The following is a 71,644-nucleotide window of genomic DNA, read 5'->3' on the forward strand; positions in this document are numbered from 1 at the left end:
AAAACAAAGGTACTCAGTTGGTGCACAAGTGCAACAAGCGAGCTACTCAGGCAGAGCTCAAGCGCTCCAATGAAGGGACGCAGCACGCACTGCTCCTGCCCTCATTCCAGCCGCTTATGACATCATAGGGGCCACCAGGCTGCTCCACCATGACGGACAGGGTGGGGAGGCAAGAGAACTGCTCACAAGACCAGAAGATTCCAACCCCCCACCTTAACATTCTAGAATCAGTGGGCGGTTGGAATTCTACCTCAGCCGAATCCTGGAGAAGCTGGCATGGGGTTGTTGTGACCAAAGCGCAGGACCTGGCGCTGAGCCTCGTACAACTGGCCTCAGTCCCCAGATCGTGCCATGCACAGTGCTGGCAGTTGGACTTCTGGTCCTTCTGTACTGGATGGGAGCTGGACTTGCTTCTCATTCCCAAAGTCATTTACCATCTCAGTTGTGAACTTGAACTTTTTAAAATGGAAAATCAAAATATTTTCTTCTCAAAATTGCTGGCTTCTTTCTTCTGCACTTGTTCCTATTCTTATGCTTTTAACGAGTCTGTTACTGTGTTATAACATCTCCTCATAATAACAAATTTTAGAAGCTAAGGAGTATGAAGGCTTATAGATTAATACAAGCTGGTAGAGGTGTTTTATCAGTAAGGAATTAGCGAGCAGATGTTCTGTGATACCTTCTGTACTCAGTGGTGTTGATACTTACAGAACTGTCCTTGCTGTTGATGATCACATCAGCCCTTCTTGTGCTGAGTTCCTTTGAGTGTCACTGGGATGTAGCTCGTGGCAACAGAGCAAATAACTTCTATAAACAAATGTTTTAATGCCCATTATCTGTGATGCCTGAAACTATTCCTTTCCCCTCCATAGCAGAATTCCTACGTCAACTTTACACAAACGTGTACATTTTTTATTGGTTGTGATCAGGGTTAATAACAGCCTGAGCCAGTGTCACATTTACTGGCACTATTTAACCATATTTCCTTCAGATTTGGTAATAACTTAGAACAAACGTGTCTCACTGTTTTTCGGAGTGAAATATTCTTCAGAGTCTCCTGTGCTGTTGGTTGTAAGATGGAATGATAAAGAATTGTCATTATGCTAAATTCCCCCACTCATATTTATTTAAAACTCACTCTCTTCTTCCAACACAGAACAACTTAAATGATTTCCCTTGGTGTCAAACCCGGATTAGTCAGACGTGAGAGCAAAGAAGAGATCTTCTAGGTAACTGCAAGAAGAAGCCATGTCCTGTGTTCAGCATTGACCAGGAACATCAAAGCTACGTCAGGTGAGTGCTAGCTCACTGCCTAACGTGGCAATTGACACAAATCACTGTGTTAAATGAAACTAGCTGGATACCTCTTTGGTCAGCATGGTCTACATCATATTTTAGAAGATGTCTGCAGTCAGTATAGAGGAGTCTAAAACTTCCTGGATTTAAAGATTATCTCTAGATTGAAGATAGGGATGTGCTTGGCAGAATTTGACAAGAAAGAGTGAGGTAACTTTGGTAGCTGCTACATTTTGTGTAAAATGCTGAGCAAAAAGTGACTGCATTTATTCAGATCAGAGAAAATTGGTTCGTGCAGCTCTTTGCCCCTTATTCTTCTGACTTTGGACCCTTCCCTGCTCAGGAAATCTCTGTACATAATGTTATTTATGTTTTGTTTACCTCCGAGGATCTCTTCCAGTACTGATTCATCTTGTTCATTCCTATCCCCTTGAGTCTCTTTAAAATTTTAGACTTCTCAGATGCTGATGAAAGTCTCCTCATCTGAACGACCATTTGTGTGAAGATTAACCATTTACTCTCTCCATGCCATGACTGTGCATATTCCACTCAGCCATTACTATGCGTAAGAAATCTAACTTACAAGATCTTTCTTCATGTAGAAACTCTTGCATATTTTTGATCACTCTTCTCAAAAGACATCCCTTTAGGTGACGGACCTGAGAAGGACCAGGACTGTGCACCAAGGAAATCATGTATATACAAAGAGAAATGCTAATGCCTGCCTGCCTGCCTGCCTGCCTGCCTGCCTGCCTCCCTCCCTCCCTCCCTCCCTCACTCCCTTTCTCCCTCCCTCCCTCCCTCCCTCCCTCACTCCCTTTCTCCCTCCCTCCCTCCCTCCCTCCCTCCCTCCCTCCATCCCTCCTTCCCTCCCTCCCTCCCTCACTCCCTTTCTCCCTCCCTCCCTTCCCTACATGCATCTCTTGAATATAGAATTCAATACACTGAATTTCATTTACATTCTTCTGCCAATCTTGATAGTTAATGCAGATCTTTGGTGATACTGGTCAGTCTTTGTACAGGTTTTGTTGCAGCTGCTTAGTGTGTGTTAATGCGTGCCCATGTTTGGGGTCAAACAGTGGTAGCTGGGGAGTAGGTGCCCAGTAGGCATTTCACAGTGGATGAAAGGATGTGGCAGAGCAGTGCCAAATTTTCTCCCATGCTTGCTTGGGCACTGCCACTTTTTGTATGATAACCTGTGGGTTCCTCTGCCTGTGATGGTGACAGCTGGGTTGGAGCTGAAAGATCCGGTGAGCTTCTGTTGTCTCACTGTGCTCAGGAAATACTGGCTATTGCAGGAAAAGTGTCTCCACACGTTTACAGTGATCTGAAATCCTTTCTGCTGTTCCCTCATTTTCATCATCATGTGTAGGCTCAGGAATGGGGCTCCACGTGAATTTAAGGACCATTGATTTCAATACATGTAGAAATCAACACGTCCTCAGACACTGAGTGATTTCTTTGCATTTTTTCAGGAACAAATTTTAGTGCCCGTTATTGAAGCTATCAGAGAGGAGATAAGAAGGAAACATAACCTTCCAAATGGCAAATCAACATGCTCACGTTTCAGCCTTAAGTATTCATGAATATTATCCCCCTTGCTTCTTTGAAGAGTTTTGACATTTACTTAAGTAATTACTGTCACCTTTAAATGGCTGCCCATATTTTGTCCTTTTGTAAATCCTTCTACTGCTCTATTCATGCCTTTGTTTCATCTTTGTTCTTTGAGCCAAGCTTTGTGGGGTCTGCCAGGTGTACTGTGCACACATATTCTGAATTAATCTCTCCACTCTGTCAGAGCCTCCATTTGTTCAAAGGAGGTGGGAGGAACGAGGGGAATTCAGCCTGAAATACTTTGGTCTTGGTTGTCTCTGTCAGTTCCTTACACCTGGCAAAATGCAGCTTCCTATGAGAACCATAGAAACAATATCAAACATGAGCATCCTCAAGTAAAATTCTTTGCTGTCAATGTGTCTCGAAACAGGATGACAGATTCTTCAAAATCTTTTATTCCAAGAGCTTTGCTGCACTATATACATGGCCATCATGTAAAGTCAAATGGCAGCCCTGTTGCTGTAGCTAGGCACTTTGCTCTGCAACCCATCTAATATTCACATGAACAAATGTTTCCTGAAAGAAATGTCATGCCTGGTTTCTACACTTGGGTAAGCAGATTTCCAGGTACAAAATGATGCTCTCCTTTGTGGGAATGAGTGCTGCAATGATGTCCCACAACTGCAACTGGCTGGAAAAGTTTGGCGGTGTTGTGTGGAAGCTGAGGATATCACTGATTAACTGGGCACTCATCTCGGACACAGTGATGTCAATCAGTTGATATTCCCATTTAAGCAGTCAAGAGCACAGAGTAAAACTTAGAAGGTGATGAAAGAAACAGTGGAGATTCTTCTGAGGCAAGGTAGACTCCTCCAGATTCAGTGTGACTCTTCCAGGTGATCTGGAAGAACCTGGCCCTTACATTAGAACAAAGAGTGCCTGTGAGTGACTTTGTTCTGCCTGGAAGTGAGAGGCAAAAAGAACCAGGAGGGAACTAGTTATGAGTTCATCCTGAATAAAACCAAAGTTACTGCTTGAGTTTCAGCACTGGTTGAAAGAAGAGACTTGTGAACCCAAAGTGCTTGCACAAACTGTTGAAGACAATCCTGAATGGATTTCATCAGTGCACTGCAGAAGCTGTATGAAAGACCTTAGATCCTGCTGAGAAGGGAGGTTTGTGGAGATTCTTTGAAGGCAGTTAATAAATACCGTCGGAAATAAGCATCTAGGGGATGCTAGGAAAGCCTTAGGGAGTGCTGAGCAGAATCACCCTGGATATTCATTCTTACAGGCTTCATCTTTGGCCAAAGCTTTGGGAGAAAAGAAAGCCTGAGTAAAGAAGAAAAAAAAAGGAAGTTCCTTTTAAGGTAGCTGTTACAAAGTTTATCTCTTCTGCCCTCTGTCAGATTCTCGGTTGAGGAAAAAACAGAACAAACAGTGACCATGGAGAAATGAAATAGTAAACTTGTGACGAGTCAGAGTTCCCATTTTTGAAAAGCTGCAAATGGGTGACGTTATTCTTAAGAGTCCTACAGAAAGGTCTGTGAAATGATGTGTCTAACCTTTTAATGCCAATCTGTAGCTTTGTCATGTCTTTTTATAAGAAGACAGTTGTGTCATCTTTTACGGTCTGAAATTCTTAGCCTGTTGGCTAAGAACCTGCTGGACAAAACTGACTTGGTGAGTTTTATTCTGTGTTTATGCTTTGAGCTTTGTCTTTCTGCTTGTGTGTCTTCAGAGTGCCTGGAAAGCTGTGCAGAGGAAAAGGATCTGGAGGTGTCAGTTGACAGCTGAACACAAACCAGCGGTGTGCCCAGGTGGCCCAGAAACACTGCTGCCAGCAGAAGCAGGGAGGAAATCATCCCTCTGTACTCAGCTCTGGTGAGTCCACACCTTGAATACTGTGTTCAGTTTTCAGGCCAACACTACAAGAAAGATATTAAGGCCTTGGAGCGTGTCCAGAGAAGGGCAAGAAAGCAGGTGAGGGGCCTGGAGCACAAGTCCAGAGGGCAGGGGGGCAGCTAAAGGAACTGGGATTGTTCATTCTGGAGAAGGGGAGGCTCAGGGGAGACCTCATTGCTGTCTACAAGTGCCTGAAAGGAGGCTGTGGTGAGGTGCGTGTCACCCTCTTCTTGCAGGGAACAGTGATAGGAGGACAAAGAATGGCCTCAAGTTGCTGCAGGGGAGGTTCAGGTTAGATATTAGGAAACATTTCCTCTCCAAAAGTGCGGTGAGACATCGCAGTCACCATTTGCATGTGTTCAAGAGCCTTGTAGATGTGGCTATGAGGGACGTGGTTAGTGGGCACAGTGTGATGGGTCGATGATCTTTTTGTTCTTCTGCAGCCTCAGTAATTCTGTGACTCTCTCACCTCAGTGAGGCTCCTTCCTGGTCTCCTGGCAGGCAGTGCTGCAGACTGAGCCACCTGAGTGCTCGAAGACTGGACACAAACTCTTGAGGTTTTGCTGTGCTGCCTTCTGCGAGAGAAGAGGAGCCTGGCCTCAACTCCCTGCCTTGAGGCAGAAAGAAGGATGAAAATTGAATATTGTCACAAGAGAAAAGCCTGTATGTCTCCCCGGTGTTGAACGGAGGGCAAAAATGTCTGCAGGCCTATGGAGCAAGAAGGAAGGTTTGTTTCTCTTTACACATGCCATACAAAGGAAACAAGTTACATGAGCAAGTAGCAGAGCATAGTCTCCAGGAGAGACGCTGGGCCACTTTTGCTTTTCCTCCACGAATTGCAACAGAGAAAACCATTTCAAAAATTTCCCAGTATTCTTGTATTCCCAATGGTGAATCTTTGCATCTCGTTTTCCACCTTGTGATTGTCAGTATTCTCTCTTGCTCTTCATTTCCTATTGGGAATCCCAAACTTGCATTTAGAAGTTACAGAACGAAAATCATAGTTGGATTTTTCTGTTACGGTCTCTGAATAGATTGTGTAGGTGTATGTAAACTCCTTTATCTTTTTAATATTTTCCTACTGTGTGTCTTCAAGTAGGTCATGAGTAGTTACTGCAGGAAATAAACTAATAAAAGTATGTACTGAGAGATGTTCTGGTTCTTAATTTGTAATTCCAGGAAAAAAAAACCTTCTAATCTTTTTCGTTTTCCCTTTCTGTAGGTACACTTACTTTTTATTTTTTATTTTTCTGTCACAGGCATTTATGGAAAATGAAATTAAAACTTCCTTGCTTAAGCATTCACTTAAAGCAGATTTAAATTCTCTCTCCATAAGGAATTTTCCCAGCAGGTAATCATCAAGCTTGGCATCTCTGTTCCCCGAAACATTATGATGTGTTGACTCATAAACCTGCCCCTGTGACACAGCCGTGCTCTGAGCTCTGGGTTTATTTACCAAACAGACCAAACACACATTTCTTTCTTTCTTTCTTTCTTTCTTTCTTTCTGCGGCAGAGTTCGTATCTGACCCCATGCAGCAAGTTAACAGATACTGTGTGCAAGAACAGAGAGGATTGTTTTGATATTTTGCTATTCTGTGTGGAGGACGTGCAGCTGCTGCCATCTTCAAAAGATGAAGATAATTTGTGAGTTAAGAGACCAGACGTGATTGCACTAAAGCAATTCCAGGCAGAGTTGATGGAAGTAAGCTGTAGTGGCAGGTTCAGGAATCAACAGATCATAAAGTTGCAGTGAACGGAGGTTGAAAGCTTAGTATTTCTGTGCTGAGAAAATTACCCAGCTTCCAGAGGAGCAGGCAGACATTGTAGCCATGACACCTACGTGGATTTTGTTATGCATGTCCTTCTCATTGACGTAGGCCCCGAGTCTTCAGAATCTGTAGCCAGAAGTGCCTTTAGACAACTGGTGTGTCAGTTTTGGACTTGGCCTTAGGGAAAAAATAGCCTCGTACCACTCCCTCTCCTCAATTTTGCACGCAGTGCACATCAGTGTAAGAGCCTCTCCAGAGAGTTGTAGAGTTGTCCTTGTAGGCTCTCGGTGTGTGCTTAAGAAGCAATCAGAAATGTGCCAGAACATCCAGGTGCATCTCATGGGGTTACCGTGATAACTAAGTGCTGCTCCTGGGCCGCCAGTCGGACCTGTGCTTTTTCTTCATGATGCTTTTCTGCAACGTACAGCAAGGCATGTGACCTTTGTATGTGAATCAAATGTGTCGTAGAATCACAGAACCAGAGAATAGCCTGGGTTGAAAGGGACGATGATCATCTAGTTTCAACGCCCCTGCTACGTGCAGGGCCACCAACCAGCAGAGCAGGCTGCCCAGAGCCACATCCAGCCTGGCCTTGAGTGCCTGCAGGGATGGGGCATCCACAGCCTCCTTACTCTTCTGCAGGGTGAGAAATGCTACTGCTGGGGCTATCTTTGAATTTGGTCTGTGTCTTCAGGATGTTCTAGTGAGGCCAAACATCTGCAGACCTGTCTAAGTAAGCGTGGCTGACAGCTGCTTTGTGCTTCTGGAAGTCTGTAAACCCCCTAAATCTAACTAGTAGCACAGTGTCGTTGTGAGAGATGTGTGAACCTGTAGCCTGATTCCACCCTTAGCTGTGTAGCCTGTCTGCCACTGGTGAGAGTGGCTTCTATTCCTGTTGATACACATTTCATGCTGTTGCCAAAATAATTTAGAAGTGCAGATTTAGAAATGTTGACCTATTTTTTCAGGGAAAATGTCCACATTTTTACAAAAAAAAAAAAAAAAAAATAATTCATAAAAAGAGATTTGAACTCTCCAAATCAGAATAATTGCATGATGTCTCATGGAGGCTGCAGTTCAGTTGCCTTAAATTTCCATTCCTCTGTAGATGACTTTTCTGAGCTACATATATCCAGAAGCAAAAGTCGACTCTCTGGGAGAAAAGTTCATCACGGATGTTGATGGCTCTAAGACCAAGTTGAATCAGTGAAGGTTGCCAGTGACGAAGTATTTGGACAGGAGACAATTGAAATACAGCTTTCAGATTGCTCGGCACAGATATCTAAAAGAAACTGAGTGTAATCAACTGAGTTCTCTCAGTATTTGTAAGATTCTCAAACAATTGTTTTTGAAGAAATTGGAGATTTAAAAATAAGCATTTCAGGTACCACTGATTATTTTATGACTTTGAGAGAAAAGTTAAGTGAAAAATAAATTAGGCTTAAAAGCTGTCAAACATTTAATATCAAATAACCTGTTTCAAGCACAAGCATTATAAATTAGCTATCATTTCCTATTTGCAAACTTCTAAATATTTCCAGAGTTGTTGCCAAGATAAGTAGAGCGAGGAGATAAATATCTCTTTGGCCATCTGAGTTGCCAAGAGATACTGCTGCCTTTTGAATGAGCATCAGCCACTCAGTGAGGAACCACCCAGAGCTTAAAGATGGTCCAGATTCTCTCAGTGCTACTAACGTTTGACTCCACAACTGAGGACCTCCAAACGTAAGGCATCTACAGCAACTACATTTGATGGTCTCAATTTACGTGCCTAAATCTTGAGCTGAGCTACACAGCTTCTGGTTTGAAGGACTGTTAAAATTAAAGCCTGCCACCAAATATTATCAGCCAACATCTTATCTCCTGACACATTTTGTCAATAAATGGTAGAGATGTGAGGAATTTAAGGGGGAAAAAGAGATGCGTAGGTGTGTCGTAGTTTCATGAGACACAAATGCACTTAGACTACTGAGGTAAACTTTTACTATTTATAACTCAACTAGCTTTGCAATTCTGAAAGTCATTACAAGGTGTTGCTACTTAAAGTAGAAAGGACCTGGATTTGCTGATCCAGAGCAGCTTTTTAACCCTTGGTTCTGCTGATTAAGACCTAAGGCCTGAGAGATGATTTCCTCCATGAAAAAGTCATTTATTTAATTGTTCATGACAGTTTTTGTAGCATCCTCTCAAACGTCTGGCATTCACTGCTTTTGGAAATAGGGTATGGAAGTTGATGAATCACAGCTCTGCTAAAGATGTCCAACTCTACACACGGTATTCAACCATTTTCTCTACGCGGCCTTGATTAAGTAACATAAGGAAACTAAAGAAAACATTTCCAAACTGCTGGTGCATGAAGCTAGGTTGCTGTTAGGGCTGAAAGGCACTTTCTTGCTCATGACCTTTTCCTCTGTGACTCTTTGACACAAGCAGCTGTTTCCATCTCCTCCCCTCCCCTCCCCTCCCCTCCCTTGCTCTCTCCTCCCTCCTCCCCCCGCAGCCCCTCCACAGCCCTTTGTCCTCTCTTTCCTTGCCCTCGAACCCCAACATCTCAGCCCATGGGCTTGGGCAGCATGGCAAGGGCGGCTGTACACTGAGGGCCATCCTTGGGTGTTTCCTGCAGATAAGCCACGCACTGCATGCGATCCTCCATCTGCTTTCCAGCGAAGACTCTGCTTGGCAGCTGATCCACGAGCTGTACGCGGGGATGCTCTTCCAGATCTTCTTCATGCTGCAATGCTCACAGCGTGGCTGCTTCAGTCCCATCACCGGTCACATGGAGGACATGTCCTCCTGGGCGTCCTGGTGGAATGACAGGTTGGTCATGAGCCAGCAGTGTGCCCTCGTGGCCAAAAAGGCCAATGGCATTCTGGGGTGCATTAAGAAGAGCGTGTCCAGCAGGTCGAGGGAGGTGATCCTCCCCCTCTACTCTGCCCTGGTAAGGCCTCATCTGGAGTACTGTGTCCAGTTCTGGGCTCCCCAGTTCAAAAAAGACAGGGATCTCTTGGAAAGAGTCCAGCGGCAGGCCACAAAGATAGTGAAGGGCCTGGAGCATCTCCCCTATGAAGAAAGGCTAAGTGAACTGGGTCTGTTTAGCCTTGAGAAAAGACGACTGAGAGGGGACCTGATCCAGGTTTATAAATAGTTTATAAATACCTGAGGTGTGGCGGCCATAGCGGTGAGGCCAGTCTCTTTTCAGTGGTACGTGGAGACAGGACGAGGGGAAACGGACATCAGCTGCAGCATAGGAAGTTTCGCACGAATGTGCGTAAGAACTTCTTCACGGTGAGGGTGACGGAGCACTGGAACAGGCTGCCCAGGGAGGTTGTGGAGTCTCCTTCTCTGGAGATATTCAAGTCTCGCCTGGACGCCTACCTGTGCGACGTGGTGTAGGGAACCTGCTTTGGCAGGGGTTTGGTCTCGATGATCTCTAGAGGTCCCTTCCAACCCCTACAATTCTGTGATTCTGTGATTCTGTGATTCTGTGACTTGTCGCCTGTGAACAACATCAGGTGCTCCATCCCTGCTGCCAGGTCTCTTCCCCAGGCCCAGAGCCAGGGTTCCCTATGTGACGCATGCTTTGCTGTGCCCGCAGGCGTGTGGTGGAGAGCATGAGAGCTCTTTTCCAACACCTGGGGAGTGACAGTCTAGTGGAGGACATAGAGCAGCAGGGTGGCTGGGACATGCTTATGAGCCTCGAGACCTACCACACAGGCGTGGCTGTGCTAACCAGGTGAGAGCCTCCCCTCTCATCCCTGTCTCCCCAGCTCTTTTCCCCTGGACAGGGGCTGCTGTTGCTTGGTGAGAAAGGACTTGCAGGGCCCGTCACCTCCCAGAGCGCCCTTTCCCTGCGCACCACTGACTGCAGCTACTGCTGGGGCTGGCTCTGCATGCAGTGCCGCGGCCTGTGCCGGAGCTGTGTGGCATAGCAGCCAGAAGGGTGGCCAACGAGCGTGGGAACAGCCCAGGGGCCTGGGAAGCTGAGGTGGTCCCACAGCAGGCGCCTGTGGGAAGACGGCCAGTCGTTCGTAGGCGAGGCTTCTCTCAGCAAACTGAGTGCATCTCTGCGTTCTTTCCCTGACCAGGGCGCTGCGAAACACAGCACCGCTCTGCTGTCCCGCGGTGTTTGAAGAAACACTCTTAGCTCTCGTGCAGAGACAGGAGCACAAGGAGATCGGGGCCATGGCTATGTTTGTTGAGGTGAGCATAGAGGCGAGCGGTGCCTCCTGGAGGTGCCTTTGATCCTTAGTCTGTCTGGCAGAGCGGGGAGGGTCAGGTTGCATGTGGATGGAGCAGGGCCACTCTCACCCCTGGGGACACCCCTGCCACGAGGCCTTTTTCCACATGAGGCTGAGGAAAAGGGCGGAAGCACATGCATTTTGTGCAGCTCCTGAGAGCGAGAGGCTGCACATGGCTGTGAGGGCAGGAGCAGCAGGCAAGGGAGCTGTGCTGCCACGAGACAGAACTGTGGCTGGCCTTGGCGTCCTGCCCTGGGCCTTGCGGGAGGGCAATTCAGCACAGGGATCCTGCCAACGGGGACGGTACTCTCATGATACTGCTGGGTGTGTTTCAACTTCTGGACTGCGTTAAGGTCGCTGACATCGTGGCGGATGTCAATGGCTACAGGATCCAGAGCCTCCTCCAGTCACACCTGCAGAGTCAGAACTCAGTGCTGCGTGACTTGGCTACCACCAGCCTGGTCAGGCTGTCTGTGATACCCAAGATGGTGAGCGGGCGGCATTGAGGGAAAGGGATGGCAAAGAGGGCCTGCAGCCCAGCACCAAGCAACGGTGCCCGCAGGTTATTATGGGTGACTTTGCCCATAATCCTGAGAGGTGTCAGCCACTCCATTGTGCTGACACAAATGGCTGCTTTGGGAGCCAAAGGCAACAGCCCTCCGTTCCGTCCCATCCTGTCCCGTCCCATCCCGTCCCATCCCGTCCCATCCCGTCCCATCCCGTCCCATCCCGTCCCGTCCAGTCCCGTCCCGTCCCGACCTGTCCCATCCCATCCTATGGGGCCACGGTGTGCTCAGATCTGGCCCCAAACAGGTTTCTTCCCTGGGCTGTGCCATCTGTAAGCAGAGGTGTTCTGCTGGGGAGGCACTTGGGGTTTCTGAAGAAGAAATGCTGTGTTTGCCACAGGCAGTAACTCTGCAAGACCTGCTGCCAGAGGTCACGCAGCAACTGCAGGATGCCAACAGCAGTGTCGGTGTGAAATTCGCGACTGTCCTCCACAACATGCTGCACCTGGCAGACCAACAGAAGGTGGTACCCACTGCCTTGCAGCTGCTTGAGCTCATGCTGCCCTTCTTAAACGTAAGCCCGGCGGGGGAGCGGGAGGCTTGGCTCGTATGGCTGCAAGGCATGTGAGTGCGTGGCGTGTTCCTAACTGGCCTGGCCTGCAAATTCTCCTCTTCCCACCACAATGCCTGACTGCCTGCAGGAAACCTTTTGCTTGGTGCTTGTCAGGCTGTTGTGCCGGGGCAGCCCCTCCCCATGCAGAGCCCTGCAGATGCACAGCCTTGACAGTGGTTCACAGCTGTGCAATGGTGCTGCCTGCACAGCTGGCTTACCTCAGCTCCCTGCTGTGAGCGGGAGAGCCACAAACGTTTGGGTCCCTGTCAGCCAGCCCACCCCGCCTGCTTAACCTAGGCTTGGAGGCAGGACTCAGTCTCTCCCTTCTTCTGCATCACAGGAGTCCACCCAGACCAGGCAGCTCTCCATCCTTCTCTGTAAAGATGCCATGGACGTTGCAGGGGTTGCCCACAGAGATGAAGAAGGAAGTGCGCAACATCCTCGTGCCTCTCTTCTTCCACCTGCACAACAAGGACCAGAGTGTGGCTCAGGTGGGCATTTCTAAGCTGCACAGTCACTGGAGGAAGGAGGTGCTGGCAGCCCTCAGGATGGCCTGGGCATTGGTAGCACCCAGTGCCAGAGGTAGTGGTTGGCCCACGCCTCTGCCTGAGCGCAGAACAGACACCTTTCCCCAGCTGCTGCATCTTCCTTCCTACCAGAGCCCAGGAAAGCCCTGAGCTGTGGCAAGGTGCAGGATGCACCGGCTCCGTTCGGCGGGCACTGGAAGCATTTCCCGGTCTCTGTTCCTCTACAGGCCTCCAGGGAAGCCCTTCTTTGCGCGGCCTAGCTGCTGAAGCGCAAGCACTCAGCTATCTGCTGAAGACAGCGCAGCCGCAGAGGATCGGCAAGTGCCTGGTGAGGACAAGTGCCCCAGAGCTCCCAAGACCCAGCCCAGATGAGGCCTGCCAGCCCTGGCCCGGGGCGTGGGGCCGGTGTCCGTGCCTCTAACGGCTGCAGGCCGATGGGCACAGCCTGCCACCGTTCACACACCCCTTCCCTCAAGCGCGCAGCAGCTTGGGCTCTTCTCCGGCCTCCTCTCCCTCCTGGAGGCCCCGCCCACTTCTGCTAGCCAGCTGTCGGGGCCAGCGGCCCGGCAGGTGAAGGTGGCGGAGGCCCGTGCCATGCAAGGCGCTTGCCTGCCCAAGGGGAAGAGTCTGCGCCAGCCCCATCCATGTGTGCCCTCTTCCAGCTGGTGGGCCACGGCAGCAGAGCGGACCAGTTCCCAGAGCAGAGCCTGTCCTACCTGCAGAGCCCCCAGGAGCCCCTGCAAGAGGTGGCCGTCAGGTTCATTGGTGAGCCAACGAGCCCTGACAGTTCTGTGCCCCGCAGCAGCTCGGCCCCAGCACCGGCTGCTGCTGGCTGAGCCATGTGATCGCGAAGCAGTGCCGGCTCAAGGCGGGCCGGGCACTTGAGGGCTTCCCTGCTGCCCTCCGGCAGCCCTGCCTGCGCAGCGGGTGGCGGTGGGAGCCTTTCTGGGTGCCTCGGAGCCTCCCAGGGTGCTGTGGGCGCGTGGCCAGGGCAGCAGGGATGGTGGGAGGACTGTGCTGGGAAGGTGGGTTGGCCAGCGGGATCTGTGATGGGCTGTGAGTGCGTAGGGCTTGCCAGGTGGCACCTGAGAAACTGGCATGAGGAGAAGCTGAACGACACCATTGAGGGTGAGTGAGGGCAGTGTGGAAGACAGAGCGGTGTGGCAGGGAGAAGAAAAGACCCTGGGTGGCAGCGTGGTGTTTCTCTCTGCTAAGATAGGGCCACTGCCATGATGGTGCTGGGCAGGGATGGCTGCACTGAGAGCTGTGCTGGGCCGTGCAGGCCAGGGGCCATGGGTCAGAGCCTGACTTTTACCCTTCAGCTCTCAACATGATTGTGGCTGGTTTTCAGAGGCAGCTCTTTGCAGTCCCCTTTGATTAACACCAAGGGCAGCTCCCCTGCCCCTCCTTCCTTGCCTTCTTTCTTCCAAAAACCTCATGGCGCTCCATTGTAGCGTCCCAGTGTGGTGATTCGTCTCACCACACTGCTGTGACAGGAGTTAGGTCATAGTTTTCTGACTGCACTGTAGCTTGTGACTCCTCCTACTTTTTAACCATGCTGTGTGTGTTGATGTGGAGATGCTTCAGCTGGGCTATCAGCTCTGTTACCTTGTGGAGGAACCATGCTGAATTCCTCCGGTACAAATCTGAGGTTTCTCTTGGCAAAAAGTGACAGTGTTTCCAGGCTCTTCTCTATCACTTGGAAATACACCCCCTTCTCTCACCATATCCAGTTTGAAGCTCCATTGATCAGTCCAGCCAACATGCTGCCCAGAATTCCCGCCGCTCCTGGTCAGCTGCGTTTCATCCAACATCAATACTCCTGGTATCTCAAAGTTGTGTCCAGGAACACAGTACCCATAACCCTGAGCAAGGGTAACACCATGGATATTAGGAAGAATTTCTTCCCAGGAAGAGTGGTGAGACATTGGAACTGGCAGCACAGGGAGGTGCTGGAGATCCCTGGAGGTGCTCAGGGAACACGTGGATGTGGCACTGAGGAATGTGGTTAGTGGGCACGGTGGGGATGCGCTGACAGTTGGACTTGATGATCTGAGAGGTCTTATCCAACCCTAATGATTCTATGGTTCTATCACACCACCAGCCATTCACCTGCTGGGTTTGCCTCCTTCTTCCTGGGTCATGGTCGCCCAGCGGGAAGGTTGAGGAGAACACTACCCACCTCCCTTCAGATTTTGTCATCTCCTTGTTGCAGTCTCATGTGACCCGCCTTGAAGGAGAAGCAGTGGATAGTAGTTGTCCATGTTTATCAGACCCCACGGCTTCTTCTTCAATTCTCTTCATGAACACAGGCACCTGGCAGATGGCAAACCTACTTGGAGAGCTCATCCAGGCGGCAGATGGCTGCCTTGATGCCTCTCAGCAAGTAGCCTCCAGTTGCTAACCCCTTTTGCCTTTTTCTCCTGACACTGGTTTAGAACCAGTGGCATGAGTCCTTGGCTGGACCAGTTGAACGTGGCTGTAACTTGCTGGCCTCAAACTATTACCTGCACACCCTCCTCTCGTGTCTTTCTCACTCCATAGCCTCTCAGCTGTTGCTCCGAGCCACTTCGGGGAAAAGGAGTGGCTCCTCCTCCTATTCCGAGCAGGGATGAGGATCCAGTTTCCCTCATCTTGTGAGTTACTGCAGTCTGTCTTCTCAGGGCTGGAAACTAGCTTATCTTCTTTGCCTTGCAGGGACTTATGGCAGGGCCACAGGCAGGTCTGCCTGTGTCACTGCACAACGCTAAGCATCGGTCTCCCTCTGCATTTCTGAATGAATTAATGAATAACAGCAAGGTATCTGGTAATTGACTCAGTAGCTTTTCTTTCGCTCCAATTTAACCTGTCCTGCAGGTTCAACATTTGCAGATCATTTAACTCCCACTGCTTTACGTGATGTTATGATGTTATGAATACCTACAACAAAAATCACAAAACCACAACACTTGCAGTGACAGGCAGCGCACTCTGCAGACCATGCTCCAAGACACAATCAAAGAGAGCAGCTACTGCCTGCTCAATGATGTTTTCTTCATCAAGGCAAGAGTAAGAGGCCGTCCAGCTTGGATGCTCTGCTGGGAGCGGCTCAACTCAGGACTGGGACACGCAGGGCTCGTACCCCACCTGTCTGATTCCTGTGCCTGGGAATCTGCCAGTGCGTGGGGTGCTCCTGTGCCGTGCACATGCCCCATGTCTTGTTCAGCACACTGGAAATGGCATTGAAGAGGGGCTGGTGCTGGCCGCATGCAACAGCAGAGGCATTTTGCTCTGCAGCCTTGCTCTGGGAGATAGGTGTGCCCAGACCACAACTCCCACGGAAAGGGAGACTCCCAGACACAGGAATCAAATCAGTGGGATACGATAATATAAAAGCTGGACCATCTTGTAGCAAAGTTGGAGACCTCATCTGCATGAGTGGATTCATTGTGGAGGACCTCGCAGTTGCCAGGAAGGCTCTGGCTGCAACCAGAGCACCTGAGTGACTGCAGATCTGGTTGATGGTAAAGTATTGGGGCAGTTGGTGATTTATTTTTCTTAATCCCTACAGTTAATCTTATGTAGCAATGGTTTGGTTTGTTGCCTTGTTCTGTTTTATTCTTGCTGTATCATTTCACTTATTATGTCATTATTTTAAACGTAGGTAAAGACAAACAGACCTCTTTAACTTGGTGCCTGTGCCCCTTGTGCTGACTCCATCTACTGGCAAAACAGGCACTGACAGAAATAAATGGGACAGTATATCTTCCACTAGAAGGTTAAAGGAAAGCAAATCGTTTCCATCGTCACCCACATCTGACTCTCTTGTCAGTATTAACTATTTGGCAGTAGTTCAGTTCATAATCGTATTTGCATTGCTTTTGTATGGTACACTTTTTGTGTATGCTTTTTGTGTGCTTTTTCAGGTACAAATACCACACCGTGATGACCACTGTAATTTGTTTTCCCTGAAAGTGGTGGTTGACAGGCAGGAAATAAAGGCAGAACACTACGATGTAATTTTGCTGCTAACTCATGCAAAAGGGGAGAAAACATACAACGTGCATACAGACCGAAGAACACAGCCACTGATGGAGATGCTACTGCAACTGCAATAAATACGTCATCAGAGAAAAAACCAGCATTCTAGTAATAGGAGGGAAGCATTCATCCTCATAACAATTTTAGGAATACGATTAAAAATGAGTGCTAGACATAATGTATGTTACGATTATTGTGGTTTTTTTCCCTCTTACTCTTAACTATTCACATTAAAATACTATGCTGAAATGTATTTTCATTCCCTATCCCACCATTAGCCCAGAATATAAAATCAAATGTATCGAGATTTGTGAACTGTCAACAGGACTAAGTCATCTGAACTTCCACAAGCACCATCCCTTGTATTGTTATCAAGTCTGTAAGTTGAAAATATCATATGTAAAAACCTTCTAGGTTTATGCTAATTATATGGGAAATAAGCTTATCTGACAGACACTGAGTCATGATAAAGTAGATGCATATTTTACAATTACACGAAGATGACTAGCAGTAAAGAACTTTGTGTTTATTATATTGTTTCAGTTTCTCACAAGACTTCTTGAAGCTGGAATGAACGATGATTATCAGGTAAGAAAACAAAGAGAAGCTCTTTCTTTCATTCTGACTGAGAGGTACTGCTGTCCGTTGTTGAAATCCTAAGGACAGCAGAGAAGCTCAAGATACATGCATGTGTTATGCAAAGTGAACATTAAATGACAGCATGATTGTTTTAAAGTCTTCTTCAGAATAATCCAGTTTAATGTTTATTACTGCGTTAACATTTATCAAGAATGTCTAAACTTCTGACTCCAAATTCACAGCAACCTTGTCAGAATCAGTGGGACTGCAGCAATGATTTGTGATTTCCTCATTCATTAGCAGGCTAGGCACTCATTAACTTCATTTTGCTCTCCAAAATCATAAATGGAGAAATTACTGCTAAGAACTGTGCAAGATTGTAATAACTTAATAATCTTAAGAATCTTAGTACCAAAACAGAAATGTTTCCTTCTCATTAGGTCATGTACACGTAGAATACTGACTGACTTACAGGTCTAATCAGGAGGTCATTTAACATAGTAAAAAAAAAAAACAAAAACAAACAAACAAACAAAAAAACCCACAATCAATCAATTAACTTTCTGACTGAAGTGAAAACTGACTACTGAATCCACTGATGACACTAAAAAACATAAGAGAGTAAACAGACCTCCAATAGCCTACATTCCACAATCTCATAAGTACTTTCCATTCAAAGAGTATCTTACCATGAGCTTTCTGAGAGAGGGGAGCAAGGATTCAATTCATACATCTCATGGCTGCAGTATTATGTCATTTTGGTGAAAGAGACATTGAGAAAAGTTATCCTGTAGCCCACATATCAATTAGGAAAGAGACATATTGCAGAGAACATGTTGTCTAGTATGTAGCAGCTTCACAGTACCTCGAAATCAGCTAAAAAACTTTTCAGAGCAAAAGCCACCAGGATAGGACCCCACACTGGAATACGGAAGAGACGATGAAATCCATGGCTTTATCATTCCGATGTATCCCTGGGCACGTAATCCAATCTTTCTGTTACGGGTGAAGCTCTGTGGCAGTGGAGTCACCTCTCATTTCTCTTCTCCCCGTGGCATTTCCCAGGAGGGACTGGAGGAGAGATGGTGAAGGCTGTTGGGTTTTCTAGGCACTTCTGAGAGGTGTTTGGCAGCTGCTTGTGCAAGGGAACGGGTCTGGAGAATTGTGGAGCGAGGCTTACGGTATGCTGTCCCCATACGTTTATTGTCAGGCTCCAGTCAGAGGGGGCTTTGAGTGTTCTCTGTTTGCAAATATTGGCCCTGTTTTTCAGCTGCAGGTGCCCTCATACTGAATTGCTGCCTGCTTTTCTTTCCTGGGCTAAAAAATAAAAAATAATTAAAAAAAAAAAAGCAGAGCACTTACAAGAGACCTAAGTGCAGCTTGAGAGAGAGGTTCCTTGCAACATCATAAAACCCTTAAAATTGAAAGGGACCTCTGATGGCCATTCAGTCCAAGTCCCCTGCAATGCACAGGGACACCACGCTCCACCGTGTTGCCCAGGGCCTGATCCAGCTTTGCCCTGAATGTCTCCAGGGACAGGGCATGAATCACATCTGTAGGCAACCTCTTCCAGTGCCTCACCACCCTCACTGTAAAAGATTTTTCACTATTATCTAACCTAAACCTGCTCTTACTGAGCTTGGAACCGTTTCTCCTTTTTCTGTCACCACTGACCCTGCTAAAGAGTCTGTCCCCTTCTTTCCTGTAGCTCCCCGTTACATGCTGAAAGGCTGCTATCAGGTTACCTTCTCTTCTCCAGGCTGAACAGCCCCAGCTCTCTCAGCCTGCCCTCACAGGGGGTGTTCCATTCCAGGGGTCATTCTTGTGGCCCTTCTCTGGACGTGCTCCAGCAGGTTTACCTCTCTCCTGTACTGAGGACTCCCCGTGCAGCACTGCAGGTGAGGTCTCACCAATGCATAGTAGAGGGGCAGGATCGCATCCCTCAACCTGCTGGCCACAGTTCCCTTGATGCAGCCTGGGATCCGGTTGGCTTTCTGGGCTGTGAGGGCACACTGCTGGCTCATGTCAATCTTGCCATCCACCATTATCCCCAGGTCTTTTTCACCAGGGCTGCACTCCATCCTTTCATCCTCCAGTTTGCATTGGACTGCCTTGGCTCCGGCGCAAGAGTTAAAAATCATTTAAGTTGCTACTATATTTAAATTCCATTCAATGTACTAATTGTCATAAGTTATTTTGCATTACTGGAATTTTCCAGACCTGAAAACAGCAGTGATTTTGCACTGCTCTGTGAATTGAAAACTGGGAGCTATTTGATGTACTGTTAACAGCTTTACAAGACTCTTCCACAAGCCCTGAAAGATAATGTTGAAATGACATGTTTTCATCAAGCCAAAGCACACTGAAGGTGTTAACTACATATTCTTAACCACAGATTCAAAACAGTTTTATAGCTCATAGAAGATTTGATGCATTTAACGTAAAAGGATTTAACCTTTGCTTTGCCAAGACCTGTTAGGATTAGAAAAAAAATTTCAGAAATAGCAGACAAATACTTAGGATCAGTATCCCTTTTTAAAAAAATCTTATTTTAAAATTTCTGCATTTTCCTTGTCTTTCCGTTTAATGCATCTGAATTTTAGACCACTACAACCGAAGAAATCATTTTCCTCAAGAGTTTCTACCAAACCTCCCCATTCTCAAATTCAAGTAATTTCAAATGCTTCTGGTATTCTTTTTCAAGATGAAGACTATCCTTATCACTCACAATCCAGACAGCAACAAATCCTCAATCTGAGGAGCACTTCCACTATCCTGTGTAAATAATTCTTACTTGCCAAAGCTTTATGACCATGGATAGGTAGTACATAAAACTGTGCTTGGCAATTAGGAAAAACGAAAACAAACCAACAAAAAACCCACATATATCACATACCAGCTTCCTTCAGCTCTACGGCTTTTTCAAACCCACCCACACTTCAGAGAAGCTTTAGTAACCAAAGATAAGTACAGTGTCTAAATACAGCCTTTGCTGCACTCTGCTGCATCTCGGCTACAAACGTAGGTAGTTTGACACTCCGAGATCTCCCGTAAGACCTCGGGAACCAGTCCACGAGAAAACAGTTTTCACAGGAAAGCAGCTGCCAGGCCAACCGCACGATTCTCAAGCTGCGCAGCCTCAGGCCGCCCTGTTCTAGCAGCCGGCCGGCAGGCCATCGCTCGGCTTTCAGCGACGCGCGCCGAAAGGAACGCGTCCTCCGCGCCACCTTACGGCACAATCGCGCGCCGGAAGTGACGTCACCGCACCGCCCGGCGGAGAGACCGCGTCGCGCCGGAAGTGCGCGCGCGCGCAGGGCGGTGCCGCCGTTGCCAGGCGGAAGCGCGGCCGTGCCGGCAGCTGCGTGACGCTGCCGGGCGGTGCCGGCGGTGCTTCCGGTCTGCGTCTGCCTTGCGGTCGCGCCCGCCGGGCGGAGCGGGGCGATGGTGTCCAGGGCTGCCGACCGGCTACTGATCGTCGTCTCCGTTCTAGAAGGTAAGCGGGGGCGGATTCTAAACACGAGCCGAAGCCTTGAAGTCCTACGGCTAGTGGGGTGTCGTGGACAGAGCGTGTTCCGGAGGACTGTTGTGAGTGGGACCGCAGCGGCTTCTTTATGCTTCCTTGCACGGGTAGGCGATCTGTAGGAAACGGAGCCAGCTCTGGCGCTGGCTTTCGTACGGAAAAGGCGCATCGAGGTTTCGTTCTTTATGGCTTAAACGCTATAGGTGGACGTCCATCGGATACAGTCACTCAGAAGATGGGTTTTGCGTGCTTCCGCCGTTTTCCCTATTCTGCTCTGGGCGTGCTTAGTCAAAATGTTACTTCAGGTTGATGGCGGAGCCTTCCTTTCCTTATATATATCTCTACTCTCCTTAGCTGATGTTTAAAGCCCTTATTGCTGCCTTTCCCCGTGGCCGTTTGTTGCTTCCCGTTTGAATTGAGCCGTCACCCCTGTAAAGGTGGCTGTGCCTCCGCCTTTCCCAGCTGTGGGAAGCGACACCTCCGGCTCTGCTGCAGCTGCTGACTTCTCCTGGCCTCTCTCTGCAGCCTTCTTCCTTCAGCTGGGCCCAAGACATTGGAATGCAGAAGATGATGAGCAGAGAAGCATTTTCTCGTGGGGCTTTTCCCATTTATGTTTTGTTGTTGCAGTCTGATGTTTCACAAGCCCAGTTATCAAATCCACCGTTATGCTGTGTGCCTGGTTAATCACACCTCATCTGAGATTTGTGCTGGATAGGCTTGCTGAGTTGTATAATTAGTCTGTGCAAGTTGTCGGTGCTGTTGGGGTGCATGTCTGAATGCTTTCCGTTTATAAAGCACTGTGTTACTTCTCTGGCCGTTTCTGTTGCTTGCTGATGACTTAAAAAGTGTCCTCTGAAATGCAGAGAGCCTCTCTCTGCATTGTGATACACGTAAACTGTAAGCATTTGTTTTGTCACAAAAATTATGAATTAAAATGTAGAAGGATGCTGAATCCAAGACAAATGCTATGTGGCTCTCCACATTCTCTTAGAGATTTCTAAAAAGCACAGCACGTCTTGGATAAACTTTTTAGTAATTCATGAGATCATGCTTGCTATTGTAATGTAGGAGAGTAGTAAAATTTACAGTGAAGGAAGAATGCTTTATCATTGCTGTCTGACACCTATTGCTTCGACTTCTTCCCTTAGATTTCTCACTGTTGAATCATACCAATTACTTAGTTTCTTTCTTAATTCTTAGCTGTTACTTGGTATCTTGCTGTTTCTGGGTGCTTCTCAAATGGTTTGTTCCTCACTGTGTCCTTTATTGCTTCTAAGTAGTGAAATGACATTTCAAAGTAAGAAAACTACAATTGAAGAGAAAGTTTGAGGAAGATGGGTGAATACATCTCTGTATAATTGGTTTGCAATAAAGATCTGAGCTCACTTGTTTCATTGATGGTGTCTGGTGATTGCACTGTGTTTCAGGACGCTGTTTTCCAAAACGACCCAAATATATGCTTATAGTTGAAGCGAAGTTTGATGGAGAACAGCTGGCTACTGATCCCGTGGAGCATACTGATCAGCCGGAATTTGCCACTGAATTGGCCTGGGAACTCGATCGAAAAGCACTTCATCAGCACAGGTAACAGCAGAAAGTTTAGCCTACGATAAATTTGTTTTGGAGATAAAACTTAATTTTCTTGTGCTTACAGCTGCTGAAATAGAGTGTTTAATCTAACTGCTTAGAAAGAGAAGCTTTCTTTTAGCTGTGAAATGATCTACCGTTTTGTTTTTACAGCAGAGAAAAGTATTATGTGGTGATATAGGTGACTAGAAGTTTTTAAAGCTTCTGTTGGAACTACTTAAAAAAAAAAAAAAAAAAAAAAAAAGAAAGAAAGAAAGAAAGCTAGAATCCAGTGCTTTTATTAGAAAAGCATAGTTCAAGCACTGGATTCTGGCTTTCTTACGTATACCCTGACAAAGAATTAACTTCAAGCCTGAGAAGAACTTCAAGCTAGAAGAACTGATACATTGGTTTTGGTTTCCAGAACAGTCATTAGTTTTAATTGAAAGTATAGAGATACTGGTAGAATCTGTCAGAGAAATGAGAAGACCGCTTGAACTTGGAGGAGGGAAAGATATCTAAATGTACCTCATGCTAGACACCACACCTATGCCTCTGAGAACATGCAGGTGCCTTGCAACAGTCTTTTGCTCCCAAGTGAAGTTGCAGTTTAGTTGCATTACTTGATTCATAAACGTAGAAAAGACTGAATTTTTGTTACTACTCTATTTTTAATAGCTCTTGAGGCTCTTTCAGAGTCCAGTCAGCTTCTCTTACCAGAATTATCTATTTATTCGTTATCTGTCAGTTAATCCCAAATTTTTAGCATTGGGTGTAAACTGAATTGCCAGCTCATTGGAACTAGCTATGTAAGAAATCTCAATAAATTGTCATTGATATACTTGAAACATGTGAATCATTTATTATGACCTAATTGCACGGGTTAATTTTTACATTTTGGATTTCAACTGAGATGTTCCTACAGGCTGCAGCGCACACCTATCAAACTCCAGTGTTTTGCTTTGGATCCTCTGTCTTCAACTAAGGAGAATATAGGCTATATTGTGCTTGATTTAAGGGCTATGCAGAAAAAGAAACAGGTATGTTTCCAGGTGTAAAGTCCTACATTTTGATGTTTATAAAATAGTGCTCTGACAGTAGAATTTGAATTAAGGCAGAGGTATAATCTTTGAGTTGTTCAGGAGGAGTATGAGTCCTACTTCATCACATACTTGTCTTTTTTTTGAGAGAACAAATGAAAGTAGTTTTGTGTCAATGTTATTGGAATGAAAAATATTTACACAGCCTGCTGTGCAATATGAAAAAGCTAAGTATGCAGATTAAAAAAAAATTCTTACCCTTTAGAATTTGAGGATTGAAACATTTCTAATCATGTTTAGTCACTGTCATAACTTATTAGCTGGGGAAAAGAAGAGAACAAGGTCATTTACTGAGCAACTAAATGTAGTTAAGTCAAAATTTTAGAGAGTGAAGCTGTTCGTAATGTGTTCTTTTTTTCTTTTTTTCTTTTTTTTTTCCCTATGGAAGATGTCTAGGGGTTCTGATGTTCGGGCCCATTAACAAAGCAGGAGAAATCATGATTGTTTATATAGAATCTTGATGAGTGAATTTTATATTGTGCTTAATCAGGATGTAGTTGTGGCATGGGTCATGATACGACCTTGGTTTAGTGTTTTGACATCACACTTAAAATTTATAATCCATGTAATATAGTCTGCACTCTTTTAGTTGAAAATTTAAGCATTCTGTCTTCTAATTAGAAGGCTAATTTTATATTTTGCTTCCCCACAGTTTACTTTGTAAATCAATGGAAGAGAGTATGTTAAACTCATCTTCCAGGAATGGTGATACAGAGTCATTGAGTGTAGCAGCGTGTACAAAATAGACCACGTTTTTGTGGATGAACGCTAGGGTAATTTTCTGTGAATAATAAGGTAGAATTGCTAGAGCAAGTCTGTTGTCTATTACAGTATTTTATGATTTTGCTAATTTGAAAATGCTTTTTCCTTTTCTGTTTCTAATTTTGTAGACACCAAGGTGGTACTCTTTGCTAAGTAACAAGTATGCTAAATTTAAATCCGAAATAAAAGTAGGCGTTATGTTGGAAACTGATTCCAAAGCACCGGTTGGTGATTTAAAAGCAAAGGAGGCGGCCCCTAGAGAAGGGAGGGGTAAGTAATACAATACCATTGGCTTTGAATTACAAATGCTCCTGTTTTGGGTGTATATTCCTTGATGCAAACACGTTGTTTGAGCTCAAAGAGAGCTACAGTAGTTTAATATTAATTAACTGTAAATCATTTGTATCATGTGTAACCATAAAGCACGTGAATAGGAAACACACTGTGTTGTAATAGCAGAGGTGCTTTACTTTGTGTTACGTAGGTGGACAGAGGTGCAGGCTAACTGATCTTCAAAATCAGCATCGGAGACTCAAGCTTACTTCTGCTGGCATTTCAGTCAGGTTAGATGTCAGGGCTTTGGAAAGTCCTGTAGCTAAAGAAACAAAAGGAGTTTTTTTACAGTGTGTAATTCTAAATCTAAACTGACAAGTTGCCAAGTAGCGCAGTAATTCATTGCTTGACTAGTCAGCTTTTTTTTTTTTCCCACCTTTTTCTTTAACTTTTTTTTTTTTTTCCTAAACTAAGCCACTCAGTACTTACAACAGGTTTATCATCGATAACAAATTTTTGTAGTAACATCTGTTAGTTAACTGTTGGCAGCAATTCTGGATCTGGATTCTCTTCTACGTTCCCTTTAAAGGTACTAAATTAAATATATCAACATCTGTTAGTATTTGAATTATATTGAATAGTAGAAGGTGTCTCCATCTGTCCTGTGCTTTTCACTCATTTTTGTCTTACGGAGAAAGTTTAGGTTTTGATTTTTTCTTTTAATATTAAATTTCCGTAGAAACTTGATCTATCTGTTTTTATTTTTAAAGCAAAAAACAGATATATCTCTCTGCATCCAAAACCAAACCTACTTCCATTTGTCAAAATGGAGTATCCATTAGACTGGAGGATTTTTATTTACATACCTTGCAGTATATTCTATTCTTACTCTAAGGATAACTTCTTCATAATTCTAAACTAATCATTTGCTTGCCATGGTCTGTGACTGTGGTTTGATAAAATAAAGTTTCAGTGGCAACATTGCATAAGATTTCTGGCCCTTATTTTGTCATCTCAGCTGTGTTATGGGCTATGGCATTACAGGAGTTCCAGGTAAATTGAGTTTACTTCCAATCCTAGCCATTCTGTGATTCTATGGGACCCCAAGGATCATCAAGTTCCAACTCCCCTGCCATGAGTCCTTTCAAGTTCACAGCAAAGTGCAGGCAATTTTACATAATCTGAAGTTGGTAATAGAGGCAATGAAGCATTGTAAATGACTTCCTAATTTTTCACCTCTTCCTATGTGATCTGAAGCTCTGTCATCCTTCACGATGCTGGCTCACTGTATAGAAAATGATAGAAAAATTCTTCTTTAGTGTTCTAAGCGTTGGGTACAGCTGATCTGCATTGCCCAGTACTACTTTTGTTAGACAGGGAATGGTTTTCTTCTTTTAATTCATAAACATTTTTAATTTCACCTCACGGTCATGAGTGATCTAAGTTTTACCAGTGTTTGAAACAGAGCCTTTTGGTTCACAACCTGAATTGCTGTGAGATTATTAGTATTTGCTGTTGTTGAGGCGCTTTGAAATCTATTAAATTACTGTGTAGCAGTAACTGGTAAATAATTTAAAGGGCTCATTCCCGAGCAGGCATTGTGTTTCTTTGCTCCATCATTTACCTTATTTTTAAATGAAGCAGAGGTGTGTAAAGTATGTATAACTACAAGATTTGCCTTAACTATAATTTTGCTTAACATAAGTTGTGTAATGTGGTTTGTAAGCATTATTTTGCTTAATTCTTTTCCGTATGTCTTACTTTATTGTTCTAAACTGGACTTAAGGATGTATAAATTATTTGATGTTGAAGTACAATTTCAGTGCAGCTTAACAAATTATAATTTTTGGTTACTTTACCTCCTTGCCTCTAACAATTCTTCCGTCCGTGTCTAGCTCTGATGGTGAGTCTCAAAATTTTGTTGGGTTGGAAGTGGACTCATTAATGGAAATGTATCAAAGTTACTGTGATTATCCGTTCGGGGCATGAGGTGGATTTTAGAAACTGTCCTCTTGCATCCGGGATTGAGCTGGCTGTTTCTTTAAGTATACTGTCTTCTTGGTCTCATCTGTATAATGTCACATCTGTGATTCTGAAGCCTGAGTCTGAGGTGTTCAGATTTCATTTTCGTCTTCGATCTTCAAAGCATTCAGGCTGACAAGATCTTGCAGTTTTAATGGAATCCTTTTACTGGCAGTAAAAGCTGGTTTGCATACTGTATGCTTCATAGTATTGTAGAGTATCATAAGCTAAAGGGGATACACAAGGATATTTTGTCAGTTTTTGTATTAGCCTTGTGATACAAAGTTGTAGGTGAGTAATCAGTTAAAGAAGGCTGTAGTTTTGTGAGGTGTGTTGGTGTTGCTGGAGGCTGGCAGATTGGAAGCAGTGACCAAAGAGCATCTGACATACCGTGATCACACTTAACCCTGTGTGAAACCTAAAAGCACTGCTTTCCTGTATATTTTCTACAAAATTAGAAAAACTACAGTGCAAGTCTCTGGTGTTTTATGCACTGAAGACTTCAGGTAAAGCTTCTTCATGTGAGTCATTCCAAAGGTCTGCACAGTGAAACATTATATTTCATCAACAGCTGGACAGTCTGATCTGTCCAGTTACTGCCTTTCATCTCTTTCAACAAATCAGAGAAGAAAGAACATAACAGACTCCAACCTAATGAAATAAAGTTCACATCACTTTAGGAATGCTCCAGCGTTCTTTCTAGTGGTGTGCAAAATGATATATGTGGTCCCTGAGTAGAAAATAATTTAAAAAAAAAAAAAAAACAGCACCACATCGCCTTTGTAATGAAGGGAAGAATGTTTGTGCTTAGAGATTTGTTTTATGCTAAAAAGCTTTGGAACCAGTCATCAAGTTCTTTATTATCTGTGTGGAATGATTATGATTATAAAGAAGATTCCTGCTGCAATTGATAAGATTGTAACTTATTTCTTAATTGTCTCTTTTCTCTTAGTGTCTGCCCTTCTTTCTAGACTTGATCCTAAAAGTATTGTACCAGTCCTGAATGAAGAAGAGGGCTATCATCAAATTGGACCAGCAGAATATTGTAGAGACTATTTTGTTTTGTCTGTAACCATTGCATTTGCCACACAATTGGAACAGGTTTGTTTCACGTCCCATTTAGTTTTGAAGAAATACTGCACTACACTTGTATTTTTGCCATCCTACATCTCCTTTCTATTTAGATTTTTTTGGTTTCTTGTCTCTTGTAAGAAATAGCCTTGCCTCTATGCTGAATGAATATAAATTAAATTGAAATTGTAAAACTCTGTGTAGTACTAACGTGTTAAAAGATGAGAATTCTTTTGGGCACTAAAACTGTCATGATGCATTATTCTTTTTCACTTCTCTTTTAGTTAGTTCCTAGTACGATGAAGCTTCCTGAGCATCAGCCTGAGTTTTTTTTCTACTACTCATTACTGGGAAATGAGGTAACAAATGAACCTTTCACTGATTTGATTAATCCAAACTTTGAACCAGAAAGAGCTTCTGTTCGAATACGTAGTTCAACCGATGTCCTTCAAGTTTATCTTTGTGCACAGTCAAAGTTGCAGGTAAGGTGTTTCTTCTCAAATGTGAAGGAAAACAAATGAAATACTGAAAATAAAAGAAATAGAAACTGGCTTTCACTGAAACTAGATTTCCCAAAACTTCCTTATATTACAGTGTTTTGGCTAAATATAACATATTTTTAATGCCAGTATGGGAAATATTAGCAAGTTTCCCTGCTCAGAGAGAGTGCAATCTCTTTAACACGGTGACTTATAGCATAATTTGATGGCTGCATGTCATGGCAGAAGATACTGCTCCAAAATGGTAATGTTGCTAATGTGGCATCCCCAAAGGCTCTCATCCTCCTGAAAGCTGACCGTCTGCAAACCATGCTCCTGTAACTCTCGAATAAGTCCTAAAATCACTTGTCTTCAGCAGTGTGTGTGAATAATAAGAGGAGTCTGGGATTTCCTCCTGCTTCTCAGCTGTTTTAAAAATGCTGCAGCCATATTTAGACTGTTATGGGATATTGCTTGCCTTTAGCTGTACCTTTAATGTTGGAGGGCATTGAAAGGATTTCTAGTGATCTGCACTTGGTCACACTTAAGTCATACTTAAGTGACTACTTAAGTAAGTCAGTGTTTCTGAGGGTAGTGTAGGTTTTCTAAACATAGCTGTTAAGTACTACAGTGTTAGTTATAGAAGGTCCATATCCAGACTTATGCTTTAAAGACAACTATCTATTTCTTGATGTACAGCTGTTTCTCTGACATAGCTTCTTAAAATTTGGGATACAGTAGTAGAGCATTTTTTTTTTTTCTGATCCTTAATTTTAATATACTTTTTTCTACTGAAAATGAAGTGTAATGCTAAAATGTGCGAATTTGGGTGTATGTGCATATATGTATATTTGTCTGTTATATGTATTAAATGTCAAAGTTATAATACAGCGCTCTGGTTTGCCTGAAAAAAACTAAGAAGTAAGTTTTATTGGGGAAAGTGAAATTGATGTGTGAGTTTCAGAAAGTAAATTTCACTGAGGAATGTAAATCACATTTTTTAGATCCTTCTACTGACAAAGGCAAATGTTAGACTCTGGAATGTAGAAAGAATTGAGTCAAAGTTTGAAAAAGGAATTAAGATTCTTAGCAAGAGTCAAGAGTATGATTACTTAATTCTATTAAGCTATTTAAGCTTAATTAAATGATTTAAGTGGAATCTAAATATGAACTTTCAACTAATTGCTTTATTTCTTCCTGAGTGGTGCATTTCATATCTTTATACCTTACGGGTGTGAATCTGTACTGTGCTTACAAGGCACACACTAATAAATTTGTGATCCAAAAAGGGTGATGTGATGATTGTCCTCAAAGGACAGCATGCACTGATCTGCTGCTGTGATAACACTAGGCACAGCCTGCCAGCTCAACACTGAAATTTCACAGCAGTTCTTACACTGCTCAGAATACTGGTTCTCATCATATAGGGAGTAGACTAGGGATGAAGATTTTTATTAGCAATACATATGAAAATACATATGGCATTTACTTCCTGGTACTTCTGTATGTATACAGATTCATCTTTGCTGTGGTGACCAGTCCCTTGGAAGCACTGGAATACCCTTGTCTGGACTACTGAAGAAAGGAAGTGTGGAGATTGATCAACATCCTATGGCAATAGAAGGAGCATTTGTCCTTGTTCCACCAAATAGAGCTAAGCAGAACCTGCCACAGTTACCTCTGGATATGTCTCCTACTGTTGGGGTATCTGTAATTCTGCAGAAGGAGTGCTTAAATGTTCAGGTATAACTTACTAGTTACTGACATAGTTAAGGAGTCATTCCACAGTTTCATGTTTAAGAGAGTATTTCTAAGTCATATTTGACAGTTAAGTATGTAACAAAAAAAATCAGAAAAAGACCAAGTTGTTTTACATGAAGAATACTTTCATTACTTCATTTTTTCTATGCCAGAAAGATAATCTAAGACTTGCCGAGACAGAATTTTTCCCACTCAAACCATGATCAGTAATAATACCATATCACTTCATTCAGCCTTTGATTCCTTCAAATGTTCCAACTGAACCCAAACAACCAAAGAAAGATTTTTCACCTATTGATGGAGAAGCAAAGGGCCTGCAGCAGAGATCCCAGGATGTCCCTTCTCAAATTGACCACTCTTCTCCAATAGAAGGTGAAGCAACAGAAAGTGAAGCAGAAAGTCTGAAGTTTGAAAAAGCCACAGAGTTGAAGGAAGCTGGTATGTGATATATGTCGGTTTTTTGTTGGTTTGTTTTCGTTTTTCCTAATTGCCAAGCACAGTCTTGGGTTATGTACTACCTATCCATGGTCATAAAGCTTTGGCAAGTAAGAATTATTTACACAGGATAGTGGAAGTGCTCCTCAGATTGAGGATTTGTTGCTGTCTGGATTGTGAGTGATAAGGATAGTCTTCATCTTGAAAAAGAATACCAGAAGCATTTGAAATTACTTGAATTTGAGAATGGGGAGGTTTGGTAGAAACTCATGAGGAAAATGATTTCTTCGGTTGTAGTGGTCTAAAATTCAGATGCATTAAACAGAAAGACAAGGAAAATGCAGAAATTTTAAAATAAGATTTTTTTAAAAAGGGATACTGATCCTAAGGAAACCATGTTCTGTAGCAGAAAATCTTGCTTTTTAGTATTTGTCTGCTATTTCTGAAAATTTTTTTCTAATCCTAACAGGTCTTGGCAAAGCAAAGGTTAAATCCTTTTACATTAAATGCATCAAATCTTCTATGAGCTATAAAACTGTTTTGAATCTGTGGTTAAGAATATGTAGTTAACACCTTCAGTGTGCTTTGGCTTGATGAAAACATGTCATTTCAACATTATCTTTCAGGGCTTGTGGAAGAGTCTTGTAAAGCTGTTAACAGTACATCGAATAGCTCCCAGTTTTCAATTCACAGAGCAGTGCAAAATCACTGCTGTTTTCAGGTCTGGAAAATTCCAGTAATGCAAAATAACTTATGACAATTAGTACATTGAATGGAATTTAAATATAGTAGCAACTTAAATGATTTTTAACTCTAGATTGTATGCGTTTTTATGTTTTCTTCTCTGTGAGAGCATTAAAGTTCTTCCCATTCATTTAATTGCACAAAGCAATTTAGTGCCATAATCTGTTACATAAGTAACTCAGAAGACTTAATTTCATTACCACATTATGCTAGCTAGCTGATGTTGAAGTAGTGAAGTTTTTACTTTTTATTATTAATGTAAACATCACTCCATAAACCAGCAGAAGGAAAAAAACATTTGATCCTAGCAGTGATGTTGGTTTGTTGTTGTTTTTTTTTTTAATTACAATAACAGAAACATCTTGGAAGATTATGAAGAAAACAGATCAGAACAACTAATGCTTAAAAAAGGCGGATGAGCTCCTTTCTGACCAATCTTGCCTTTTTAGTCTGCTTTAGTTTTGAAAGTTTTGGAAGCTGTCTTTTGGTAACCTATCTATAAAAATTTGTTGTTTGACCTATTATATTTTTGAAGGAGGTAGTGGAGAGGCTAAGGTCCCTGTTCAAGGACTTGATAAGCCTGGAATACTACTGTGATTGAATTTTATAATTGAACAGGCCCCTTATTGTCAGTATAGTTTCTGTTTACCAAATAATGGTATGGACAGTCCTATCCTATTGATGTGCGTGCATTAACAGATACATGTTGTGGTCTTAGCTGTAGCCCTTCAGTTTTCATTTCAGTAGTGAACCATAAGTGCAGGAGCAATGGTTTATACTTTCTTATGTGAGCATCTTAATAGATCTGGTTCTCTGTCCTTTACAGTCTCAAATTAAGGAAGTCAATTCCAAGTAGTCTAACCTAGTGTGTGTGTATATGTGTATATAAAATACAAATTTTATTATTATTATTGTAAAAGCACCTCTTCTGCATGCCCTCTAGCAACTGTTACTCAGACTGTAGAAACAGGTATCCCTCTTGGCTCCGCAGGGTGATGCAGTATCTTAGACGTTACCTCAGACTTCTTCCAGAAAAAGACACTTACATAGCTTTAAGAAATAGGAAAATATCTTTCAAAAATATTTTATTTTTAATTTTATTTTACTTTATTTTATAAGCAGTAACTTATAGTGGCTATTTTTTGTGGTATTAGTTTGTAGTACAAGGAACTGAAATCATTTAGGAAGTAACTCATTTGCTTGTATATAAGAAATGAGCTATATATTTTGTTGTTTGGGACAGAACAAATTATTAAAAATGTGCATGTTCTCTTGTGATTTCAGCGGATGATGCTCCGGTAGTTGCACCTCAGCCCAGTCCTGTGAGTTCTGGCACTGCATCGGCACAGAAAATTCTCATTCCAGCAGCCTCTCACCATTTTTGCTTTTCAATAGACTTACGAAGTGTGCGTGGTCTAGAAGTTGGTTTTCCAGTAAACTGCATTTTAAGGTATGAATTGTTTTGGTTTTTCTTGTTCTTGGTAGTAGGGCAATTAATACTTCTGAATAATTGCTATCAATATTCTACCTGATGAATTTTACTTTCATTTAGCTGAATGCTTTGGGATGTTCGACTAGTCCATCACTAAACTTCAGAGAGCATTAAAGACAATATGTAACACTTAACCTACACTGGAATTCTTATTAAATAGCTCACCTGAATATCAGTAATTCTCATTTCTCTCCTTCTGACTATTTTTCCAGCTGATAGAAGGAGTAACTTCTGAGGCATTTAATATCTCTACCAGGAACAAGTTGTGTTTTAGTAAGATCATGGGATGTGTGTGATACTAAATCTAACATACACACACTCTTTTCTTAAAGTGAAGAACTTGTGTAGTAAATGTTTTATCATTCTGAGAAGTAGTATTAGCGGTTTGATGGCCTTTTCATACAGGGAGCAAGTTTTAGTAGGAAGATGCATCTATTTTTGTTACATCTGTTCGTCACCTTGAAAGAATATACAAGCTTTTGGATAATTGAATGTTGTGCTTCAAGCAAAAATACAAAGCTTCAGTGCTAGTTTGGAACATGCGTGTAAAGACAGTTTGTTACTGTAGTGGACATGAAGGAAAAGTATGGGAGCACTTCTGGAGCATAATCTTCAGGGAGCACAAGTTGCCATGAAGAAGTTGAGGATAAGAGAAATAAACTAAAAGATGCAGTACCAATTCTTTAGCTTAGTGTTTTTATTTTTTACTCTTCCAGTGTTGTTTTTTTTTTTTTTATCAACATGTTTTCTTTTAGGGTTTCATTAAAATTATGGTTTGAAATTTCATAGATATTGGAATATGAAACATTGATGTTAATTTATAGCTTTCTAATGTTAAATAAGTTGGCATTTTCAGTTTGAGCAAACCAAAGTTCAGTAAGTGCTTGGCCTCTTGGTTATCACACCCTGAATTTGCTGATACAGTAATTTCAGTACACACCCAGTCATATCTGTTGAATATGTCTTTCCTTTTAGTACATTGAACCGTGGGCATTATAAACATAAAGCATCAAATGTCAGTTAAATTTTCAGGTGGTTCTGACACTGAGTGTATTTATACTTTATCAGTCATCATGGTTGAACGATACACAATTACATATACTATAAACAATGACATATACAATAGTACTTAATTCTTCTTCAATTATTTTATAAAGTGTGCAGAAAAATATAATTTTACTATAACAAAAGATTAATTCATGTTTCTGAACATCCATATGGATTTTGAAAGCTTTTTGTCAAAATAACAGCAAATACAAAGGAAGCTGCATTGGTACTGAAGTAAATGAGAACTAAATATTTCAGAGGTAAGTTATACTATTGCATGTATTTGTGCTGTTTTCATTAACCTAGTTTTTCTTTTTGAACAAGCTTAAAAAAATTAATCACATCTTTAAACTGATTGCTGTTGCAATTGTTTTTTATTAGGTATTCCTACCCCTTCTTTGGCAGTGCAGCACCTATTATGACAAGTCCTCCTACAGAAATCAGAAAGAACATGGAAGTTTTTCTTCCCCAGTCCTACTGTGTATTTCACTTTGCAACTACACCTCATCAGCTTCAGGACACGTTTTTCAGGTCATCACTTTCATTCTTTTTGTCATAATAATATTGAATGTGTTTTACATTTTTCATAGCAAATAACATCAGTTTCTAATACTTTACTGAAGATCTTCAGGTTGAGAGCTTAGTAAAGAATCAAAATGCTAGTAGCAGTATATATTTAATACATTGCTCTTTCAGTTTCTTTTATTACTTACATTTATAGACAGAGACTCAAATTCTTGTATTTGTCTCTTGAGTACTTCTGTAGGCTGGAGTCATTGCATGCTGCTGCATTAAGTTTTCAAATTAAAGGTTAATAACATTTCTAATGAAGCATTTTTCTCTCGTTTGTTTTAATATATGATGAGCTCTGATATCTTTGAAAATATTGAAACACGGGAAACTGAGTACAGCTCCATTGTGGGTTATAGCATGGTTTTTCCAGAAGTAGTTTTATCCCTTTTGACAGGGGATTAAGATGTGGAATAAAAGAATAGTCAAAACAGTGGTATTTTGAAAGAGAAGGCTCAGAAGATCTGTTCTATGAGTGACAGTGGCTGAAGTATCTATAGATAATTATGAATGAAGATGATCTAGGTCTAATATTATCAAAGTTAAAATTAGTCAGTCATTTTTATTGTGGTATAGCTCTTCATTGTAACTGGAGTACTGATGAATAAGTGATGGAAAATATACCAGTTCCACAAATGTCATTCCTCTGAGTGAAAGGCAGTAAGCCTCTATTGTTGTTTGACTCTTGTGACCAGTAGTGATTTGGGAAGTTACATGAAGTCTTTCTCCTCTTGTTTGTTGATCACTGACACGGAGATCATTTTCTTGTTTCAGACTACCTCTACTGGTTGAATTGTGGCACAGGGATAAAACAGCCAAAGACTTGCTTCTAGGGATTGCAAGACTTCAGCTTTCAAATGTTTTGACTTCAGAAAAAACACGGTTCTTGGGTGGTAATGGTGAACAGTGCTGGCGTCAGACTTACAATGAAGCAGTCAGCGTCATAGCAGCACAAGGGTAATAACTAAAAATTCCTTTATTTGTAGCAGATTTTGAAGAATTATTTTTTTAATATTTCTCTCAACAATGGCCAGCTTTTCCTGTTTGCCTTTTTGCTTTATAGCTTTAAAACCTTTCTTTAAATGGAAGAAATTGACGCATTCTTGTAAAGGCTGTGTTTTGTTCACAGAACTCTACTGATGACCCTATAGTAGAAAACATGCTTAAGAAGTAATAATTTTTTTAATCTTTCAACAATTACTTGCAGTACTCTTGCGATTTTTTTTTTATGATAAAAGAAGGAAGTAAGAAATGTTGATGAATTGAATCTTCAAAATCAGACATTTAATTAGGAGTGCTACAGGTCTTCTATACTTGCTTTGCCCAACTGTAGGAAATTCCTACATAATATTTTTCTCAGTGCATGGGTACTTAAACTGTTGATACATCAACTTGGTCATTTTCATACTAGGAACTCTAAGGAATAATAAATAAAAAAATGAAATAGAGAAACAAAAAATTAAAATAGAATCATGTCTATTAACAGAACTTGCAGGGATCTCAAAGTGTGTTGCTAATGTTTGAAAAAAATACTGCTTGAAATTAAGTGTAAATTGATTTTGGTAGTCTGCAAATATTAGGAAAATCAAACTCACAACCTTTTAATGTTTGTTTGTTTTCAACCTAAGCTTTTCATTTTGAGACCAGATAAATGGTGATTGTTTTCCTCACTTGAAAATTCAACCTATAGTTTCACGGGACAGAAATTCAGGACTTTATTATTTACTCCCACCTTTGTACAGAAGTACACTTCCCAACAGCTCGTGTTTGTGAGACTGTACTTTAAATTGGATGTCTGAAACAATCCTTATAGGAAATAATTCTAGTGAAGGATACTGACTGAATTGGTGAATGGGCTTATTGCAGAGCAGAAGGGTGGGAGGAGGCATCCAGGAGATAAAACAGTTTGCCACAGGCATACTGTGCAACACTGCACTGCTACTAGAGTCATTTTCTTTGGTTTATATCATTTAATAGTGGTCTTGGATAAACTTCACAAACAGATTTAAATAAATAAAAAAAACAAGAAAATGTTACTGAGGAGCCTTCATGAGTAAGTTATGTAAGAGTTGTGAAAATCTTGTTTGTCCATAGCATGCTTTCAGCTCAACTGACTTCAGTGGAAGTTAGGAGAACAATCCACAGAGGGATTATACTCTGGTAATAGCAGTGTTTTCTGCTTGAGTACATCAGAAAGAGTAGTGGCTTTAGTTAATGTTTCTGAAGATGTTTGTTTGTTTACTTGAGGGATTGACATTCTTTTTCATACATATGGAGAAAGTTAATTTACTTGGTGACTTTTATCTTAAGCCCTTGTTGAAATCGTGAAGGGTTCTAGTAGTTGGTGTCTAGATCTTCGTCCTTTTCTGTGTGATAATGAAACCTGATTATGCCTTTTAAAAATAAGTAAAAATTCTACTTAGTTAGTGTCAAGGAAAATTCTGAGGACAGATAGGGCGACCAGTATCTTCTGTCCTCTCAGACTTGCAGAAAATTGATCTCTGCCTCTGCTTAAGTTTTTGCTGTGTGGCCTGATTCTGTGGAGAGTTGATCTCAGTGGACAATAAGGTTGATGCTTTCTCAAATAATAGAAGTTTAAGATAAAACCTTTTTGCACAATATCTAACCGCTAGATGGCGTTCCCAAAATGGCCTCAGCTGTGCATTCTGCTGTTCTGATACTTTGCTGGTTTTTCTCCTGTTGGTGTGATATTCATTTTAGACTCATATGTTAAAATACCATAATTATATTTCTGAAGTCCGTTACCTTAAATGTTGTTTTTTAATCAGTTACTGATAGAAAGTTGTAAGAACTCAATGCAGTAATTTATATTAATTTATGAAATGCATGGATAGCCCTGCTTTTTCCTTAAAGGGAGTAGTGTAAAGGATTGCTTTTTTTTTTTTTTTTTTTTTTTTTTTTTTTTGGAAACAATTAGTTTTGTCATTTTATAGCTGGGAGAGGGGATTTCTGTGAAAACTTAAATGGTTAATTCCCGTGGCTTTTTCTTGTGAATCACAGTGTTGAGGCTTTAAGTGATTGTTCCACTGCCTTCACATCCTTATTTAGTTTACAACTGATATGGTTTTTTCTGACCACTTATAAATCTATGTTGTAATGTACTTTCACCTTAGACTGGTGATAACATTCAGTTAAACAATTTGTCTGTGTATTCTTTCTCTTAGCGTCTTTCTATGCAGAAAACTAATTTTGTTTACTGCATTTCATCTGAGTTTAGAGGTAAGACAGCCAAAGGCAAACTGTTCTGTTTGGACAGAAGCTGTAACTTACTTCAAATTAGTTTCCAAAAATATTTGTTTGCTGGACATTCTCTCACTGTATTTGAAGATACAGTTATTTGCCATAAAAAAGTCTGTCTCTAAGTGCATGTAAAGCTATCAGTTGTCTGTGCTGAAGCTTCTAAAAGCATGCTTTTTAGAAGCCCCAGGATACCTTAGCACAAATGACAAGTTAGGTAGCTTATTATATTGTGGTTAATTAGAAAGTTTTTGTTAATTTTTTGGAAGGTTAACAGAACTTTGTTGTGTATCTTAACATGTTCAATTCAGTAGCAAAATGCTTTCAACAGGTATCCTTTTAAAACATTTAAGACTGCAGATACAATTTCTGGATCATGCTCTTACTACAGGATGTGTTGATTATGATTAGATGCTGGTGAACTAAGTTCCTAGTCACAAGCTTAGGTGCTTAGATCAAAAAAATGTACTGTAGTAGCATAGATGAGTCCTCAGGTAAACAAAGTATGTGGGAGAACCTGGTTGGAATGTCACAGAGAAGACTGTTTCAGAAGTCTTAGAATTCACAGAAAACCAAATAGCTCTTTAACTTTGTAGTTTGCATGTTGTCTTACAGTTCACTTCCTGTATTTTTAAGTCTGTCTTAATTAAAATAATATTCTAATGTAATTTTCAGGTCAGACACCAGAATCGCAGAGCTTTTATATGCCATCACTTTGGAAGACTATGGACTTGTGAAAATCCATGAAGTTCTGGTGTCAGACTCTTCTCAAGTAAATTTTGCATTGATCTTGGCCTTTTTCCCTGAACAGTTCATTCCGTAGTTTTGGGTTTTTTTTCAATTAAATATTCATTGTTATGTCAGTGTGTAGGTGCTGGTCAGCAACGGCAAGCCACTCAAACTCAGCTTCATTGTGCTTCAGAAAAACAGCCAGAACCCCGAGAAACTCTTGAATACAGAGCGGCACTGGAATTAGAATTATGGAAGGAAATGCAAGAAGATATTTTTGAAAATCAGGTTTTTACTCTTCTACTTTCTAAACAACATAACCACCTTGAAAAGCTTTGGCAAAATTGGTGGAAGGAATTGTTTTTTTTCTTAAACTTTCTCATATGCTTTAAAGCTTTGGAGATGTATAAAAATATCTTTTAATACCCTTAAAGGCAGGATATTAATTATTATTATGAAGTGATAAAGTAGTTGCTGTGTAATGAAATATTAAAGTTTCGATTTCCCTTCATGGGTTCTGCAGTGCAGGAGGTATTCAAGGTGCAAATTATTACTGTTAAGTATTAACTCTACAATTATTTATTCTCAGTTAAGTCCTACTGCTGTCTTTGTACACTTGAAACCATTCTGCTCATCCTATAAATGTTTCCTCTAACAGAGTGAAGATAGGTATTGTTGCAGTCCTGTGCAAGTTTGATAGAGTGAGAATCTACTTTGTCTTGGAATATTTTTTCAAAATTAGGCTGCTTTCACAATTCATTTGTAAGAGTAAGGAATATCTTTCACTATCAAAGTCATACCAGGAGTTACAGTAAACCAGTCTGTTAAGGGCTTAATTCTGCTAGCTGTCTCTCTAGATTGTGCTAGCAACAATTTTGCTTTGAGTTCCTATTTTGGGACTTTTTTTTTTCATTTTTTACTTTTAAAAGCTTAAAAAGAAGGAAATGGCCCGTATGCAAGCACTTGCAGAAGAATGGAAGAAAAGAGATGAACAGAGAGAAGCACTAGTGAAGAAAAAGGTATGGAAGCTAGTTTGTATACTTGCTGAAAAGTCTCATTATAATTTTTATAGTAATGTGATAAAATACTTTGTAACTACAACAAACAAAAAAGAGACAATAGGAAATTCTCACAGCTTAATACTAAGTATGTATTTAGTCACAACAAAATAATTTGATTTGCTTCAAAATCTGGCTAATCATATGTTTGTTTAATATTGATGGGAAACTGCTAGGTTGTCTACCTTTTGTAAGATTATCTAGACAGAATTCTTCCTACACATCCCTTTAGTTAGCTAGCTTTCTCTGGAGGAAGGGGTTTAATCTCACTTGGCTCTTGTGAAAGTAAGAGTTTAAAAAAAATAGCAACAGTACAGTTGGAATATGTTAAGCTGGGTTTCTCTCAGATTATTTCTAATAAAATAAAAGTTTGTTATCATAACATCATTAAGAGCTGGAAATTTGTTTTCTATGTACATTTCTAGACCAAATATTATTGATACTTAAGTTATAAATTTTGAAATCTTCAGCTGTCTAAAACAATGGTTATTACAGGAGAAAAGGTTTGTTGTTTGTGTGTGTGAATATATATATATATGTGTATGTATGTATCTTTTTAATACAGGTAGCAGAATATACTATTCTGGAAGAACAACTTCAGAAAACCCTGAGAGATCTAGATCAACGAGAACGACAGCTTTTGACTGCTGAATTAGAGGTAAAAAGTCTTTTGTCACTTTGTCCAATTTTAATTAAGTTTTCTTATAAACAAAGTTGTGATCTATACAATAACTAAAATAGCAGCATTCACACATAAATGAGTACTAATAATTTAAAGCAAAATTTTTATAAGGATGCATGTTTACTGAAATAGAAGTTTTACATTTAAGAGTTTGCTGAACAAGTGTAGAACTGTAAACACTGTTTTCTTAACAGAATTAGTTGAGATGCTTAATAGCACTACAATATCACAGTTAGGTTTAGTATTCTGTTATACTAAGTATTGTACACGCATGTTTCATTTGAAGCAGTAATTGCTAGATGAACAGAGAACCAGGTGATAAGGAATGCTGGAAAGAACTGCAATTGTCCACGTTTTGTCATCCAGGAATTTGATAGAACTCCTGTCTTGTATTTTTCAATAGTGACAGAACCAAAGAAGGTATGGTAGAAACTGGCAGCTATGACTGTTTCTGGATCTCACTAAATATCCCACATCTAGGGAGCAAGATGAGTCCTCAGCTAGTAATATGGAAAAGGGGCATGGGGTGAACTTTTTTTCTTTTTTCAGAACAGTCTCACAATATAGGTAGTTTGCTGTGGTTGAATTAGCAGTCCAGCTGTCTCTTTTCTCCTGTAGCTCATGTTACCCTTTTTATAAGATGGAAACAAACTTGGAAAGAGATGTGAAAAATAAGAAGAAAGGCAAAGAGCAGTGTACCCACTGATAAATGAGAAAACTATTTTCAACAGACATGGAGAATGCTGTGATCCTCAGTGAGTTCTTTGCCTCAGTCATCATGGCTAGTTAGGCTTCCCACACCTCGTGTCCCTGAACCTCTAGGCAGGGGGGAGGGAGGAGAAATCTATCCTGATGTAAAAGCAGAGGAAGTCCAAGAGAGTCTCAAAAGGCTGAATGCGTACAAGTCTTTGGAGCCAGACAACATAAATCCTGGTCTTCTGAAGGACTGGCTGATGTCATTGCTGAGCCACTCTCCATCATATTTGAAAAGTCATGGCTGTCAAATGAAGTTCCTGGTGACTGGAAGACGGGAAACATCACTCATTTTTAAGAAAGGGAGAAAGGAAGACTGGAGGAACTACAGACTGGTGGTTTTCTCATCTGTGTCTGGGAAGACCATGGAACAGATCCTTCTGGCAGCTATGTTAAGGTACATAGGAGATGAGGAGGTGATCAGAGACAGCCTGCATGGTTTTACCAAGGGCAGATATGCTTGACCAGACGAGTGGCCTTCTATGATGGAGGGATGGCATTGCTGAACAAAGGAAGAGCAGCTGATATCATCTGTCTGAACTTGTGCAAGGCTTCTTGCTCTGTATTCAGCACTGGCGAGGCTGCATCTCAAGTACTGTGTTCAGTTTTGTGCCCCTCACTACAAGAAAGATGTTGAGGCCCTGGAGAGTTCCTAAAGTAGGGTAACAAATCTGGTGAATGGTCTGTAATACAAGTCTTATGATGGGATTGTTCAGTTTGGAGAAGGGGGAGGCTCAGAGGAGGAATGATCACTTTCTATAATGTGAAAACCTGAAAAGAGGTTGTAGTGAAGCAAAATTGGGTTCTTCTACTAGGTAACAGTGATAGGATGAGAGATGATGGACTCAGATTGTGCCAGACTGGATGCAAGGAAAAGTTTCTTCTCAGAAAGGGTAGTGAGGTATTGAAACAGGCTGCTCAAGGAAGTAGTGTAGTCACCAGCCCTGGGGATTTTTAAGGAAAGAGTAGATGTTGCGCTGAGTGACATGATTTAATGATATTGTGTTGATGATGTGGTGATCTTGGTGGTCTTTCCAGCTTTAATGATTTTATGGTTCTGTGGTTCTGCACCACACCTTTAAATTGGAGAAATATAGATTTGAAGGATGGACTATTCAGAAGGCAAGGGGTTGGTTGGATGGTCACAGCCAGAGGGTTGTAGTCAGTGCCTCTATGTCCAGGTGGAAGCTAATGACAAATGGTGTCCCCCAGGGATCTGTCCTGGGACCAGCGCTCTTCAACATCTTTATCAAGGATATAGATGGTGGGATTAAATGTACCATCAGCAAGTTTGCTCATGACACCAAGCTGATTGGTGCAGTCAGTACAACAGAAAGAAGGGATATCATCCAGAGAGATGAGGGCAGGCTTGAAAAACGGGCCTGTGTAAAACTAATGAGGTTCAAAAAAGCCAAATGCAAGGTGTTACACTTAGACTGGGACAATCCCAGGTATGTCTGCATTCACTGATAGCGACAGGACAAGAGAGAATGGCTTTAAACTAAAGGAGACAGATTAGGCTACACGTTAAGTGGCAAATATTTATTCAGAGGGTGCTGAGGCCCTGGCACAGGCTGCCAGAGAAATTGTGAGTCCCTGTCCCTGGAGCCATTCAGTGCCAGGTTGGGTGGGTTGTGGGCAGATCTGGTGGATGGCAGCTTTGCCTAGGGAATGGGAGTTGGAGTTCAGTGACTTTTAAGGCTCCGACCTAAGCCACTCTGTGACTGTTTTCGATCCAGTGCTTGTGAACAAAGGTCAAGTCCCCAGCAGAGGGACTGGCCGTTTGAGCCTGTGTCCTGTTTTGTGCTCAGGACCTCTTTATACCACCCAGAATGTAGTTTGTACTGTAAACTCTGTCTGACTTTACCTTCTGTGTACAAAATATAGTGATTGTTTGATTGAATGTATTTCAGTCTGAATAAAAATAATTACTATTTTTCTCGTACACCTTTGTCTGCTTTAAATTTAATGAGGTTCTGATTGGAGAGTTTAGGGGTGATAAAATCTGAGGATTCTAAAGGAGTCTAGACAAAAATATGTAGAGTTCACTTAGCAAATACAGTTTGAGAAATGAGCAATTTGGAGAGATTTGTACTCAGCTAGCAGTCATGCAGGCCAGTAACATCTGCTTACAGAATTCAATCATGTCAAAGATTGTTCTCTTATTAAGCTCAGCTAGAACTTCTTTCAGTGCTCTCATTTTGAAGAGTGTCATCTTAGTGAACTAAAGACATTGTCTTGGCTGTAGCTGAACCTTTGCTATTTCTGCACTGAAGGAAAATTTTGAATTTTTAAATTGCTAGTGGAAAATTAAATTGTCTATTTGCAACTTAATTTAGGAAGCAAGTAGAGACACAGATAGCACTGCTTTGTTTTTTTGTTTGTTTGCTTGTAGTCCAAGTATAGTAATTGAAAGATGATTAGTTATGCTAAAGGAAATAAGAGGATATACAAGTTCTGCTCTGAAAGTAATGCTTCCTATGACATCAGAGGCAGATAGTATGGCAGTAGAGGTTGACCCTTCCCATCAGTATTCCCTTCCATGTTGTTCACATGGGACAGGTGTCAGCAGAAGGGCAATCCGACGGAATGGAGTCTGACACGGAAGTGCAGATGAAGCAAAACTGTGGAGTTGAATTCATCTGTGAGGGAAAAAATGGCACCCACTGACACTCATGTACACATTTATGGAGACTAAGCAGTGGCTGTGAGCACAGTGAGGCAGTGGGTAGTGCATTTCATCAGTGTGAGTTGCTTCCCCTGGTACAGATTTGTACAGGTGCAGGACGCAGGCTCTTATTCATAGTTGGTGAAAACACATAGCTAATGGTGGTGACTGTGTTGAAAAATAGTGTTTTGTAGCTCAGAATTTGCTTTATCAAATAGTGTTATTGTGATCCTTGTATCTGTTGTAGTTTTTGTGGAAATAAATGGGAGGTATCACTGTTGGAACAACCTACATATTGTACGTATCAGTAACAATATAATTTCTGTTAAAGTTTAAAAATTGAAAATAATTTTTTGTCATGAATAAATAGTAGCATTTTTAAGAGACTAAGATCCTGAACCTACAGATTAATGCAGCTGTCTCATTTTTAAGATTCAAAGAGGAAAGAAGGAGTTGCAAGCAGAGCATGAACAAAATAAGCAGGAGGTACAGGATTCTGTGCGGCGAACCAGAGAAGAGTGTGCCCACCAGGTTGAACTAGAAAGATCAAAAGTCAAGCAGCTGGGAGAAGATAAGCTTCGTATACAACAGCAGGTATGTCCATTTATATGTTCTGCTTCCATCATTTACTTTAAGATAATGGCAATAAAACCTTAAATATGTTAAGTGGAGGAATGATACTGAGACAAGCATATTCTGGCAGTTTAATACATACTTTATTTCCATTTGTTCAGTGAATTACATGGAGAGATCCATCTCTGTCAGTCTTGCTTAATGTTAGGGCCACTTTGCAATGCAGTTGTTATAACTTTTTTTTTAATGCTGAAGATCAAATTATGATTACAAGCATATGTTGTGTGTGGCTGTGATCTGAACTTTGGTGTACAGTTCAGTAACTTCTAATGAATTTTTAGCAATGAGCATCTATCAAAATGTCTAGGTAGCTTGACTTTGCAATTCATTTTATGCTTTCACTGCAAAGATTATTTTTATCACTCTTGAGTAGGGGTGGAGAGGCAGTAATCCTGATGTTGTGATCTGTTTTGAAAATAGTGCTTCAAACCAGAGGAATCTACACTGCATTCTTTTGTCCTGTATGCTGTCTTTTGCACTGACAAAACTAGCCCAACTATATTTTGCTGACTGTTAAGGAATTCCATACAACTGTAAAAGTACTACGATTTTGGAGCATATTTAGAAACTTATGTTCATTAAATCTTAATAAGAGTTGAACTTCTTACACTGCTTTTCAAAATAGACGCACTACATCAGACCAAAGGTTAGATTTTGAGGCAAAGAAAACAACTGGGACAAGCATAGAAAATACGGTTTTGCTACAACCAGGATTATCATCAGGAGTTATATATATCCTGAGCGAGAGGCTGCATTTTGTATTTATCTGCCATCAGTGGAAGTATTCCTCTTGAACTCATCTGACTGCTTATAGAAAAAAAAGTTTTAGCTGTGCAACATCCTGTTTAGTACACTCTGTAGTTTGTGTATTTTAAAATATATTTTGTTTATTTTAAGCTTGTAGCTTAATATAGATGAGTAATTGTTTTGTGCCCATGCTACATGCCATTCCAGACATGAACTCTACTGTGTTTTGTATTCCATTGTATGAAGGCTATGCCTTCTGCTGATCATCCTGCTTGCCTCTTTCTGTATAGCTCTCGCTATACAGCTTTCTCACAAATTCTATTAAAAATAATAAATTATATAATAAACATCAGTGAAAAAAATTGTTTTGGAAGAAAAACTTAGGCAATTCAATTAGGAGTTCCAAAGAATTACAACATTGATATATTAGTAAAATAATAAAATAATAAATGTTGGCTATGTAACAAAAATGAATCTTCTGAAGCATTTTCTAGCTAAGAAACATTTATTCTTCTGTAGTGTTATTTTATCAACAGAACATTTTTATTAGTTGTTTTATTAATAACATCAATACAACAGAAAAAAAAGTAGCTGTTAAGTTTTTGACTTGTTTAAGTTTTGTAGCAAAGTAATATAATCACATATTGGCTTAATTTTTTCAAAATACTCGTTTGAAAAAAGGAAATCAAAGCTCTTTTTATGTTGTCTTCATGAAAGTCTGGAAGTACACAGTGAGGGCAGAGGTACGCAGCACTAAGTCATTCGTCATGGAACTGTTTGCTTCAGCCTTTTAAATCATTATTTGGCTGTATGAGATATTGGTCATTTCCTCATCCAGACATTGCTAAACAAATTATGCTCCTGAAATTTAGTCAGGAATAGAACTTCATATAGCAGATACCATCGTTGACTTTCTTTAAAAGTTGTGTGTACATCTAAATAGTTTTGTCTTCTGTGTTTCTTTTGCAAGTCTCTTTTTGAAATGCAAACAGCAGTGTTTATAAATCATCTGCTTTTGTATGAGGAGAGACTTGTTCTTTTCTTTCTAGTATAGAGCAAAGATCTTCTTTAAAATTATTAAAACATTAGTGTATGCCATCTCCAATATATCATTAATCATGACTGTGTAACTCTCACTATCTGTTTTGTTTCTATTTTAATGTAGCTTTATGAAGCAGAAAATAAGTACAAAATTTTGGAGAAGGAGTTCCAGCAATACAAGGAACAGCAAAGCAGTAAGCCAGAAATCCAGCTACAGTCGGAAATAAATCTTCTCACTTTAGAAAAGGTATCTTGTTTTTTCAGTCTCTGAAAGCTATTACAACAGTCCAATCATTGGTGAGGGAGATGTAGAATAATTTTGCGTGAGCCTGGTTGATTTGTCTATTTTGTTCTATTTTTACTTTTTTTCAATAATTTCCTCTAGCTAAATATTCATAGATAATAAGGCTAGAAGTGGCATTATTTCTGTAGAGGAAGCTATCGTGTTAGAGGCCAAGTCAGAAAAAACAAGCTTATTTAATGAATTGCTACAGTTGTCATTTCTGTTTGGGAATCAGTGTTCTCTTCATAAAATCAAACGAAAATTAACCTCGTGAAGGTTAATTTTCACTGTTAATTCGTTGTGTGTTGTTTTTTGTTTTTTTTTTAATATTTCTGGACAGAAGTTGTGTTCCTTACTGTCACAAGTTGTATTCTTTATATCCTATGCATATAGATATTCAATGCAAAAAATATTCTGTGCACAGATACGGGCTGGAATTTTTGAGAGTTTTGGGTCAAATTGTTGACAGAATCTTCTGGAAAAAAACCACAAAAGACTCTTGGTTATACAGCTAGTCTGCATGTTATTAGATGGTCGAATAGCTTCTAAAATACTAGCAGATGATTCAAAATGTTTTCTTGTACAGACATAAAATTTCTAACTAAAATTTTACTATATTTCTTATTTTTGCTTTTTAAAAACTCTTCATAAAGATAGTGCTAAATAGCTTTTTTCCAGTTAAAAGAAAATATCACTATGTTAGATTTTTTGATAGAAATGTTTCATTTTTCAGGAAACTGTGCTCTGTACTTTATGTCTGTTTTCATTTCATGCCTTCTATATTTTTGCAAAGTGCAGCAAATTATTTTTCTTAGAGTTTAAGAAGTTTTTAAGATTTATGATTTAGACAGTAAGATCAGAGATAGCCACTATATGCATAGACTTAAAAAAAAAAAAAAAAAAAAAAAAAAAAAAAAAAAAAAAGATGGTCTGAACAGAGATCTGTTTCAGAGAAAAGAATATAACACATCTTCCATCAGCTCCAGGAGAAAAGGAAAAAAATTTATACACTTTTTAAAGGCAAGATTTGTCCATCAGTGTTCCCGTTAAATTAAAGTTCATAATCTTAAACACACACACACACACACACACACACACACACAAAAGAGAGTATGGGAATGGAGAGAGGAGGTTATTAATTGAGAATCTTAAATTTAAAAGGTTACATCAGTAAATTTAGTTCTAAAAACTAATCTTTTCCTTTTTGTATAGATGACTATCCAATAAAAATAAGGCTATGTTTTAAACAAGAAAATGTTCATGTGCCATAATATTTATGTTACATTATATAACAGCTTTAGATGATGTTGTATGCTACACTACATAAACACTTTTCTTAAACCATACCCTTTGTATATATATAGCTTTCAATGATTGTTACTGCTGTTATTGCTTCAGCTGATATGATTTTAATTGCTTTTAGGTTGAACTTGAAAGAAAGTTGGAGTCAGCTACCAAGTCAAAGCTCCACTACAAACAACAGTGGGCCAGGGCTTTAAAAGAACTTGCAAGGTTAAAACAGGTATGCAGGTTGCTTTCTTTCAGTATACAACACAGTGAAGTAAATGCCGTGCTGAAAGCTATTTACAGTTACTACTAATTACTGGCAGCTTTCCTCATGTTAGTGTTTTGTTCATCTTCATTAAATTCAAGCTCTGAGCTACATTTCTATTTGGAAAAACAAGAATAGCAAAACCCGTACGAGTTTGACATTACATTCAAGAAAGAGCATAACTCCGGTCAGCAAAGAAGGTTGGTTTAGCTGAAAGCAGTCATGATTTAAAAAAGAAACGTTCTATCTCATTCCCAGTGACTTCAGCCCACACTTCCAGAGAAAGGGCTTTGACCATCCTGGCTATCTTGGTCTATAACAGTCCTAATGGTTCCCAGTTTTAACTGAAATGAAGAGTAAAGATTAAAACCAAAAATGGAAGCAGTGGTTTAAGAGTTGGTGAATGCTGTAATGTGATGTAAAATTGCGGGGGGGGTGGGGGGGGAGGGAAATGGAAACAAGGTGAAAACTTTTACTCCTGCTGTTGGAAATCCTAATCTCTGAAACCACAGCGGCATGCTTTTTTTGCCTTTGTTTTGACAGTGCTTTTGAACGCATGTTTACAGTCAAACTTGCAGTAGTAACAGCTTCATCCTCACTGAATTTAGATACTTTTGTCTTCTTGTGATTTCCTTTTTCATGAATTACAGAAAACATAAGCTAAGCTGTGATATGTAAGAGTGACAAAGCATGTTCATTGGTTGTGACAAATTACTACTCTCTGTTAATGACCAAACAGGGACACAGGTCTAAGACTAAAGAATTTCAAGTTTAGTAAAAGGCTTGTACTATGTCTCTCAATACTTTTTTCCTCAAATAAGAAATAGATTATTTAAGAATTATAGTCCTTGCTTCATTCTTTTTCTCGGAACTTTTGTCTTCTGGACAACAAGGAAAAAACCTTACTTCTTCTAATTAATAGCTGCATTTGTAATCCGTATTTTACTTTGAAGATAGTAAACATGCTGCGTAATTGCTATTAAAAATTCATATTTATTTGTTGTCTTCAAATTTATCTTTTTTTTCCTACTGATAAGAGGAGCCATGAATTTTCCTTTCCAGTTTCTGAAATAGCTGTTCTTGGCAAGATGATAGAAGAAGAATAAATCTCATCTTTCTGATTAAGATTTCTTGAATTGCCATGAAATGTTTAGGATATTTTTTTCTTAACGCCATGTTTAAAAATCCCCGCAGAATAAAGGAAAATATTGTTGCTTGCCAGATTAACACTGACTGTATATCATCGTCATTAAGATTTTATTGTAAGTTTTATCACAGTGGACACAATGATCTGAATTTAGTAATGTGGATGGTTTCAGCTGACCCCCTTCCTAAAAATCTGAACCAAAACATAAGTTGGCTTATACCATGAATTATTCTTCTTAAACTATACTAAAGAACAAACCCTTTAAAAGTGTTTTTTCGTGTTTTTATATTCGCATGCTTCAACTTATACTTAGTCTATTGATAAAGGATTTAAGTGTATTTAAAGAGCCAAATAAAAGTTAAAGCAAGGCTGATCAAAAACCACTTACTGTGTTTTAAATATAAATTTGGAAAGTGTTGCTTCAGGAATTCTAGATCTGCTTTAGTTCAGATGATTTGTGCAATTGCACATAGTTTGACCAATTTCTTGTTTAAATTGGATTAGTACCATGTTAATTTTGCATTGCCTCTGGTGAATAGCCACAGGGCTGTAATCTGTGCCAGTAATTTGTCACACCAAAGCTCTCTAGAGAACTATACAAAACATTTGTGTAGTGAGGATTAGACGCTGAAAGCCATATCTTAGATTGTTAATAAATGTTAATGACAAAACCCAGCTGGTAAGTCTTGGAAATGAGATCTAATGCTTTGTGCCTATTGCCAAAAAAATGTTTAAATAGAGATTTCCATTACTCAAAGGTGACCTAGTACAGTCAATTTGTGAATTAAAGAAGCATAATTCTACAGGCTAAGCATTTAGTAAAATGCTGTTCTGATTTGCAACCATAAAAGTCAATGTTTCCTTAATTAAAAAGTTTCCTTTTACTTGGGAACTAGTTTCTAACACAAATTTCTGATGTCTTTACATTCTGAATAATAAGATATGCACTACATAAGTTTTAAAAAAAAAAGTGTGGAACTGTCAACAGACATGTGCACTGTTTTGAATGTTAAAAAACACTGCGCTGTGTTAAAAACGTAGTACTGGTGGTAAGAACAACAAAAAAACCTCAAGCACATGTACACATTATGTATATACATAACCTGTGCTTAACAGAATAGAAGGCAGTTGAATTTAAGCACAGCTTGTAATGCTGAGTGAAAATAGATTTCACCTGAATGTAACCTAGCTTCTTTATTCCTTCTTTGTTACTCTTGTATTAATAGTTATCACACACCTTTTCAGCTTAGGAGGACACAAAACCAAGTTAGCTACATGTCTGTGCTTATGCAGGTAACTTCCATCACTTCCACAGGTTACAAAACCTGTCTTTCAATGTTTGTTGGAACCTACACAAACAGAATGTGCCAAGTTTTGTGTGTGTGAGCCCTATTTGTGAAATTAATTAAACCATTTGTACAAAATTGCAGAGGTCCTGGATTCTAAACTCGGTACCTGTAAAAAAAAAAAAAAAAACAAACCTCTGTTTTAAAACAAACACCAACGCTAGCAGAAGTGCCATTTTCAGCAGCTGGTAGTCTCTGTGATAATTTCAAAGTACATGCATACATATTCAGTGTTCTGGGAGAAATGTTTTTTCAATTAAGACTTTTATTGTTTTTGTGACCTACAGATCTGTTCAAACCAATACTGATGCATTTACTTAAAACAATGTAGACCTTATTGGCTGGCTGACATTCACTCTATCTTCTCTAGTCTCCTGCTTATCCACTCAGTAATTAATTTGATTAATTTATGACTAATACAGCAAAGGATGAGATACAAATCTTTGCCTTAAAAAAAAAAAAAAAAAAAAAAAAAAGGGAGAAAACAGTTGGAGGTCCGATTCCTGGTTAAAAACTGTGTCTTGAAACCATCCAGGCCCTCCTACTGACTTGTCAGCTCTGGGTTATTTTCAGAAAACTTTATTTGAGTTCTTTAGCTTCAATCGTAAGTTTTCCCACAGACTTGCATGGTATGTGTGAGTGGGAGATTGAATAGTGGCCGCTATTTAGCCATTGTTTAGTCTAGTGTATGTATGTTTACATCTCCCTTTTGGATTTATAGGCAGCCATGGCAAAATAAAGATTGCGCTTCCTTGATTGAAGAGCCTCTTAACCAAAGCACCTGGTGGCTCAGAGGGGTTCTTTTACAATTTGATTGTAATTGAAATTTTTGTTTTCTTAATGCTGGCTAATTTTTATTTAATGTTGAGTGTTTCTCCTAAACACGATTTAAGTTTCCACTGTGCCAGCCCTAAAACAGTACTCTTCTTCATGGTTCTCAAGGTCCACGCTAGACGTGGAAACCAATGAAGAAAAGCATTAAAACAATGTAAAGAGAAAGTAAACAATCTGATAAATAGTATGTGACTTTAAGGCACTGTTTGGCTTGACTTTGTTTTTGGGAATCAAGGGAAAATCAAGGGAAGGATGGCACAATATCAAAATGATAGGAAAAAAAAAAAAAGGAATATTGATAAATTTTCATTTTTACTCTTTGAAAAAAAAGTAAGAAGTGAAAGAAGTAACAGCATCGCGAAGAACTAAGAGGGTAATGAAGGAGGAGTACCTATGCCAATTAAGTGTATTGTGAAAATAGTTTTCAAGTGCTAAAAATTAAAAGTAGTTTGCAGATGGTCCTCCTAGTCATCTGTTGTTGCTTTACTTCACTATCATGGCTGTTGATACTCAGGTTGTAATGCAAGAATTAAGTTTGCAGGAGTTTCTAGTAAGTCTTATCTCTATAACTGTCATTAGTCTGGCCAGATGATGATTCTGTAATGATTCCTTACCTGAAATTTAAAGACACAGTCTTCTAGAAATTTGAATTTACTTAAAGCTGCCTGACTGGGTACAATAAGCGATTACGAATAAATCTGAAATGTTCCTCAATTTAGGATATATTGTAAGAGCATATTCTCTCTGGAAGTAGCATAAAATGACCGCATAAATATTTTGCTGTAAGAGCTTTAAATATGTTTATGTGTAAGGTTATGTGCACTGAGGTACTCACTTTGATGTATTCAGTTACATTCTTGTTTTTAAATTAAATGAACACAGAACAGAATGAAGATGTTACACATGAGGCTGGAAATGTTACAGTTCGTTTTATTAGTACTGTCTTAGTACTATTTCATAAATATAATGTCTTTTTAGAAGATTATGCAGTAAATTCTGCTAAATTCTCAATACTGATGTGAAATAGAGTTCAGTTTCTTCTTTGGTTTAAAAAAAAATGAATTATTAAACTGTGATAGCAAGAGTGGATGCAGTACCTGAATATCTCTCATAAAGCAAGCAGCACCAGTGTCACCACTGTGAATAAGGAATTCTTCCTTCTCTCAGGCTGTAGCAAATCTTAGCTGTCTGTGAGCACATGCGCTGTTACTCACCCTGCAACTTCTTGTAGACATTTAAAGGAGTCAAAAACTTGTTTTGGGAAATTTCATATTTATCAGGTACTACGAAGTACGTAACTTAAATTATATAAAGGATCCATGAGAAATGAACCAGCATAATCCTTGTCACTTGCCTTCATGTCCTAGTTCCTGAGTTGTAACTTAAGCTAAATGCTAGAGAAATACTTCCTCAGAAAATACTGTTGATTTTTTCTATTGAATGTTTTCTGGTTTAAGATCATATTATCCAGGGTCACTGTATGACACTTTTTAACATGCTACAGAAATTACTGTTTTGCAGTATGACAGGACTAAAATTAATCTAATTTCTCTCTTTATTCCCAAACAAGAAAGTGGTAAATATTTTGTCATGTTTATATCACAGTTGTATAAGTCACCTTAAAATTCTAATTGCACTTTCCTAGAAAGAAACCCCATTCGGTGTTATCTTTGGAAACAAAATATACTGGAAAAGTTTTTCTCCTTTATGGAGAAAAGGAGAACATAATACTCTATATATTGACCATTACTTCCCTACAAATCTAGGAATACTGTCCTGAGCAAAGAATGTACTCTTGAAACTTAGCTTAGGACTTTGTTCTGAATATTCAGAGAATATACTTCTTCAAATGTTTACTTCTTTCATACTTTTTTTCTTTTTGCTATCAGTCTGCTATCGCAGCAGAAAGCTCTGAATCACTGAACTTTCTTGCCACAGAGAGTAAGGTATCAAATTGTAATCGTAATTCTATTCCCAGGCCAAAACTGTTGTGTCTTTTCTCTGAAGATGCAACTTTGAAGAATATTTTCAAAATCTTACTTTGTTAGATGTGCGTAACACCCTCCAAGCCAAAGGAGTGGGTTACAATACCTCCATTCAGTATAGTCACAGCTGTTGGATTTGTATGTATTATGTGCTTCATTTTAATCTACTGAAGTAATTAATAGGCAAGGGTGCCACTTTCTTCTGGCCAGTTGAAGTCTTGCTGTGCTAATAATGAGTGCTCCTCTGTTTGCATTAGTTTTCCAATATTTGGTTTTCAGGTTATGTTTGCCTGGCATGTGTTAAAAGAAATTGTCTCCTACAATTACTGAGACTTAAACAAAAACAAAAAGAAAATGGACAAACTCACAATCATATCCAGCTTTCCATGACAGTAGTGACAGTTTAGAATTGGGTACAATTAGAGCATGAATTAACTGAGCTGAAGAGCAAGTTTTGTTTTCCCAAATAAGTTCATCCTTTTTTCACAATCTGTAACAATTCACTGGACTGAAACTGATCATATCTACACATCTGCATAGGTAGAAAAGGAGAAAATGACATTAGAAGGCCTCCTTTTTATAGAAGATCAGGATTTCTGACTTCATTTAAGAAAATGTCTCATCCTCTGAGTAGCATGGATTTCTTCCTCCATATAAGACCTTTTGCTTGTGAATTGCATTCTTACATAATCTTTAAAGGTGGCCTTCAAGAGTCCCAATATTCTCGAATAAAGCAAACAGGAAAACTAAGCTACAATCCAAATGAATTTCAAAAGCAGAATCTGGATATGCAAGCTGTATGTGTACAGCAGTGTGTATTTTCTGGCATAACAAACTTCTTCAGACTTAGTGTCTGACCAGGAAAAGTAGTAGCTGGCAGGCTGCATTACTGTACAGATGCTTTACCTGTAGGGACAGGCAAGCAGAAATCTGTGGATTTGTACGGTGCAACAGTTCTTCTGAGGTTAGATATAATTTAGAATTTTAAGTTGAATAGCAGTTTTATGTAGTCTGAATTTTCTGTTTGGTGCTTTGCTTCAAGTATTAATCTCAGTAACTTTTTTTTCTGAAATCTGGCAGTATTTTAATTTGCTTCATTTTGAAAAGAACTACAGTTTAATTAGATCTAGTGAAGGCAACACAAACAGTGATGGTTTCAAATAAGTAAATATTGATCTGCCTCCATATTTCTGTGCTCTAGACAATCAGGGTGATCAAATACACCATTTTCATTATCTAATTCAGTTGTGTTAAATTTCTGTTGTATTGTCTTTATAACAACCCAGTTCAGTGTGCATTGTGAGCAACATCTGGTTTTACTACCAGTAAGATCACTACCACACTGTGTACTGGAAACTTGGCTTTATTGCCTGAAAGCTACTGCCTATATAGAAATGGGTTCCAGTGATAAATCCTGTATGTTTCTGAGGCTTGTATGCAAGTCTGTGTATGTTTGTTTTTTTTTCAACTCATTTTAATAAGTAAGAGGGAGGTGAGGTGGAGAGTTGTTGTTACTCTTTGGTTGCCAGCATTGATTTGATCGATAGATTACATGATCAGTTTGTCTTACAACTTTGTATTTGGATTTCTATACAACTCTTGGATAGATATCTGTTGGCAATAATGATGTCTTACTGTTTTCTTGCAGATTTGTTGTTTTCTGTTATAAAACCTGACCTACTTCATTCTGAGTCTGTACGTCTTCTATGCAGCAAAGACTTGATGGAAAAGGAAGGACTTTGGTCTTATCTTTCCCAAGTGCTTTTTTTTATACTTCTATCATCTATCAACTGTAGAAACTCCTTGGCAAGATTCTTTCTTGTGGGCTTTATTGCTAGTATCTGTTCAGCAAATTGCTCTTTAGTCAATTTGGCCCGTCTCACTGAAATAGCAGCTTTTAATATGCCTGAGTGGTATTTTGGATTTAGTATAAAAATGCTTTGGTTACATTCATCCTGTGATTCCATGTAATCTTGTATGAGTGTTTTCCGTATTTCATTGCCTGCTCTTGTTAGCAATTAGAGTTTTGCTTTTATTGATACCTTGCAAAATGTGGATTTTCTTATTATTTAATGGTTATCAGCAAGGAGTTCTGAAGATGCCTATGACTAAGATAGCTGACAACAAGGATTAGATTCTTTCAGAAAGTATTAGGTTGGCTGTATAATGAATATGCTCGTGTCCGTGAAAGAAAATAGTTCTTTACTGCAGTAATAAGTATAAAACTTTGTATTAACAATTAAATAACTGAGATCAGAATGATATCAAAACTTAACAGTAAGCTCACACTATACAGTTTTTCTGTATTTCAGGTTGGATATTAGGAAGAATTTCTTTTCAAAAGGGGTGATCAGGCACTGAAGCAGGCTGCTCAGGGAGATGGTGGTGTTACTGCCCTTGGAGGCATTTAAGGAAAGGGTAGATGAAGAACTCAGGGGTCATGCTTTAGTGGGCAGTATTGATGGTGGATGACTGTTGGACTAGATGATCTTAGAGTTCTTTTCCAACCGTAATGCTTCTGTGACCCTCTCCTACTTTGTTCTGTGTCACTACAGAATCAACTGCCACTTCACCTCAGGCTTTCTTTTTCATTGACTGTGTTGAGTTGGTAATCAAGGTTGTATCAAAAATGGGAGGAGAACAAGGAGAGAAAGCAGCATACTTGTCATTAAGACACTGTTCAGTGTCCCAGGATGATAGGGGATTCCAACCGTAGTTTTTCATCTCTATACATGATGCTAAAGCAAAAAGCAAACTTAGAACCAAACAGACTTTCCAAATAGGTAGGTTGGTTAGATTAAATGCACCAAATAAATTATCTAAGGTTTTGCATAGATCCATAAAACTGTAAAAGGAAACCTTGCCAGAGTTTTAAGTTTTTGAGGCTTACTTATTCAACATAAATTGCAGCTTTGGCAAGTCATCCTTGAAGTTTTGATGCTAGATATTGCAGGGCCAGTAATGGGGATTTTCTGCAGCTATTTAGCATTTTGTGTATGTAATTCAGTGTATTCTTTATTATTTAATAGTACATATTTTTGTATAATCTGTAATTCAAAATAGAAAAAAAAATCTGAGAATCTTCAGCAGTTTTGCAAATTTTCTATTTACAAGCTTAAGCTGGTGTTTGTAGAGGAGGTTTGTCCCACTTTTGCTGCTTCGTTAATGGAAAGATATCTCTGGACTTCAGGTAATCTGCTCTGGATAGGTTTACTGCAGTTGTAACAGTTTTACAACACTGTAGATAACAACAACTAAGACATCTTGTTTAACTTCTGCATTTCTACTAATACAGGAAATTTAACTGTTGTGATTTCATTCCTGAAGTTCTGTTTGTTTTGTTATAACAAGCACTTCCATGTATAACTGTGCAGTTAACTGGGTTGCTTTTATCCTTTCACACATCAGCGTGAACAAGAAAATGCAATGGCTCGCCTTAAAAAGCAGCAGCAAGAGCTGGAGCACATGAGGCTGTGCTATTTGGCAGCAGAAGAAAAAGAGCTGGGGAAAACAGACCGACAAGAGCTGGAGGATATCAGAAATGAACTTAACAGGTATTAGAACAGTTGTGAGATTCCTCTTTTTCCTCTCTTCTTGAACTCTATCTCCAAATAAGAAAAGGTTCAGTTAAATCATATATAATTGGCTGTCAGTGCGGTAATAGAATATGTTTCGGTGTCTCTTAGGTAAAAATTTGCAAATTTGTAAAATGCAACAGTAATGTACTATAGAAAATCTATGTTTAAAGTCAGTATACTTTGGTTTTAATATTGTTGTAGAACATCAGGGTTTTTTGTTTGTATCTATTCTGAACCTTCAGGTTTAGAGAGGACTGCATTACAGGAGAGGGGTGGTGAAAGGCAGATATTTGTCTTTATTTGAGATACATTACATTTTTAAGTCTGTCTAACTTAAGTTGTCCTCCTATGGCTGTCAGCATTAATATTGTACATTAATTAACAGTGCACATCAAAACCTTGTAATTTGAGTGGCTTTGCAAAATCAAAATAGGAGCTTTGGTAGTAATTATTACTATACTGTACTCATATTAAAGAAGAGTACTTTAGCTATCATATCAATACCTCATTTATGTTTTTTTTCTTTTAATTTCAGTATATACAAGGTAAACTTTCATCTTTTATAAATTTATTTATTTTACTAATTATATCAGCAGATGTGTGGTTTTTGTATGAAAAGCAAAGCAGTTTTTAATACTCATCTTCTGTTCTCTTCCATTTTATCAACATCAGGCTAAAGCAACAAGAAGAGAGAAAGCAATTTCAAGATGTTAGAGATAATTCTGCACATAAAGTGGATAGTCTTCATACTAGAAAATCAAATGAGAACACAGATGATTATCTCTCACGTCTGATGGAGGAGAGGGATACCTTGTTAAGAACAGGAGTGTATAATCATGAAGATCATATTGTAAGTGAACTTGATCGTCAAATCAGAGAGGCTATTGCAAAAAGAAATGCCACTAAATAAAAGCATACAAAAAAACAGCCTGAATTTGAATAGGCTTACTGATGTTTTTGAACCTTTCTCTTCAAAAATGTATGGTGATGCATAGATTTGCACATTCTTAGCTGTTTTTAAAGTCAGTGTCAATATTTGCAGTGCATAATGTTAAGTGAAGTTTTAAGTTTCAAAGGGGGTGGCTGTTTTTAGTGTTTTTGTATTCCTATACATGCAAATATATTTATATTCTGAAGTGTTTTCTACCACTCTTTCCACAATTGGGCTGTGTTTATTTTTAAGATATTTAATAATTGTTCTCAGTTTTTTGGTCAGTATTTCAATTGTTTTTTTAGAGTTCCTCAACTATACTTGGAGAAAGTGTCATCAGCTCTTTTCTGTGATTTTCTTAATTCTCTGAAATTCTTAATTTTGACCCAAAATGCAGCTCCTGAATAAATGTCACTTTTTATTAAATGACAAACTAATCAATTTTTACTTCTGCAACTGCAGTGAATATAGCTACTTTCTACAGTTAAGTTTTCTTTTTAGAGGCAAGCATTTAATTGGAAGGGAAGGAGCTCCCAAACCTTGTGAAACTGAAACTGATTGAAATGTTAAGTAACTGGTATGATCATACAGGATGAAAATGCTTTTGTCCTAGCAGCTTTGCACATAAGACTGTAAGGGTGAGCCCAGGCTTTGTTCATAAATACATGTGCATTCTTATATTTGTCCCGTGTGAGAAACTATATTTGAGTCATTTTTAACATTTCAGATGCTGGGCACATGCATAAGATAAGAGTTTTACTAAGACATTTTCCTTAATCAGTGCCTACTCAGTTTGCAGTTCTTTAACACGTATTTCAATCTGTGTTTTCTCATTGCTGTTAGGATGATTTATTTGATTGTTGAAGTGTGAAAAGGATAGCCTCAAATTGTTCAAAGCCAGAAGAAAGATCCATGAGAAATGTTAATTTCTGCATAGTAGTTGAAAAAGTTTTTGTTTTTTCTAGCTTCCATTCTGTTTGAGTAGATGTAAAATCATTCACATGGACCTAGCTAATTACATAAACTTACAGCACTGTCTTTTTAATGGGGATTTTTGTCATGTTGCCATGGTTCTCAGTTTCAATCTTGAGTACTGAAAAAGTGTTAAATATCTCTATTCAGGCAAAGCATAACAGACCCTATGCAAAACATTTTTTTCAGTGTACTTGCATGGATACAACTGTACATGTATTGCCTTCCTATTTTTCATGGTATAAATCATAGGATAGTGCATCTGACTTGCCTAGCATGGGCCCATTTCCTGCTAAAAAAGCTTGGGTTTTAGGCCCCTTAAAGTTTTAATGTAGCTACTTATTCTCAGATGTTACTTTCTATGAGGACTTACTGTTTATCAGAGTAAAAGTATATAAGAAATTATTTTGTGATGCCTCTCACACCTATATTTTTTCAACTGAAGGTGTTTGAAAAGATTCTACTCCACTAGTAAAGCAAGTAACACCTTGATAAATCCTGCACAAATTCATGGCATGTAATTTTATGCTGTTATGTTAGTGCTTCTGTTGTCATTGATGCATGATCATGCACTGTTGCATAATCCTGCATTATTGGAAATGAAACGGGATTCTTCTGTCTTACCAAGAAGACTTCGTTGTTCCTGAAATTGCTTCACTTTTGCAAGACGTGCAGTTTCTTTTTCAAACACTAGGGGGTCCATTAGACTTAAAGATTGCAGAGTGTGTATAATAGCATTTTCATGACTGGTGATTTTTTAACCAATTCTATGATTTTTCAGGTGTTACATTATTTAATAAACTCATATTTTTAGTATTAAGGACTTTGTGTTTCTTTTTCTATTTCTTTGAACAAAGCTTTTCTTTATTACTGTAGGTCATATGACAGTCTTTGGTGCTTGGAACAATTAAACTGATCAGTTGACTTTTGAAGTTAATTTCATTTTTTCAATTTCTGATAGTCTCTTCTGTGATTTGTACAGGAAACAGCAGTCATGAGGTGGTAAAATTTGAAAGAATACATGCAGATTAGTTTTCTTCTAGTAAATCAAAATATTTAGTAAAATTTACAGTAGGTCAACTTTTTTTTTTTTTTTTTAAGAGGAAAAAATGCCTCAACCTGCTATTTTAAGCTCTTTGGGCCACTTTGTGTTCTGAAAGTTCAGTACTTACAGGATGACAAGCACGTGTTACAATGTTTTCCTAATTCCCTAGGAATTTTTTTGGTTATACAGCCATTATGCTTCATGTTCATTATTTGTATTAGGATAAAATAGTGAACAATACTTTGGGTTTAATATTTCAACTCAAATTGTGCAGGAAGAGGTTGAGGTCTTTCATTCTGAAGTAATCTAGAAATAAATATGGATGCATACTTGTTGTAGATAGGTATTGCAGACTGCAGTTTGGTATTGCTTTTTTATATTTTTACATTGGATTCCATGGGCTCTTTGTTGCCACGAAGCCATTTTAAACATTATAGTTATTCAGTGGAAAGATCAAGTACTGTTTTTATTAAAAATGAAAATAAAAATTCTCTTATTTTCTATCGTAATCTCTCTTTATGGCAAGAATAAATAGCATTTAAGCTTATTTTAACATCCCCAGCAAAAAAAATCCTGCTGGAAATTGTGTATAACTTTGGTCCAGCTTCTATGTGCATTGAAGAAAGGGAAGAGGAGAAGCAACAGCTATGCATTCTGGCAAACTCATGATGTTAACTTTGGTGTAGCCAGATTTCACTGAAGAAATGTGAAATTATTTTAGAACAAGTGATTTTACTGCTGTTTTTCTGTAAACTTAAATGCCCATAAATAGTAATAAATGGGGATGTTGAGGCAGAGAAGGGTTGTTGGGTTGTTCTTATTGCCAAATTAGTTCATTGTCACACCTTTATCGTCTTTACTATTTGGGCACAGAACTTGCAGTTTCCTCTAAATAAGGACACTTCGTTACTGAATTATATCCTGTATTTGTCCAGATCTCATCTTCTAAAGGTAAAGCATTAGTCTAATTGAAAATGAGGACATCTAGAAACACAGCTTGTGTGCAGGATAATCCTCATCCAGAGGACCCCTGCCTGCTTCCTGGGGTGCCAGCTGTTTCTGCAGTGAGGACTTCCTGCTATTACTAATCTTTACCATCAAGTAGTTGACTCAAATTATTTAGTGCTGAGTTGAAAGCAAAGCAGCAAATCTGCATATAATCTGCATATAATATCTATTATTTAATAAATAAATAAATAAATTATACACCTTTACAAGGAGCATGAACTAAGATTCTGAGAACTGTTACAAGGAAATTGAGCACTTTTTCACTTATTATTAGGCTTTATCAGAAAATTTCTCTAAATTCTTAATTATTCAAGGACTGAAATCTTAGAATTGTAGAAATAAGAAGTGTTTTCCTTTAAAACTAGTTTATTAAAACATGTAGCTATGAATAGATCTTTCCACCATTGTGTACTTGGGAGTGAAGCTGTAACTACTGTTTCCATACTTTAGCAGTTACCCAACATTTTCAACCCTAGCCTTTTCAAAGCTGCTGTTGCAGGGAAGCAGCAATATTACGTCTGGCACTGAATTTTCAAGTATTCATTCCATTGCTGTACTACACTGCGATATAAATATTCTTCTCTTCCATCCACCGAGATAAAACTTAATGCATAGCTAAAGATGGAAGTCCTTTATCATATCTCGTAGGTGCTACTGAAGTGTTTATACCAGTTATTACATATTTACACAATTATTTATTTTGCTACTACTGTGCCTCAATGTTCGTGACCTGTGTCAAGTCTTGGATAGGAAGCACCAGCTCTACTATTGTTACAGGCAGAACTGTAGAAAGGCGGCTGCATACTTAGATCTCATTTAATTTGTTTCCCCAGGGGGTTGTATTAGTAGTGTTTTCATTAGAAGTGTTTTTACAGATGTCAGCTATCCAGATATGAAGTCTCGGTGGTGGAGAAGCAGTCAGGAATTTGGCATTCAGAAGAGAAAGAAAAAAGTCAACTTTGAGAGACTAATCTATAAAAAAATAATTTACTGACTTTCTGATGTAGAAATTTGCAGTAACCCCATTGCAGCTCTAACGTGAGTCACTGAAGTTTTGCAAACTTGAAGTTTTTCTGTTCTTAACTTCAAGAAATGCTACAGCCTGTTGTTCCTCATCAACAAAGACTAAAATAGTCCTCATTAACAACGTTTCTGGAAAAGTGGCATCCAGTACTCTTTTTTTTTTTTTTTTCCTGCAACTGAAATACTTGTAGTAGTTTGACATCATTTTAAACTATTTATGTTTTGCTGCAGAAAGTTTTCTTCTAACAATATACATAGCAAGTAGATGATTGTGCAAGTATGGTGTTACAGAACATTTAACTGAAAGGGGTTTGATGAGGCATAACTGCATTGACAAAATAATAATGCATTAACATTTAAGTGGGCTTACTTGTAGCAGGAAGAGTAGAGCACAGCTACTGTGCATTGCTCATGGTTTTAGCTGTTCTCTGAGAAGAGGATAGAACAACTGTTTTCAGAGATTACGTGTTACTGTCATCAGATCTGCAGTACAAATGGGGAGAGGCTATTTATCAGGGAGGGCAGCGAAGGTAAGAGAAAGACTTATGTATGTGCTTGAAATTCAGGCTGCACAGAAGAGTGTGGGTGCCACGTCCCAGAACTGGGATGGGAATTTGGACAGCCTGATGGAGTGGGAGGTGTCCCTGTACATGACAGAGGAGTTGGAACTGGATGGTCTTTAAGGTCTCTTCTGACCCAGACCTTTCAATGCTTAGAGCAATGAAATTAAATCATCAGGTTTTAAGTTGAGCAAGCAAATTAAGCTAGTAGGCATTTTATAGAATTTAGGTTGAAGTGCTAATGGTAAGTCTTCCGTGTTTTTTATTTGCTTAATAGCTTAGTGTAAGTGAAGGAATTCTTTGTTTTGTTTCTGGAGATAGAGTAGGATTAAATTCTTCTCATATCAAGAGACACTGGTTGTACAATACGCCAGGCCATTGGTGTTCTCACCTGAGAAGGCTATTTTGGGCAATGAGTTTATAATACAGTAGATGATGCAGATGAGGGCTGTAAGGCACTGTAAGATATTATTTGTTCTATTATCAGAGTTACACACAAAGGTAGGAAAACCATTCGTTCCAGGCATTAAACTGACAGCTTCTCATCCAAATAAATCAGACAGCTTCATGGTTCATTCTTAAAGCTGGCGCTTCAAGCCAGTAATACTCATATACAGTAATTTTCATCAATATTAGTGCCTGTTTTGTGCAAACTGCTTCACTAGGAATCAATCAAGCAACATTGAGAATCTTTTATGTAGACTGTATAACATTTTTTATGTTTGTACAGCAATTTAACACTTCTGATGTGTATGCATATGATGTTTTGTATGCTCAGGTTTATTTTGCATCCTGATTTTTCTGGTGATTTTACTGCAGAAATGGGGCTAATAACTCTAAATAAACAAACTAAGCAGGATGTCAAGATCAAGACAGTAACACTGCCAGAATGAATTGGTAGGTCTATCTACTTCCATGAGAGGGCACTGCTCTTCATGGAAAGCCTTGGACACCTTGACAATGTGTCATAACCTAAATAGAAATAGTTAAGCTTAGCTAGAGGACATTTTAAAAGGTATTATCTCTGCATCGCAGCATAAGAGCAAAGCAATGCTTGTGTTGCATTACTTTATGCAACATGACGTCTTTCCTGAAGCAGTTGTGAGGAAGGACTCCTATGGGCAGACTTAGGGTTGACTGTGTAGCAGGGCTCTCCTTTTCTCAGCAGCAAAGTGAGAATAACAGGGGCAAAGGTTTTGTGTGCAAGAGGTTCACAAACTGCGTCAACCTCAGACTGTATGATGTCTTCTTAATGCCCTGAATGTGGTAGTCACTAGTTTCTAACTGGACGCTTCTTCAGCAAATAATTAGAAATTATTTAAATTACCTAACTTTTCTTAGTAAATAAATCAGTATCTTTTTTCATTTTTCTGAATAGTTATGAATTCAACCAAAGGTTTTCAGGAGAAAAATGAAAAAAAAAAAAAAAAAAAAAAAGTTTTAATCTTTAACTCCTATTTCTATCTGAAGGAAATTAAGCAAGTTGGGTTGCATGCAGCCTTTCCAGAGAAGTTGTTCAAGGAGCAACTATGAAGTTTTGCTGCCCTGGGCACAGCTGTATCAGATGTGAGGCAGTACTGTCTGCTCCTGCTTCCTTCTCTGTTGGTAAGAGGAGGAGGATTTCTCACTGTCCTGATGTTTTGATGAACACCTTGCTAGATAATGATTGGTTGTTACAGGTGTTTGGAAAAAGGTCAAGCAGTGTTTGGCGTACTCTGTGTGTTAAGTAAATAAGTAGTTGCAAGGATTTTAGTAAAAGCTTTTATAAGAAATCTTTTCCTGACTTACTGAGATATTTATGAAAGCAAATTCCTATTATTCTAACAGTCAGGACAGATACAGCTGGAAATAAGTCTGGAAGGCACTCACTGTCATGGGGAAGAGCTGCAAGCTGCTTGTGGAACCTCTGTCTCTACATGTATAACAGCAAGCTCCCAAGTGCTCACTGCAACCATACAGACACACGGTGAAGAGTAGATTTCACCAGCAGGCAGTGATTTGTTTATGATGAAAACCAAAATACGTATTCATTAGGTAATATGCATGCATCATTTTATATGCTTTTGTAGTAAGCAGTCTTGAGCAGGAAATTCATTTTTTTAAAAAGGTTTCTCATGCCCTTATTTTGCTTGCTGTTCACTTCGCTGATTGACTTCAAGATAAAAACAGCTTTTGTGTGAACACTGAGGGTTTGAGAACAACTACTGAATCAAATGAGCTGCAAAGCAATTTTTAGTGGGTTTCGTTATTTAGACTTTCAAAAAAAAAAAAAACAAAAAAAAAGAGAAAACAGGCATTGGATGCTGCTTTCTTTCAGTAAATGAACTCTATTGTGAATGAAGTAATTAGATGACCCCTGTGCAGTCTGAACACATATATACGTGTTTTTAAACACACAGGTGAAGTAGGAATGTGGTCACTGGAATACACCTAGTTGCTCTGCAGGCAGAGGGGCTTGCTCTGTCCTGCAGCACTCTCCTGATTTCCTCCTGTTGCACAGAGCAGAACTTCAGAGCTCAGCATCCAGATCACCTAAAGTCATGTTAGGATGGAACAAAGTTGTCCTTGGGGAGATGAGAGGCAGCATAACCTGTTCTACCATTCGTTTCCCTGATGAAACTAAAACCAACACAGAAACCGATTGCCACTTGTGCCTTTCTTTGCTGAGATCTCTGAAATCTTGCATTTATTCACCTCAGTCTCATAAATACATGTTTTTAAAATGCTGCAACCTCAACTCCCTCCTCCAGCTCCAATTTTGTTATCACAGTATCTATTTTAATGGCTATTAAGCTGCAGTGTCCGTGCCTTATCTTTGTCAGTTAATGTATCTAATTCCACCATCCCAGAGGGAATAAACCTGAAGCTAAAGCCTGCAATATATTAAAGAATCAAGAACGCTTATGCAGAACAAACAGAGGATTTAGCTTGGATAAACAGCAGAGAGCTCAGTGTCTTTTATGTCCAGGGCTCAGGACTGGAAGAAGAAAATGACTATAAATCATCCCTGTGAAACAACATAACATAAATGTTGTATGTTTATTTAAAACTTTATACAATCATTTATCTCAGCTATAGCTCAGTTTCAAAAAGTGCTCTGCTGTAATTAGGTACTGAGACTAGCAGTGATCAAGAGTGAAATGATATATGGTCTTCAGCCAGAATTTGCTTATGGGAAGAATGGAAAGCACTTAGGCAGACACCGAGTATCTATAGCCAGCAGATCAAGCAGGAGGATAATTCAACAATAACAAAATCCTTGATAAATTTTTTCCTGTTTCTCTTCAAAATATCACTTTTCTTGTAACGTGACATTGTTTTGAGAGCTAAGCAACCAGCAATTTATGCCTTAATTTTCACAATTGAATAAAGGCTGATTTGTTTTCCATGTCCAAGGTATGACATGTTGCTCCACCAGACTCTAATTTAAAAAAGGCTAAATCTTCTGGGCTTGCATTCCAGGGAGAAACACTCCTTAAAACACGCTGCTGCTGCTGCTTGCTTATACCCTGAGTTCCTGCAGACTCACAGCAAGTCACGGCTAACCATTTCCTTATAGGAAAAGGAGAGCCATCAACTACATGTGTTCTGCCTATGGAGATGGACAGAAGTTAATGCAGCTCTTACTGCAGGAGGAGAGCTTTCCCCACATGCTTTGTGGTGTTCCAGAGGGGTGTTTAACTGCCTCCAAAGGCACTGGTGCTTGCCTCAAGCTGGAGGGTTGCGAGGACAGGGCACAGCCCTGGCTTTTACTCCACCACATCCCAGCCATAGGTCAAGCTGACTTCCATTTTTGTGGGTACACCCTTGCACACAGGATTTCCTATCACCATATTTCCCCCTTGCATTTCCATGCTGTTGGGGCGTATCTCTGGGGAAGTGCACATTGTGACATCAGAGATCTCAGCAGTGTGACCGGCTGGGATGGCTTCTGCTGATGTTGCAGGTGCTGTCTCCTCCCACGCGTCTGCGTACCTGGCAGATCTCCTGTTGCCTTAACAGCACTCTGAGGTTCCAGTGCCTCTGGGTTTTTACAGCTTCCAGAGGTGGCCCCTCAAACTCTACACTGCTCCGCATTACCAAAACACATTATTTCAGTTTGCAGGATTAAAGTTTACTAGTGGCCCAAGAATTGACTCTAAAAAGAATAAGAAACGTGGCACACACTCTGCACCTTGAGCTGTTTTATTTATTTTAATTTCATGTCCTTGCCCGTGAAGATGAGGACTGTAGAGGCAGGTAACCGAGGAACCAATGCCAGAGGTGAGACTATCTGTACTTCTCCTCCGCTGACACAGTGCTGTACAGAGCACAGGCTCATAAATATTTCTGTGGCTATGCAGCTGCAGATGTTTTCAAGCAAATATATTTATTATGTCAATAACAATAAAAAAAAGATGACTTATTCAATAATTCATAATGGTTGCAGGGCTGCTGGAGGCCAGCATGGCTCACTTTACTTTAGATAACTTATAAATGTAGATAATTTCCATGACAGTTCGAAATTACTTTCTGGTGAGTATTTATCTGAGATTTAATTTTCTTATTAACCCAACCTATTCTAGAAAAGTAGACAGCAGTGCTGCTGTCTTCCTTGTTCTGCTCTCCCAGATGCAAGCAGTGATGTCCAGAAGTGGTTGGTGGAGGCAATGCAGCAGGAGAGGAGGGAGCGCCGTGTTCTGAGGGCACACAGCTTCCCCTCCATACTGAGGTGAATCACCACCAACCTCGTGGCATGAACCTATCAATATCCCAACAGCCCCAGTGTTTCGGATGAGTTCTTTTCTGCAGGTGTTTGGATGCCAACAGCAGTTATTGTATGGACAGAAAAGTGTACATGGAACAAGCTTACAGAGAACAAGCTTAGGATAGTGTTTCTGGCTTGTTGTTTAAAGCTCATCTTTACGAGCTGATAGGTTTAGAGTTTATTAACAACTTCGTAGTGAATGCGAAGTAGAGAATCTGTAATTTAGAAATATGAGGTTGCTTTATGGATTTAATTTTGCACATGCAAAAAAACCATACAGCTGCAAGAATCTGTAACTCCAGGCCTGGTTAAAAACAAACCTTGCTCTAACACCAATAAAAGTTAGCAACAAACACTGGAAAACTCGAGCTATGTACAAAGGTGGCAGATAGCTGTGGGACTCCACTGGGTGTGGGCTCCTGGGCAGAGGTGGTAGTGTGGGACTCAGTCCCACTGACTGCTGTCCCACTGCCCTGCTGTCCCACTCCACACCACAGAGACACAAAGCACCCTTCCGCCTTCATCGCCAGAGAATTTACTGATGATATGCAACTAAATATTTAGTTGTGCAGAGGACAGCTTGTCACAGACAGCTTTGTGGCTAATGTATACAAATGCTGGTATGGTGCTGGCTTCCTCCCTCTGTGCACAGAGATACACACGCACCAGCCGCAGCCTAAATAAGCTGATTTATTTGTTTCAGTTATTTGATAAGTGCATCATACCTCAAACCCTAGGAAACCACTTAAGGAGGATTATAAGTTTTATGATGTGAAAAGATTACCCTGAGTGCGCTGAGCAAAGTTTACATTCAGAGCCTGTGCAGGAGGTGAGGCAGCCACAGAGGCTGGGGAAGGGCTTGTGAGCTGGAAAAGGGATTTTCTCTATTGCTGCACCTCTAGTCAGATTTTTACTCCCTTCAATCACTAAAGGAATTGCCCTGGAAAGCTTCAGTGACAGCCAGGGGCCCCAGAGCTGGGGGAAATCATGGGCTGGGTTGGAGTTGGCACTGTTGGCCCAGCACACATGGACACAACACAGCAGTGCTGCAGTGTGACAGTGCTCATAGTGCATGCAGTGCATGCTGCAGTGCTCAGATTACTCACAGTGCTCACAGTGCTCATTAAGCTGCAGTGCTGCACTGACACAATGCCACAGTGCTCACAGTGCTCACAGTGGTGCATGGTGCAGTGAGCAGTGTGGCCACACCACTGCTCACTGCACCATGCACCACTGTGAGCACTGTGAGCACTGTGCCACACCAGAAGCAGCACTGCAGAGCCGCAGCAACCACTGATGACACTCACGGTGTTCTGCTTTCATTCATTCCCCTGAGCAGCACAAACCTTACTCCTGCTCTGCCCACCACCAACACTGCTGTGTGAGTGGCATTCGCATTGCATTGTGCTCTGTCTCCTGCACCTTTCATGAGGGAGTGCTCATGTGTCACCAGGAAATGTCGGGCAGCACACTTTATTAGCCTCACAATCCCAGGGCCCATCAATACTTGTCGGGGCCCGATGAGATCATGCCACCATTGTTAATCAGAATGGAGGAGGAGGTGAGAAGCGGGATATACCTGCAGGAAGGAATCCATTTTATGAAATGTACTGCGGCTTCACATGCAAAGTGCTTTTTCAGTACAAAAGAGTGGGCAGATGACCAGCCTATCACTGAAGTTTAAGCTAACTTCCATTTAGAATTAGACAGCTCATATTTTTACAAGAAGAGGAGAAATATGGCATAGCATAGACAGGCGAGTGGATCCTTCTATCAGCTTCTGTAAGGCCCATTACTTAGAAAAGCACTTAAGTGCACCACTGGCTCCAAGCGCAGGGAGTGTTAGTTAATGGAAAGCTGTTAGACTGAGGTCTGTGGGAGAAGCCTGAGATACCCTGCTGACACCCCTGGTGAAAATGCTGTCCCTTACAGAGCATCTTTTGCACACCCAGCTGAGTGTAAGCACAGCACTTAGTGTGTCACATCTTTCATGCAGCGCAAGGTCCCCCTCTATCACTTTGGGTCCAGGTGGCATTGTGATGGGAAATGAATGGTGCTCAACAGGCCTAGCAGAAGAAATGCAGAGGAACAGAATGAGCCGTATGCAATAACTCCTCCTGATGCTGTAGCAGTCACAGCCAAAGGGATGCAGCTGAAAGATCTCAGGGAGTCCCCAATGTTATTTTAAGAATTCTCACAGAAAACCCTTGATCTGAGCCATGTCAGCACTCCTGAGGATCTCCCTGGGGTCTTCTGGAAGAAAGTGCCTCATCCACAGCTCATGCGGACTCTGTTCTCACAGTGCAGTGGATGCAGTCTTGTGAATGTTAAACACAGCACCACACTCGTGCCTTTTGTTAGGAGGAAGGAGTAGGTTTTTAAGAGAGCATTTCTCCTTCTCTAATCTAAATGCGCAGTTTCAGGGGATAGAAAGGGTGGAACACATTATTAGAAAAAGTCCGACGGGAATTAAAAGCAAAAAGCAGCAATCAGAACTCAGCAGATGCTGTTACAAACCAAACACACTTGGCTTCACTGAAAAGCACTTGCCTCTATTTCTAAGTATACAGAAATAAGTATGTCTAAATGAGATGCAAATATGTTTCCCCGTGACCTCTCAGAGCTGCTGACCCTGCTGGGTTCTACTCGGAGGGGAACACACTTTTAGCAATAGCAGCCCACTTCCAGGGCTCTCCTGGAGCAGAGGCAGAGCCAAAACCACTTCTGTGCAGGTCCTGATGTACATGATGACTGCACTGGGTTCAGGGACAACAAAGCCATGAATTTACTGCCCATTGATTAGTGTAATTCCTGCAGGCCCCATGAAATTCTTTTAAATGGATATCAGATACAAGAATAAAGCTGAGAAATCAAATGCAAATCTGCTTTGCTCAGGGCAAAATCTTGCGTTCATATTTCTATTCCATATCAGACTGTTCCAGTTAAGAGCGCAACTGACAAACAGAATTAAAAAGCACTTAATTTGCCAGTTTTGGTAGAGTACTTGAGTAGAGAAGAGGCTATTAGATCGTGCAGCCTCATCTTGTGCATCCGAGGGCTTTACATTTCATCCAGCAGTCCTCCAGGAGCCCCACGGCCTCCCTGGCAGCTCAGCACCCATCTTGGCAAAGGCACATCTTGCAGGAAGGCACACAAGCTCCACATGAGGACGCTGGTTTGGGCAGTTAGCATTCTGCACCAGGGTGATGGGAGGAGAGCTGCTCAGCTCTTCTGACAGGACTGGATCCCAAAGCAACCAGCAAGGGGCAGAAAACTTTTCTAAGCCCATTTGCAAACGATTTTCATAAAACTCTTCTGTAAAACCTCTGGGCTCTGTAATTCAACGCCAGCCCTGAGCTCTGGCCTTTTACTGGAGATGTATCTTGGCCTCATCTCGCGCTTCCAAAACTGAGAGCCAAGTTTTGAAAATTAAGCTCTTGGGCTGAATATGGGTTAGGCATGCCCTTGATCCAAGTACAGCAGTTCTCCAAGCTGTTTGTACTGATTTACAGTGAAAACAGTCTTTCAATGACTCTAGGTAGTTTTTCCGATTTTTCCACCAGAAAAAGAAACAAAATCAATCACTTTAAACTGCTTCGCTTTCTATTGTCTTTGGGAGTCTTTATGGAACAGGTTCTAGTTTAAAACTTACCATTTTCTTGTGACAAGCATGCAACTTAGTTTTACCATCTCTATGACATTTCCCTAAGCCACCTACCTGTGATTAGTGCTGGCTCGCTTTTTGTTTAGTTCTGCTCTCAGACGTCCATTGGTTTGCTCCCAGTGCTGGAGGCTGCTGCTACTGGCACTGACGTCAGCAAATGATACTTCCAATGTCCTTAGGATAAAATGCAGGCAAGAGGCAGACAATAAAAGGTTTTCCACCTGTGTCTTCTAGTAACATAAGTCAGATAAAAGATACATGAGCATAAAAATATATATACGTGCATTTCTGATTTGAGGGGTTTTTTCTTCCGTTTTCTTGCTGGCTTGTGTTACTCCCTTTATTTCTGCTTGTCTAATAATACAACATCATATTAGTTTAAAGCTAACTTTGGAAACTGTGTAGCATCAGGGACTCATTACTTCTCGTACTTATGGGAACTTGCTGGGGCACACAGTGTTCCCACAATAAGGTGGGCAAAGTGTTTGCCGGTGAGGCATTGCATGGCAACTTTGGGATGCCTTTCATTCATCATCTGGGTTTTCTGTTTTTTTCCTAACAATCTGTTAGATCTCTTGGGAAAGCTGCTGTACCTTAGCAAACCTCTATGGGGGTGAGTGGAGAGGATATTCAGAGCACTTTCCCCACTCGAAGCACCACAGAAGGTCACTTGCACAGCTCTCTGCAGTCAGTCATCCTCATCAATCAGAGAGGCATGTTCTGCTTCACACTCATTTAAACCAGGATGTGTTTGCATTTCTCATTAATTTGTCAGCTTCCATTTGGGAAGCATTCTCATGCAATCAATGGAAGTCAGCAGGTAAGCCTAAATATTTGCACAGGCTGTACCTAATGAGATCACTTAGACAGCATTTGACACGAGGTGTCACTGGGATGGGAATCCATCCTTGGAAAAGGAATGCCAGGACAGGTAAAGTGGGCATACCTCTGTGCATACACGCTTCCCTTCTTTCCTCCACAGAAACCCAGTGCTGACCCCACACATGTGGGCACCATGGGCATGTGGTACCAGACTGAGGCTGAGACTGCAATTAGAGCCTGTTTTCTGAGGAATGAGACTGTTGTAGGTTCCTGTAAATCAAATCTAAGCCAAGGAGCAGTTCCTTGATATGCACCTTCCAGCTCATTGCTTTGACACACATGCGGGCTGAATCCTGCTCAGCTCTCATATGCAGCTGGCCTTTCACCGATGGATCCAGTGCCCCGCTCGTGCCTTAGGAAACCCAACGCCACGCTTGCTTCTGAGTTATAGTAGATATAAAGGCTTTTTTCTCTCTCTTTTTTTTTTTTTTTTTCCCTAAATCATTTTAACGCCATCATTTGTTGGGCCTTAGGGTAAAATTACATTTCACAGCTCCCTTGTTCCCATGCTATGGTAGAAAAGAGATTGATGTCTGAAATTTCAACTGTATTTGTCTTACAAATTTGTCCGACTCCCCAGAGAATAATTGTCTCATATCATTTGAAGGCTGGTAATTCCTTTGGAATGACCTCTGTGTTATAATTACAGCGAGAGCACTAGTATGTAGCT

At 40.1% G+C, this 71,644-nt stretch overlaps 1 protein-coding gene, 2 long non-coding RNA genes and 1 pseudogene across 5 annotated transcripts; 3 read left to right on the forward strand and 1 right to left on the reverse strand.

Annotated features, from left to right (window-relative positions):
- The first annotated feature begins 950 nt into the window (after window positions 1–950).
- Window positions 951–6,282, forward strand: LOC146542374 (uncharacterized). Of its 2 annotated transcripts, none has more exons than XR_014880508.1 (4): window positions 951–1,293; window positions 4,589–4,731; window positions 5,196–6,103; window positions 6,268–6,282. It is a non-coding gene; the product is annotated as an uncharacterized LOC146542374 (long non-coding RNA). The 2 variants fall into 2 exon arrangements; XR_014880509.1 differs by having other exon boundaries at window positions 5,227–6,103.
- Window positions 6,283–9,230: 2,948 nt separating this feature from the next.
- Window positions 9,231–16,332, forward strand: LOC146542375 (maestro heat-like repeat-containing protein family member 7; annotated as a pseudogene).
- Window positions 16,333–16,932: 600 nt separating this feature from the next.
- Window positions 16,933–20,254, reverse strand: LOC146542376 (uncharacterized). 2 transcript variants are annotated; one of them, XR_014880540.1, is made up of 2 exons: window positions 19,978–20,254; window positions 16,933–19,321 (listed from the first exon to the last, which is right to left on the reverse strand). It is a non-coding gene; the product is annotated as an uncharacterized LOC146542376 (long non-coding RNA). The 2 variants fall into 2 exon arrangements; XR_014880539.1 differs by having other exon boundaries at window positions 19,903–20,254.
- A 71-nt stretch (window positions 20,255–20,325) lies between these two features.
- Window positions 20,326–58,865, forward strand: CEP120 (centrosomal protein 120). Its single transcript, XM_085213199.1, has 20 exons — window positions 20,326–20,499; window positions 21,954–22,110; window positions 23,018–23,132; window positions 24,083–24,224; window positions 27,202–27,350; window positions 27,605–27,802; window positions 29,315–29,542; window positions 29,794–29,998; window positions 32,024–32,189; window positions 33,660–33,809; window positions 34,623–34,805; window positions 37,782–37,878; window positions 37,971–38,123; window positions 38,765–38,854; window positions 39,459–39,551; window positions 43,429–43,590; window positions 45,542–45,664; window positions 47,124–47,222; window positions 55,973–56,118; window positions 56,815–58,865. Exons 1-20 carry the CDS (start codon window positions 20,448–20,450, stop codon window positions 57,050–57,052), a joined length of 2,946 nt encoding a protein of 981 aa, XP_085069325.1. The 5' UTR covers window positions 20,326–20,447; the 3' UTR covers window positions 57,053–58,865.
- The last annotated feature ends 12,779 nt before the right edge of the window (window positions 58,866–71,644 follow it).

Source organism: Meleagris gallopavo, chromosome Z (genome assembly GCF_905368555.1).
Source record: "Meleagris gallopavo chromosome Z, MGAL_WU_HG_1.1, whole genome shotgun sequence".
Lineage (NCBI taxonomy): Eukaryota > Metazoa > Chordata > Aves > Galliformes > Phasianidae > Meleagris > Meleagris gallopavo.

Excerpts from the sequence above, each read along its gene's own strand:
- CEP120 (XM_085213199.1), top strand. The coding sequence starts at position 20,448 with ATGGTGTCCAGGGCTGCCGACCGGCTACTGATCGTCGTCTCCGTTCTA. Across the intron at positions 23,133-24,082 it reads CTATGCAGAAAAAGAAACAG|ACACCAAGGTGGTACTCTTT; the intron begins GTATGTTTCCAG and ends CTAATTTTGTAG. Across the intron at positions 47,223-55,972 it reads AACTTGCAAGGTTAAAACAG|CGTGAACAAGAAAATGCAAT; the intron begins GTATGCAGGTTG and ends TTCACACATCAG.